The 68,267-nt window shown below is 47.7% G+C and overlaps 5 protein-coding genes across 10 annotated transcripts; 3 read left to right on the top strand and 2 right to left on the bottom strand.

Moving 5' to 3' along the window:
- The first annotated feature begins 923 nt into the window (after positions 1-923).
- Positions 924-7,958, top strand: VAMP5 (vesicle associated membrane protein 5). Its single transcript, XM_060027722.1, has 3 exons — positions 924-983; positions 6,888-7,025; positions 7,501-7,958. Exons 1-3 carry the CDS (start codon positions 981-983, stop codon positions 7,708-7,710), a joined length of 351 nt encoding a protein of 116 aa, XP_059883705.1. The 5' UTR covers positions 924-980; the 3' UTR covers positions 7,711-7,958.
- A 1,932-nt stretch (positions 7,959-9,890) lies between these two features.
- RNF181 (ring finger protein 181) lies at positions 9,891-12,184 on the top strand. Of its 2 annotated transcripts, XM_060027428.1 has the most exons (5): positions 9,891-10,026; positions 11,093-11,223; positions 11,407-11,516; positions 11,700-11,774; positions 12,043-12,184. In XM_060027428.1, the coding sequence occupies exons 1-5, from the start codon at positions 9,941-9,943 to the stop codon at positions 12,100-12,102; spliced, it is 462 nt and encodes a 153-aa protein (XP_059883411.1). In that variant the 5' UTR covers positions 9,891-9,940; the 3' UTR covers positions 12,103-12,184. The 2 variants fall into 2 exon arrangements, with proteins under 2 accessions (XP_059883411.1, XP_059883412.1); XM_060027429.1 differs by lacking the exon at positions 11,700-11,774.
- Positions 12,185-12,855: 671 nt separating this feature from the next.
- TMEM150A (transmembrane protein 150A) lies at positions 12,856-17,412 on the bottom strand. Of its 3 annotated transcripts, none has more exons than XM_060027425.1 (8): positions 17,341-17,412; positions 16,292-16,471; positions 15,803-15,850; positions 15,376-15,462; positions 14,671-14,738; positions 14,239-14,366; positions 13,848-14,025; positions 12,856-13,626 (listed from the first exon to the last, which is right to left on the bottom strand). In XM_060027425.1, exons 2-8 carry the CDS (start codon positions 16,456-16,458, stop codon positions 13,385-13,387), a joined length of 918 nt encoding a protein of 305 aa, XP_059883408.1. In that variant the 5' UTR covers positions 16,459-16,471; positions 17,341-17,412; the 3' UTR covers positions 12,856-13,384. The 3 variants fall into 3 exon arrangements, with proteins under 3 accessions (XP_059883408.1, XP_059883406.1, XP_059883409.1); XM_060027423.1 differs by lacking the exon at positions 17,341-17,412 and adding an exon at positions 16,995-17,316; XM_060027426.1 differs by lacking the exons at positions 14,671-14,738; positions 17,341-17,412 and adding an exon at positions 16,995-17,316 and having other exon boundaries at positions 15,662-15,850.
- Positions 17,413-23,326: 5,914 nt separating this feature from the next.
- C12H2orf68 (chromosome 12 C2orf68 homolog) lies at positions 23,327-25,303 on the bottom strand. The gene is made up of 4 exons (XM_060027427.2): positions 25,081-25,303; positions 24,879-24,997; positions 23,830-23,981; positions 23,327-23,463 (listed from the first exon to the last, which is right to left on the bottom strand). The coding sequence occupies exons 1-4, from the start codon at positions 25,185-25,187 to the stop codon at positions 23,341-23,343; spliced, it is 501 nt and encodes a 166-aa protein (XP_059883410.1). The 5' UTR covers positions 25,188-25,303; the 3' UTR covers positions 23,327-23,340.
- Positions 25,304-27,107: 1,804 nt separating this feature from the next.
- Positions 27,108-57,420, top strand: USP39 (ubiquitin specific peptidase 39). 3 transcript variants are annotated; one of them, XM_060027421.1, is made up of 14 exons: positions 27,326-27,404; positions 27,852-27,903; positions 30,287-30,356; positions 31,626-31,720; positions 32,966-33,102; positions 34,334-34,486; positions 39,696-39,921; positions 41,792-41,869; positions 42,766-42,833; positions 43,781-43,969; positions 48,898-49,040; positions 54,144-54,279; positions 55,981-56,067; positions 56,916-57,420. In XM_060027421.1, the coding sequence occupies exons 3-14, from the start codon at positions 30,301-30,303 to the stop codon at positions 56,961-56,963; spliced, it is 1,416 nt and encodes a 471-aa protein (XP_059883404.1). In that variant the 5' UTR covers positions 27,326-27,404; positions 27,852-27,903; positions 30,287-30,300; the 3' UTR covers positions 56,964-57,420. The 3 variants fall into 3 exon arrangements, with proteins under 3 accessions (XP_059883403.1, XP_059883405.1, XP_059883404.1); XM_060027420.1 differs by lacking the exon at positions 27,852-27,903 and having other exon boundaries at positions 27,108-27,411; XM_060027422.1 differs by lacking the exon at positions 27,852-27,903 and having other exon boundaries at positions 27,281-27,404.
- Positions 57,421-68,267: the final 10,847 nt, after the last annotated feature.

Raw genomic sequence — 68,267 nt, 5'->3', positions numbered from 1 at the left:
ACTTGCCCACGTGGTGAAGGGGAAAGAAAGAAAAAGCTAGAGCTAGCACCTTCTCCATGGGGGTCTGTTTTCTCTTTTTGGGGGGAGGTACGCGGGCCTCTCACTGTTGTGGCCTCTCCCGTTGCGGAGCACAGGCTCCGGACGCGCAGGCTCAGTGGCCATGGCTCACGGGCCTAGCCGCTCCACAGCATGTGGGATCTTCCCGGACCGGGGCACGAACCTGTGTCCCCTGCATTGGCAGACAGATTCTCAACCACTGTGCCGGCAGGCAGACTCTCAACCACTGTGCCACCAGGGAAGCCCTGTTTTCTCTTTTAATTGAGGTGAAATTCGCAAAACATACAATTGACCGTTTTAAAATGTACCCTCCAGTGGCAGGTAGTGCACTCATGATATTTATTGTGAATAAACTTTATTTAGTTTCAAAACTTTGGCGTGGTCGGTTTCTGGTTATGGGTGAGTTGCACTCAGCAAGGTGGCAAAGACCCTGTCCAGCTGTTCACTGCGTTTCCTGCGCCTAGCACAGTGCAGGACAATGGCGCTCCTACAGGTGCTTGTTGAATGAATAAATGATTCCTCCCCAGATCAACCCGGTCTACCTGAGCTGGGATGCAGTTCCAGAGAGGATTCCCTGAGCCCGTTCCAGAACCCACTCCACTGGGACCATTTCATAGACTGGGGTCCCGAGTTGCAGACCAGGCACCACGCTGATTGGGCGGAGGCCCCACTTCACCAGGCTGGGGAGTCATCCCGAGCCGGGCGCCGGCGGCCCGGGGAGAGGTGCCGAACCGGGACCCCGGGAGCCATCGCCGGCCGCTTCTGATTTGACTGATTTGACTTGGTTTCGGTCGCCGCTCCCAGAAGGCTCGCCCCCCGCCCCCGCCAGGCAGGCCCCGCCCCGCCCTCCGCTTCCTCCCAGATCCCTGGCACTGCGGCCGCTCGGGCAGAGGAGCCGGAGCGGAGAGGCAGCGGCGGCGGCGATGGTGAGGGCCCGGGGCCGGGGCAGAGGGCGAGCGTGGAGGGGTGCGAGGCATGAGTCCGAAGTCCAAGGGGTGGGGGCGTCCTTCGGGACGGCGCCCGGAAGCAGGACCGGGGCCGGACCCTCAGCTCGTCGCGCGCATCGCGGGAGGGAAAGGGCGGCGTGCGAGGGTCCCGACTGCCCAGCGCCGAGTGAGCTGGACTCCGGCTTCCCACTTGCCGGGGCCAAGCGGTTACGAGCACCAGCTTCGGAGTCAGACTCCGGGCTGAGATCCTGGTGGTGGCCACTTACCCGCTCTGTGACCCCGGGCAAGTCACTTAGCTTCCCTGAGCCTCTTTTTCCGCATCGTGAAGTGGGGTCAGCGATACCCGCCTTGCTGGGTCCTTAGGGGGTTAGAGGAGGTACAATGGCAGAGACCTGCCTGGCCCTCAGAACCTGCTCCTGAGAAGCGGTGGGTAATATGGTGACCTCTTCAGCCCTTCCTGGTGCTGTGAGGACACAAGTCTGGCCCAGGGGTTGGAAACCTGAGCCGATGGGGTGGTTGAAGCCAGTCCTGTGGCAGGATGTTGGAGGGCAAACTCCTTCCCCTGGGGACAGAGTAAGTAAGATGTTTACTATAAAAGTTCCACTGAAGTTATCAGAGTGTGGCATAGCCTGACTCCCTTCTAAGCCGTACCTAGGGACACATTCTGAGTTGAGTCATCCCCCGCTCCTGCTGTAGACTCTGGCCTCTGTCCCCACTTGTCATTTCCAGGCAAAGGTGTCAGGAGCAGTTGGTGCCAGTCACTTCTCCCCTCCCCTGGAATTCCTGGGGAAGTTGTGCCCGGCAGGAAGCAGGCTTGGTGCTTTAAGATTCTGCCATGGAGGGACTTTCCTGGGGATCCAGTGGTTAAAACTCTGCCCTCCCAATGCAGGGGGCGCAGGTTCGATCCTTGGTCAGGGAACTAAGATCCCACATGGCACGGCCAAAAAGAAAAAAAAAAAAGATACTGCCATAAAAAAAAAAAAAAGATTCTGCCATGGAAAAGGCAGCAGAGGTGTGATGGATGTGGATGTGGCCTGGCTGGGGGTCGAGATGCCTGGATGGCCTCATCTCCAGGGAACTGGAGGCAGGAAGAGGAAGCGGGGCAGGAAGGTAGCACTGAGCTCTAAGGCCAGGCCAGGAAACTGAGGGAGGCCCAGGGAATGGGACGGAGCCCAGAGCCCACTTCCCAGCGTGCAGAGCAAGGAATCAGGCAGGGTTAGGATGGGCTTGCGGCTGGGCCTTAGCACTTGTTGAGAAGAGGAAACTCTTGAAATGAAGGCTGAGGCTGTGATAATTTACTGGGGGTTACTGGGAAACTCTGGGACTCTCACAGGTTCATCTGAGGCAAGTAGTGGATCTGAGCCTGGGGACTGATCTCTCTCTCCCAACCATCTCCTAGCCCCTTCCCTCTGTTTTTTCTCTTATTCCTGCCCCTTTGTCCACCCCCAGCACTCTCCCTTCCTTCTTCCCATCCGCCTTCCCTACCTGGTGCTTCTTGCTTTCCCTTCTTTTCTCCTCTTTTCTGATTCATTCAGTTAACAAGTGTTTCTTGGGCATTTCCTTTGTGTCAGTCATGGGGACTGGTATAGGGGATAGAGTAGGAACAAAATAGTGATGGGAAAAATAGAAATTGAATGGGTAATGAATTCATTCATCCTGTAGATGGTCCTCACTCATGCTCTGTGCCAAGCATTTGGGTTTTGAGCCACAGGCCTCCCTCATATGCACACAAGTTGAGTTGGCAGCATCAAACTTGATGAGTCTTTAGCCAGCCAGCTAAAGCATTCGACCTCCCTTTACCCGCATCCAGTTTAACACAGGGGTTAAGAATGTGATCCTTGGAGACTAAGTGTATTCAACTCCCAGATCTTCTACTCACTGGCTCCGTGACCTTGGATGGGTGATTTAACCCCTCCGAGCCTCAGTTTCGTATAAAACTGGGGTGAGAGTACTTTCCTCAGTGGATTGTCATGAGGCTTCAATGAGAAAGTGAACAAAGAGCTAGCAGCACAGTTCTCAGCTCAGAATACGTGCTCATCGAGTGGGAGCTAATTATTACTGTCAAGAGGTAAAACCTTCTCAACAGCCTGTAGCTCCTGATGGAAATAAAATAGATATAGGTTATCAAAGGCCCATGTCAAGTTTTATATTTAGGTTAGAAACGATTAAGTGCACAAGGTGGCAACAGGGAAGAGCTTGCTTGGCTGTGTATTTTGTAAAAATATTTAAGAGGTTTTATTGACCACAGGTGTGGTTCCTGGGATCTGACAGCTAAAAAAAAACCTAAGGAAACATGGGCTACCGCAATAATAGCTATTATTTATTGAGCATTTAGTATGTGTCAGGACTTGTGCTAAGCACTTTATTTATAACATGCCACATGCCTTAGCTAATGTTATGGGAGATATTATTGTCACCACTTTATAGATGAGGAAGCAGAGGGGTCAGAAAGGTCCTATCCCCAGTCTTTAGTCACTCAGCTGGTGAGTGGCAGAGGCAGGATTTGAAGGAACCCAGGGCTGTAATGCAGAGCCCGGCTCTTAGGCTCTGAGCTCAGGCGAGCGCTGACCCAGGAAGGAGGTGATACACCAGGTCGCTGCCCGGGTCCCTCTGAAGATGACAACAGTGACAGCTGGGGTAGGGTTTCGTAGGCACTAATCAGGAAAGAGGGGAGACAGGAGAGTTTGGACAGGGAGGTTTTTAAGAGCTTTCTTTTCAGAGAAACCAGCTGTATTTGGCCTGGAAAAACCCGAGGAGAGATCTGAGAACTGAAGGAGGGGTATTCTGCACACCGGGTAACAGTCTGTCGATTTCCTGTGTAACTACCATCCTCCGTCTGCCAACAATGCTGCCCCTACCCAAGCTCGGAAGTGCCTCTCACCCTCCCTTCCTCTCTCACCCACCCTTCCTCTCTTGCCCTCCGTTCCTCCCGGCCCCCCAGCCTGGGGACCTCTCCACATACCCTTGCAGGTAGCATTTCTACATGCCTTCTGGTGGCCTCTGGCCTGAATTATCTCACTTTCGTTCATGCCAGTCTACCACCAACAGAGAAAGTTTCCTGACGCCCCTCCAGGCTCAGAAACCTACATAAGCTCTTGATCCATCCCTCCCTCCATGGAAGCTTCCTCATCTTGACTTTTACCCTCTGCCAGGTCCGTCACTGTCCAGAGTGTGTCTCTGTTTGCCTGTGGCCGTAGTCTCCACCACGTGCCCCCCGCCCCCATCCCCGGTCCCTCTTGGTTCTCAGGAATCACCTGTCTGTGGGCGGCTCAACACTCGCTATTTGTATCTCATGGGGCAAACTCATTACTCTTCTCTAACTGTATCATACACACTTCTTTCCCCCAGCCTATAGCGATCTTTTCAAGAACCGGCCCAACTCATTCTGAAAATATTTTCCACGCATCCACGGTGTGCCAGGCGCTATGCTGAGTTCTATGTGGCAGGATGCAGCGTGGCCGTCCTCCGGTCTCTTACCTCCTTCCACACCCGCAGTTCTTTATTTGAATCACCGTGCCAGCAGAGACCCGTGCATACAGTGTCCTTTTTCCTCTGGTTGAGGGGGGCCAAGGAGGGCTAGAGACTTGAGCCTCAGGCCTCTGTGTTCCCTGGAACGAATGTGTTCTTTTAGGCCTGGGCCCATCTGGGCTCCAGACAGGCCTGGCTTCTCAGTGGCGGAAGGAGGCTACCGCTTGCAGTGGGAGGCACAGCCAGCTCTCCTGAAGAATGTGACCCAACATCACCCCATGTTGGAGAATAAGATGACAACAGCTGTAGCATTTAGATTAGAAAAAAATGATATGTAACATCCCACCAGTCTCTAGCAGTGATTCTCATTTTTTTTTTTTTTCTTTGTGGTACGCGGGCCTCTCACTGTTGTGGCCTCTCCCGTTGCGGAGCACAGGCTCCGGACACGCAGGCTCAGCGGCCATGGCTCACGGGCCCAGCCGCTCCGCGGCATGTGGGATCTTCCCGGACCGGGGCACGAACCCGTGTCCCCCGCATTGGCAGGCGGACTCTGAACCACTGCGCCACCAGGGAAGCCCTGATTCTCATTTTTGAATCTTGGTCCATTCCCAGGTTTTTGCCTTGGACTATTTGAATGTGAGAGACTCCAAGTAATGGAGACTTGTTGAATAATTTAGTCGTCATAATAGTGGTGATGGTGGTTGACTCAGGAAAACTCAAGAGATGGGTACAACTTCCCTGCTTTCTTCATAATGCTTCCTTGTTCCCCAGCTACTGCTTCCCCCAGCCCATGAGTGTACCGCTCTGTCGTGGTTTGCCGGCCCCCTCTCAAAATGGGTTGCTTTTCTAGCTCATGAGTAAATATTGACCTACTTGGGTTTCAGATGCCTGCCCCTTGAAACTCCTGCTGGGCTAGATAAACACACTGGGATAACAAACTTGAGAATGACAGTTGCATTTGGATAAGTTATAATGCAATTGGCTCACTCATTGAGTCCTTGTAGATGGTCAGCATTGTGCTGGCCTCCTGGGCCTCCAGGCTGGTGGCAGACAAAGGCAGGGCACTGGCCCCTGCCCTCCCCCTGGGAGCTTGTGGTCCAGTTGGGGAGATAGGATTCATATACTGGGAATGCTTGGAGGTTACATGCAAGGCAGCTGCAGGGATCCTGAACGGGGATTCTTCACTGAGTAGGAGGTGGCCCTCTGTGACCACCAGATCCCTTCCCTTTCTCTGGTTTTAAGTGGAATTCAGTCAAGTGCCAAAATGTCTTGCCGCAGACAATGGGCAATATAGTCTGGCAGGAAAGGGAGCCTGGCCCATGCTCTGTGGGGAGGAGATGAGAACAGGGTTGGGCTCTGGGGGACAGGGCTGGAGGAGGGAGTTCCTGTGGTTTGTTAGTCCCCTGGGATTCATCTCCCGACGTGTCCCTGGACCTCCAGCTCTCACCAGGGCCTCGTGCCCTGGGTCTCTCCCAGTTGCATGTATCCAAAGCCCAGCTTCTTTCTTGCTTGTGATCCATGTGTTCTTCCTCTTCCTGGCCTCTCCCCCAGCTTGGACCCTGCATCTCCCTTCCCAGTCCTCTGAAATGAGCTGGGTTCTTTTGTCAGGTGAGGCTGCTGCCCAGGCTGGGAAATCCAAGAGCTGGTCTCTCCTGTGTGAGTTGGATCCCAGTGAAGATCCTGGCTAGCTGGAAAGCTGGAGGCCAGAGGCCAGGAAGGCCGAGGCTCCCAGGCAGACAGCGAATGAATCGACTTTGAGCATTGATGTGGGAGCAGGGTCAGGCCAGGAGGCAGAACTGGCTTGACCAGTCAGAGGCTGGAGGAAGGAGGGGAGCGAAATCTGATCTCAGTTTGTGTGTGTGTGTGTGTGTGTGTGTGTGTGTGTGTGTGTCTGTGGGGTTAGGCAGAGGCTATAACGTGTGGTGATCCAAAATTATCTGTCTAGCTCAGTGGGCTGGATCTCCTCCCTGTCTGGCTCTGGCCAAGTAGCTTGGTTCTGTGTTCTTTGCTGCCTCCTTAGGCCAGTGGGAAGCCACAGGGCAGGTGCACAGTAGGTTGAGGCCGTCCTAGAGCAGGTGAGCCAAGTGTCTGCTTTTTGGGAGGGTGGGTCCTGGGAAGGTCCCATCCTCAGGCAACTTAGAGGAAGCGAAGATGCTGGAAGTCAAGGCAGACCTAGGACCTGCCTTGATGGGCAAGGGGAGGAGCCAAATGTGAGCCGTACACACCCAAGAGGCCAGCCCTTCCCTCTGCACATATCAGACCCTTACATGAAAGGCGCTGTTCCCCTTACTCATACACTGCGCAAGCACGCGCGCGCGCCCTTGCCCAGTGGGGCAAGGAGGCCACTAGGTCTCAGGACCAGATGAGGGCCAGGCAGGGGCCTCATGTAGCCCTGACCTTGGGCTTGGTGTCCAGGCAGGGAAAGAGTTGGAGCAGTGCCAGCGGCAGGCGGATGAGGTGACAGAAATCATGCTCAACAACTTCGACAAGGTGCTGGAGCGCGACGGGAAGCTGGCGGAGCTGGAACAGCGTTCAGACCAACTCCTGGACATGGTGTGAGGCCTGGAGAAGCAGGGAGGGGGAGGGAGAGGCTAGGAGGGGCCCTCAGAGGGAGCTCTCAGGCTGTGCTCAGGGTCTCCCGGCTGGCTGTTGGTAGGGCCTGAGGCTCACCCAAGGTGTGGGGACTGTGGGTTTCTTGAAGCATCCCTAGCCTAGCTGTGCAATGGGTGGGGAGGTCTCATGAAGTACGAAGGCCTTGGTTTGAAGCTGTGGATCTTCCTAAAGGTTGAAGACTGGCATAGTTAACTGGGCGGGAGCCTGTAGGCCTGTGAGTCAAGGGCTACACCAGTGTGGGAGACCAGGAGTCAGGCTGGGAGGGTCCCAGGGCAGGCTGCATAGAGAAAGGGAGCTGACAGGTTGGGGAGGCTGCGGGAGGAGACTAGGCCTTGTCGGGGTTGGGTTGGAAGGAGCTGGTCCAGGGCTCTGGGGAAACCACTAACTCCTACCCTGTGTCTGGGGGTGTCCACAGAGCTCCGCCTTCAGCAAGACAACCAAGACTCTGGCCCAGAAGAAGCGCTGGGAGAATGTCCGTTGCCGGATCTACTTGGGGCTGGTAGTAGGCGCTGGTGTGCTCATCCTCCTGATTGTGTTGTTGGCCATGTTTCTCCCACAAAGCAGCAAGGGCAGCAGTGCCCCACAGGCCCAGGATGCAGGTGCTGCCTCAGGGCCTGGGGAATGACACAGCTGGGCCTGGAAAAGAGGCCGAATAGCCACACTGGTCGGTTCTGGTCTTCAGAGAACCCTGGAGTTTGCTCCCTTCTGAGCCACCCCAGTGAGCGTGGAAGGGCAGCAGCAATTTGTGCACCTTTGTTACTTCCTATTACACCAGAGACTGGCCCTTGAGGGCAACCTGATGCGCTGGCCATGCCAGGGCAGCCCCACCTGGAGCTTAGTAAAAGCTGCTGTTGGGTTAAAAGCTGCTGTTTGGTTAAAAACTGGTGTATGTGTGTCTGTGTGTGTTTGAAGGTCTTCAGATTGGTTCATCCTGCCCTGCCTCCACCCCTGGGGCTGCTTGGAAAACAGGACTCCCAAGGACTCCAGCCTTGGGAGATGGCCCTTCTCCCTTCTCAACTTGATCCAACCCTACAGACAGATCCTTCTGGGGTGCATGTGTAAAGACACAACAGCCCCCAAACCAGACCCTTCAACCAGTGCCCTCCAAGTCTGTTTCCCTGAGAATGAAATCTGTTATTTTTCTGAGTCTTGGGATGTTCAGAGGACCCATGGGACTCCAGATAGGAGGACAAAGAGGAAAGCACTTCCAGATCTTTATATCACAAGGCTCTCACCTTCAGAGAGACTTTTCCCCTTGAGCACCTCTGCTCCAATTTCTCCCTCAAGCTTTACACCAGATCACAGGTGGGGTAGGTGGCAGGAAAGGGAAAGGGCTTCCTTCTATGGTGCTGTAATGCAGAGTCACAAAGTTTGCCCTGTGGGAAAGAATTGGGGCTTTTCAAAGGGCCAGGGAGGCAGTGCCTTCAGGGCACCAAGTAAGATCGTTGGGTAAAGGCCAGGGAAGAAGGAAAGGCCCTACCAAGACCTGGGAAACAGGGCAGCCACTGCCTGAACTCCTTAACTGCATGTCAAACTCAAGAGCGGGTGGGAAGGGGAATTCAGGGTCAAGTGTGCAACAGAAACAGTTCCTTGTTAGGTGGAGTGAGGGCTACTGACGGAGAAACAAGAACAAACCATCGAGTTGTGTGGAGCTGTACCCGCACAGAGCGTGTTACTTTCGCTAGGCTCACCACCATCTGCCTTTCCCGGGGAAGATGGAGGCAAGCACCCGGTGCTGCACTTAGGTGTGCAACACTACTAAGAGGCCCTGTGAATGTGGACTTGGGTTTTACATATGTAACAAGGGATAATGACCCTGAGGAGTATTTATACCCTATGTACAATTTCTCTCAATGTAATGGTTCTAGATGCCAACTAAATGCTAACTATTGTCCAAATCATTTAGTGCAGTCATTCTCAACCTTGCCTCACATCAGAATCACCGATAGAGCTTATTAAAAAAATACCACTCCCAGGCCTAGATCAGTTAAATCAGAATCTTTGAGGCTAAGTATCAGACACGGTTTTTTTTGTTTTTTTTCCCTAAAGCTGCAACCCCGCCTCTTCTCTCTCCAGGAGATTCATGGGTAGCCAGGGATGCAAACCACTTGTTCAATTCAAGCCACTGGTTTTACAGAAGCTGGGGGAGAAGTTGAGCAATGGGCTAAAGGTCACACAGATAGTTCCTTGAGCTGGTAAGGCCCTAGATTCCCCTGCAGGGATCGTCCTCCTCTCGGTTGGGGAGGCTGCCCCACCCTTTATTATTGTGCCTAACACAGAAGAAATGAGCAGGGAATTTTTGTTTGTTTTGTGGGAGTCGTGGAGGAGTGAAGCGCCAAGTCCTGAACAAATTAGATGCAGAAGTGCCCGGCGAGGCCGCGACAGAGCAGCGGGAAGCACCCTGACACCAGGCCTCTCTAGGCTCGCAGAACCATGATCCCTGGGCCAGGGCCTCCCTCCGTCTCTGAGAGACCTCTGACATCTGTCCTGCCGAGACTCTCTGAGCCGCAGAGCGGATGAAGGACCCCTACAGCCCAGAGCCTTGGTTTTTCAGGGCTCTAGGGACGCGAGCCACACGTCCCTCCCACGAACCTACTCTAGGCTGGGACTGCAAGACGAAAATTTTCTGACCAGCCCCGGCCCCTGCCATTGGTTTCAGCCTTTGGTCACCTGACTTAATTGAGCCAATGAAAGGTGAGAAAATTAATACTTCCGCTTTCCCTGAGGCGAAAGAGCCACTGTGCCCGCCTTTCGGATGCTATGATTGGTCACCCTCCCTCAACTCGCCAGTTTATTGGCCAGCACCGCGAGGCTGAGGTGCAGCGGGGTCTGAGGGCAGTGTCAGGCCCGCTGCCATGGCGTCTTATTTCGATGAACACGACTGCGAGCCGTTGCACTCCGAGCAGGATGCCCGGACCAACATGCTGCTGGAGCTCGCCAGGTGGGTGCGCGGGGCTGGGAGGTAGGGCTCACGCAGCAGGTTACTGGGCTGAAGCTGGCTGGAGAAGGCGGATTATCTGGGGCAGTAGATTCAGAGGAGGACGGATAAATAATCTGGAGAGTTAGTTCCACAGTGAGATTCGGGGGAAGGCGATCATTTGGATCGTCCTTGGAGGGGCCCGGGCAAGGGGGTTCTGGAAAAGACGAGCTGGCGAGTCGGGGGAGTCGGGGCCGCAGGGCAGTGGGGCTCTAGGAGATTCTGGAATAGGCGGGTCATGGGGGCGGGGTAGGGGCCGTGTGGCTGTGAGTGGGCATATTCGTTAGGAACTCCAAGCATGGAAGCCACACTGCCACTTGGAATCTGGCTTTACCAGGTCATTCCTGCGTGGCCTGGGTAACTTCTCTGAGCTGTTGTCTCATGTGTAAAATGGGAATAAACAGCCTGCGTGCTTGGGGTTGTCTGATGGCAGCTGTAAGCCATTTCCCGCTGTGCTTTTTACGTAGTGAGCACTACTGAGGGGTAGCTATTAGTACTAGTAGCTGGGCAGAGTACTTATCTGTTAATGCTTAGTGGACTGCGGGGGCAATGAGAAAGTGTGGGGGTTTTTGTGTTTTGGCTATGCTGGGTCTTCGTTGCTTCACACGGGCTTTCTCTAGTTGTAGCGAGCGTGGGCTACTCTTCGTTGCGGTGCGCGGGCTTCTCATTGCGGTGGCGTCTCTTGTTGCAGAGCATGGGCTCTAGGCGCAAGGGCTTCAGTAGTTGCAGCACGCGGGCTCAGTAGTTGCGGCACGTGCGCTTACTAGTTGCAGCACGCGGGCTCTAGAGCGCACAGGCTTCAGTAGTTGTGGCACACAGGCTCAGTAGTTGCAGCTCGTGGGCTCTAGAGCGCGGGCTCAGTAGTTGTGGTGCACGGGCTTAGTTCCCCTTCAGCATGTGGGATCTTCCTGGACCAGGGATCAAAGCCGTGTCCCCTGCATTGGCAGGTGGATTCTTAACCGCTGGACCACCAGGGAAGCCCCAAAAGTATGATTTTTCTTTGGTTCTGACTTTGGATTCTTCTTCCCAGGTCCCTTTTCAATAGGATGGACTTCGAAGACTTGGGGTTGGTAGTAGATTGGGATCACCACCTGCCTCCACCTGCTGCCAAGACTGCAGTTGAGAACCTCCCCAGGACAGTCATCAGGGGCTCTCAGGCTGGTGAGAACACTAATTCTTTCCACTATTTGGGTCAGGTCTGCCAGACCCACCCCCTCTGGAAGCCAGACTATGGTCTGGCCCTTCAGTTTTCCAGGCCAGGTTGGGGCAAGAAGTGTCCTTCAGGAATGGGAGCTGGGAGGTAGGGCCTATAGCAGCTCTCCTGATTAGCACTCCCTCCTCAAGAGCTCAAGTGCCCCGTGTGTCTTTTGGAATTTGAGGAGGAGGAGACTGCCATTGAGATGCCTTGCCATCACCTCTTCCACTCCAACTGCATTCTGCCCTGGCTGAGCAAGGTACTGCTTCCTTTTTCCCAGCCCTCACCCTGCCCTGGGCCCAGTTCTCAAGCCGCTTTCTGTTTATGGACTGCTGGGGGGATCAGAGACGGGAGAGGGATAGGGCTGGGATTTGGGAGCTGGAGACGGTTTTTAGCTTATCAAGACCAGACCTGGGCTCGTACACTGCACTGCTTTTCCCAGACAAATTCCTGCCCCCTGTGCCGCCACGAGCTGCCCACTGATGATGACACTTATGAGGAGTATAGACGAGATAAGGTAGGGGGCTGGGTAAGTGGAGTGGGTGGTGACGGGGCTCCCTGAGTCCGTCCTTGATGCGCTCGTTCCCCACCTCAGCAAGCCTGAGTAGGCCTCATGGTCCCTGACTCTGGCGGCCTTCCCAGTGATTTTAGTGAGGGGCAAGAGCCTTGGCATCGCAGGTGCCCAGGGCCTGAGAACAGTGAGCCAGTCCCACGGTGGCTGCCCTGTCCCTTCACCCACAGGCCTCGGGGTACGGCCCCTGCCCAGTGCACCCTCTTTCCTTCAGGCTCGCAAGCAGCAGCAGAAGCACCGACTCGAGAACCTCCATGGAGCCATGTACACATGAGGTGGCTGGGACGGCACACCAGTCCTCCTCCACAACACCTTCCTCGTCTGCCTCGGATTCTCATTAAAAGTTTCTTTACCCATCCTGCCGCTCCATTGCTCACAGGCCTGGGCAGGGACTCTGTACCCTCCAGTGGGTCTCTACTGCTATGGGGGAAGGTGGTCCTGAACCATAGAAGGTACCAGGCTGCCAAGCCTGCTGGCCTCAGGGCAGGAGGGCCCAGGTCAAGATCTTGGCCACCGACCAGACCAGCCAGAGCTTCGGCCTCTGTGTCTGCGGTTGGAAAGCAAAATGTGTCAGGGTCTGGCAGCCAGTAGTTACTTAAAAACGGTCAAGAAAAACTAGCCCATCTCTCTCCCTCCCCCTGCAATCTTTAGTCAACCTTAGAATCCCAGGGGCTTTCTTTAGCGTCACTGCAAAGACTGCTTCTAACAAACATTTTCAAGTTATTCTCTGTATCCTCCCTTCCTCCTATCCCTTAGTGTGGAATCAAGCTTCAAACCAGACTCTGAGCAGGACAGGAAGTGTGAAAGGATGGAGTCGGCTCTTTAGACTGTTGAAAGGCCCAGAAAGGGCTTCAAGCCCTTGCGGGGTATTTGGATAGCACTTGGCATCCCTCGTTTTTGGCAGTCCTGCTCTCAAAGAGCAGCGGGCACTCGGGACCCTCCCTGGAGGCAGAGGCTTTCTCCCATCCTTTGCCTAGGGAAAGCCAGGATCAGGCCCTCTCCGACTCTCCAGAACAGACTACAGACATGCAAATTAGAATTCTTTTAATAGATATATATATAAAAAAAAGTACTAAAATACCCACGTGGTTCTGCTGTGTTATTTGCCCTAAAGAAAGGGACAGAGTGAAGAATCCCAGTGCAGCTCAGTGGGCCCAGAAGTGGGCCTTCCCACAGACTAAGGAGTGCTCACCCCCGCCCCCAGACTGCTGTCCCTCTTGCTGTTCCCAGCCCCCAATTCCTGCAGCAGGAAACCCCAGTGGCACTGGGGGAGTAGAAGGCACCTGAAGGGCTGGCTGGGTGAATGAGGATACGTGACCTTTAAAACATAAAAATAACACTGCGGTGTGGGGAGCAGGCTGTGCACAGCTTGGGCAGCTGCCAGGGCCCGCTCCTGTATGGCACAGGTGGGTGTGGGATGGCCACTCCTCCAGGAGCGAGGAAGCCTCTGTCCCAACAGAATACTTTCTCAAAATTGTTTTTTGGTACAAAATAAATGCGAAGGAGATAACGGGGTGGGGAGCTGCGGAGGCCGGGCCAGCCACCCTCCCCAGACCTCAGATCATGGCGACGCTCTCAGGGGCACAGTTGAGGTGTGTGGAGGTGCTGCTGCTTCCGGACGACTTGCAGGCCCGGCCGGGGGCGGGCTGCAGTGTGGCCACCAGTGTCTCCGAGGAGACTGCCCCGAACTCATAGCTGAAGGTGCCGTAGAAGATGAGGATGTCGATGACAAACACCCACTCGCATAGGGCTGCCCCGTGCTGCAGCTGAGAGCTCTCGTGGATGAAGAAGACCCCGCCTGGCATGGGGCTAAGGAAATGTTCAGTGGGATGGGCGGCAGCCTGGCGACACCCTTTCTGCCTTCCCGGATATGCGGCTAGGCTGGGGCCGAGGACCAGGCCTCACCTCCCGGGAGAGGGGGGCAGAAGACCACCCTGGGTGGGGGCGGATCCCCATCTTGGGTGGGAGAGGGCCTGGGCTACAGGAAGAGCTCCTGGCCGCCCTGTCCTGGAAGGATACTGAGGATCAGAGAGACAAAGGCGATGGCTGCCAGCACGATCCGCAGGTAGGCCACAGCCAGGTCGTGGGGGGCAGCGGCCCCGTGGTAGGAGAGGGCACAGTGCAGGCAGACAAAGAGCAGCCCGGCAGTGAAGGCCACGCCGGTTCCGACGTAGTGCAGAGACTTAGCGTGATCCACCTGGGCCCGGAGAGAGGGGCCGACCCGTGAAGCAGCCCCCTCCACCCCGCTCCGTCCCTCCCTCCCGGGCTTTTCCCCTCCCGGGCCCTGTTCTTCCCACCCCCAACCCTGAGGGGCAGACCCGCAGCTTGGGTCAACCCTCGGGAAACTGAGGGCCCCTGCCGAAAGCCTGGCCCCCTTCGGGAAGTGCAAGAGGTGGGCGGGCGGGCGCACCTGGAAGTTGCCCACCACCACCAGGCCTGCAGCGTTGGTGCAGCCTGTGATGAGCGTCGTGGTGTTGACCCAGGAATGACGGCTCTGCTCCAGGAGCTGCCCGTAGCGCAGGAGGCAGATCAGGGCCACTGGGGGAGAAGAGCACAGGTGGGGCCGGCTCTGGCCCTGGCCCAGTCCAGCGAGCCCACCAGCTTTCCCCAGATACTCTGAGGGCAGGAAGGGAACGGACAGGCGGGTGGTGTGCCCTACCAGCGTGGCCGTGTGCAAGTTAGCCTTGGGCCTTCAAGGAATGGAAGAGAAGTGGCCCCGCTGGCCTTAGCTCGTGGCGGGGTAGGCGGCGCGAGGCCAGGGCTTCCTGGGCCTCTTTGGGGAGCAGGTGTGAGGGCGGGCGGGACTGAGCGGGTTGGTGGTCGGGCCGAGGGCACAACTCACCCATGAAAGCACCCACGTTGCCAATGAGGCTGAAGAGGCAGCTCTCTGGGGGGTATGTGCCGCACTTGCTGAGAGGAGGGGGCGAGGACAGAGTGAGGGGGGCAGGAGCACCGCAAGGCCCCGTTCTGGCCCGCCTGCTCTCCCTTGCCTTATCTGTGCCTGTTCCTCAAGCAGGCAAGCCCGACTGATGAGAAGGGCCAGGGCCCCTCACAAACATTTGGCCCTAGGCTGGCCGCGCCTCCCCCCAGGGCAGAGCTGGTGTGCGTGCTGGGGTAGGCAGTGCCCAGGACTGCTCGGCAGACCCCGAGGCTCTTGGACTCCCTGAGACCGTCAAGGCCTGCAGGGCGTCTGGCTTCCCTTAAGCCAGAACTTGGGCTGGGCAAACGGAGAGCTTGAACTTATATCCAGGTGCCTCCACTTACTAGCTGAGGGACCTGGATGGATGACATAGCTCTGTCTCACTTTCCTTGCCTATAAAATGGTGAAAACAGCTGCCTTAGTGCTAGGAGAATTAAATGCCGCTACGCATGTAAAGCATTCAGCACAGGGTCCGGTACATAGTAATTGGTAAGTAATATTGTAATTAAGTGCTCTTAATGGAATTATTATTCCTGAGACCCAAGGACAGGCCTTTGCTGGGGGGGCTTAGTTGGGAGCCTAGCAGGGCCTTGGGTCTCTGTGACCTGCGCGGTTTCTAGGCCTTACCTGATGAGGGGGACATCATCCAGGGTGCAGCAGGTCTTGGGGCCCCCTTGCTCAGTGGGGTCAGGAGAGCAGGATTCGTTGTAGGACCTGGCAGGCAGGACAGAGAGTAGCCTGGGGGAAAGGGGTTCCCCCAGGCCCTCGGCCTGTAGCCTCAGGCCTCTCGGAGACCACCCTCCCAGACCTCCCTTGGCAGGGGCAGAAGAGCCCACTTCCCAGGGCCCCCCTGAGACAGAAGCCAAAGGGGCGAATGACGGTGGGAAGCAGGTAGGTGGGCACGAAGCCATGCCTGGGGAGGGGCAGGCGCTGCCAATGTCAGAGAAGAGCAGTGAGGCCCAGTGTCTCCATCTGGCTCGAGGCAGCCCCGGCCCCAGAGGGAACAGAGATGAAGGGAGCTTTAGAGTGAGGCTGTCTGCAGAGTGCGCCATACCAGTTCTCCACGGGGCACACGTGGTGGTTCATCACGGCCATGGCATACCTGCGGGAGCACAACTGTCACCCTGCCCCATGATGCACCCAGCCTTCTCCCACTGACTCTTTTCCTTTGATTCTGCCCCCATTCAGCCTTATTGTCCTTTCCGGACACTCAACCTGGGGTGGCCCTGGGGCTTCATGCTACTCTAGAACCCACAGCCTAGTCCCAAACTAGAGGACCTCTGGAAGTTGCCCTGGCTAGAAGTGTGTCTGTCAGGGCCACCCTGCTGGACAGCAGTGGTGCCAGCTTGTCCCAAGGGGCTGTGTGCCCAGGCACCAGGCCAGGCTTTGCAGACAGCCAGAGTGGCCCTGGGTACCACCCTGGAGCCTGCAACAGGACAAGGGACTTTGTGTGTGCCATCAGGCTCCTGTTGGGTCCTGTCCCTCCTCAGCCGGGGTCCATTTTGTCCCCTAGTTGCCTCCCCCCATCCCCCTCTTTACTCACACAGTCCATAGGCCAGTGATGGAGAATGCTGACAGGCTGACAGGAAGGAGGATCCAGGCGGTCATGAGGGAGGGGAGCCAGGGTGGTGGTGGTGTGGGGGGAGGACAAGAGGTAGGTGGGGAAGAGGGTGTGGACCCAGCTACCTTAAGGTACTTCGCCAAAACCATCAGCTGCCCGGGCCTGGTGGAGAGAGACAGGTCAAAGTCCAGAGTCTAGTGACTGGTCAAAGCCGGTGCGGGGGAGAGGAAGGTGGTCAACACCAGATGCAGGGCTCCCGCTGCAGCTCTGAGCGCCCACACTTCGGGCTGAGCCCCCGCCGCAACGTGGACACCCTCCGGCATCCACCGGGGGCCTCCGCGTTCCACCCAGATGTTCAGAAACGCCGCGGGGCCCTAACATCTGGAAAGGGGGCCACTCTCCCTGGCTTGAGGGTCCCGGGCTGGGAGAGGGGCTGGAGTCAGGACAGTCCCGGGGGCCACGCCAAGGAAAGCCTGGGAGGGGATCCGGGGCTGGGTGGAGAGGCGGCCGGGGGCAGGCAGCCACCTGACCACCAGCGCCGCGGGGAAGGGGCGGGTTCACGCGGGAAGCTCAGCCCGGCCCGCTCCCGCCCGCGTGGGCGCCCGGAGCCCACGGTCCGCGAGGCCCCGGGATCCGGGGACCCGCGCCTCCGCAGGTCCGGGGGACGAAGGGGCCCAGTACGCACCTCCCCGGAGCGCCCCGCCGCCGCCGCCACCGCGTCTGCTCGGCCCCCGCGTGGCGCCGTCCCCGGCTGCGGCCCTCGGAGCTGCCCTGAATGGTTTAAAGGGCCGAGCAGCCCCTCCCCCGGCGCCCCGGACCGAGCCGCGCCGCCCGCCGGGACGTGGAGTCCGCGCCGCCCCAGCCCTGGCGCTCGCGCCCAGCCGGGAACTACAACTCCCGAGCCCCCGCGCCCGCGTCACGCTGGAAGGGTGGGCGGTGCCCCGACTTCTGGGGACCTGGACGCCGAGGGCGGTGGCATGCGACCCCAGCGGAGGCTCTGACACCGATGCCAAAAGGATAGTCCCGTCTACCTGCACCTGCGGGGGAAGCTTCGGGAGGCGGGGAGCTCCGGGTGTGCACTGCCTTTCCGCTGCACGTGTGATTGTCACCGCGCACGTGGCTGGAAGAATCCTCCCTCAGCCGCCGCGCACATTTTGCAGCCTGGACTGGCCGACAGTGACTTCGGGCAGCCTCCCTCCATGTGGCACCCCGTGCCTGCCGCTGTCCAAGGCAAGGCGGGTCTGCAGAGAAGCAAGCACAAGGCCTTGGCTGTTCCTGAGGAGACCAGCGCTCTGGATTTGGCTTTTGCTTCCCTCGGCTCAGCAAACTCTGGAGGAGGGCTACTTTCATCAGATACATTTTATTTTCCCGGGTACAAGTACACAGTGTACTGTCCAGAAGTCAGTGTCCAAAATGTGTTTCCTGACTGCTGAACACTCACTTGAAACAATATCCATTCTAAGTAGACACACTTGGCCAGGTGTTGGGAGGCAAAAGAGAGGAGAGGAAGGCAGGAGACCCAGAGCAATCTGGGAAAAAGCAAACAGGATACTGAGGATAAATTACCCAACAGCTTCACCAAAATTTATGTTGAATGAAAAAAATGCACAACCTAAAAGTTGAGAATTGTTTTATTCGGTAGACTTTCTGAGGACTCAAGCCCTGGAGGAAGCCTCTCGGATACCTCTGAGGGACTGCTCCAAAGAAGCAGGGGAGAAGCCAGGATGGGAGTTTTTGCAAAACCCAGGTATTTGTAATATCAAAAGCTTACTGTTAATTAAAGACCAGTAAACAGACACCTCAAGTTAATGAATTAGCGCTTTTCTATGTATGGGAAGATACAAGAGTCTGGGCTCATTGAAATCACTCCTTTGATATGCACCTTATCTATCTAGGGCCAGTATCCTGCTTTTCTCCACCCTGAATCCCCTCAGGGTGCACAGCTGGGGATGGCCAAAGGCTTGATGGTCACATCTTTTTTCCTGACATGGCAGGAGACATTCTTCGTCCACACATAACAGGCCAAGGGTGCCCTCCTAGACATTCTTTTCATGATTAAAAGAGCAGGAGATCTTCCTTTCACACACTGGAAGTGTAACTGGCACTCTAAACGGCAGCCCAGCATATCTGTTGGAGCCCTTGTGAGACAACACTGCGGCTGACAGACCTTTACTTGAAGGGAGCATGGGCCCAGGCTGCTGGGAGCCAGGGAGCTTAAGTTCGGCAGCACTGGTGAAGCAAATGTAATAGGCAGAAACAGGGCCCTGTACCATGGGGGAAATGGAGAAGATAAACTAACTGGACGACAGCTTGAGGAAGGAGAAACCTTTCTGGACCTAGTGGAAGGTAAAAATGCAAATAGGAAACCTGTCGGAGGGCCCTCTTCCAAATTGCATCAGCACAAGCAGTTAAATCAGGGTCAAAAAGTATGGCAGTGCACAGCGATCACCGTACAAGAAACCTGGCTGAAGGACCGGGGGGGTGGAAAATCCAGTCCGTCTGCTGGCCATGCTGTGCCCCAGGACAAGAGAGTGCCTCTAATTTACCAAGAAGCACCAACTTCCTGCCCAGGGGTCTTGTCCTTGGAGCAGACACCTTTTTCTCATCTGCCCAATGGTGCCCTGAACACTCAGCATTTCCTACTGCTTTGGAAGCTTTGCAATTTAAAAAATATATATATTTTCTTTTTTTGATGTGGCCCATTTGTAAAGTCTTTATTGAATTTGTTACAATATTGCTTCTTTTTTTTATGCTTTGGTTTTTTGGCGGGGAAGCATCTGGGATCCCTGACCAGGAATGGAACCTGCACCCCCTGCATTGGAAGGCGAAGTCTTAACCACTGGACCACCAGAGAAGGCCCCTGGACGCTTTGCAATTCTTAATCAACATTTACTATCACCTGTTGAGCTGGGTTTCAGTTCCTCTCCCACCACGATCATGGGGAAGGCCTGAGAAGGCTACTCAGGTTCTAAACTGGCCGATCTATCCTAAAGTAGGGGTAAGGCAAGCACCCCAGAGCCTTGACAAGGAGGCAGATTTGGGTTTAACATGACAATTGGAGTCATCCCTAAAACAGAGAATTAGCCCAAGACAGAAGGGCTCTTCATGGGTAGTCGGTAGGGAGGAGTTGCGTATCAGGTAGAAAGTAGGACCAGATGTCTTTAAAAGGCCTTTCCAGCTCTAATGCCACGTGAGTCTACTTGTTATGCTCCAACCAGGACAGTTCTTAAAATAGGCAGAACAAGAGATGAGATTTCAAGTGCTGATTCTGCGCTGCTGAATGACTTTAGGGCAGCATGTAATCTTCATTTCCTTATGTACACAAGTGATTTCACAACTCTTGGCAAAAACAGTGCTATAAAAATAGTAAGTTTATTGGCTGAAAAAAATACTGTATTTGAAAAGTACCTTCCTTCCAGGATTTTCAAATAATTTCCATGTTACTTTATTCTTCCAAACGCAGAAACGAAATGAGAAAAGAGAAGAATGTATAGCTTTTTACACACTTAACACGACACAGCCAGTGCAACCAGTCTCATTCTGGTGGCTCTGGGAAGGCAGAGGGGCCATTCACTCTCTTCCCTTCTGGCATCACTCCACCTCCTGGGGAAATCTGGGGTGGCTTGGTCATTTGATTCCTCAGGGACAGGAGTTCAAGGAGGGAGCTTAAAACGTTTCAGATAATTGTCACCATTCCATGGTTCTTCTTCCCAAAGAAGGCTCAGAGGTAGGAAAGTAATCTGTCCTTAGTTTTCTTTCTATATGCCCCATTTATATTTGTGACCAGCTGGGGGATCCCTACCCTACCATCCACAGATCCTGTCAGATGCACAGCAAATTGGATACCCCCCACCCCAAAGGGTTTCTTCCAGTTTCGTGGGCTAATCTCTAGATGGCAGTGCCCCTCAGAGTGGAACAATGGAGACGGAATGTCCCTTTCAGACGCTCATCCACAGGGAGAAGCATTTTTTTTGGCCACGTCGTGAGGCATGTGGGATCTTAGTTCCCCGACCAGCAATCGAACCTGCGTCCCCTGCATTGGAAGCGTAGAGTCTTAACCACTGGACTGCCAGGGAAGTCCAGGAACAAGCATTTCTTATTGCCCACGTTGGTCCTACCGGCTGGCCGGGCTCCTACTCTCACTCAGTACAAAAAGCTTTGCATTCTTCTTTTCCCTTCTTGCGTTACCTTCTTCAAAGACCTCCACACTTGCCAGCTGGCTGGAACTCAAGCTTAAGTGTTTGCTCTCGCACAGCCCAAGGCCCCTGCAGGCCCCAGCTTCCTTCTATTAGTGATCACCCACTGTGGCCCAGGAAACACAAAGCCTTAAAATCCAAGGCTTAGCCTTAGTAAGTGAAGATCACTTCATTTTGGATGAACGTCAGATATGCTTGTCAGGCTACAAGACTGTGTTTTTTAAGGCGGCTGAGAATATATCTAGTTAAATGAGTGTTGATTCCGAAGCAGTCTGCCGGAAAGCCCCAGCTAGTCTAACGCTGTTGCCACCGCACCAAACAGCACAGGACAGTCCTCTTTGGGACATCTCTAGAGCCTCTGGGAAATGCTCTGGAACATGCTCCTTGATGGCAAAGCACTGATATTTGAAAACAGCTGGAAGACATCGAGAGGCAAGTCCGGTAACCATACTGGATAGTACTACCTTGGACTGGGATGAGGTGTGGCAGAAGCAACGAGCGAAGCTGTAAGGCTGTCAGTGGGCTGAGGGCCATCACCAGAGAAGCATCTCAGGCACACCTGCAGTGATGATACCATCACCACCAACAGGCCTGCTCTGAAGGACAATGCCTCATTTAAGTACCAGGCTTAGCGCTTTATATAGTCTCGTGGCACAAATTAGCTACAAATTAGAATGTTTTCTTGAGTGGAAAATATTTGATATGCACTTGATATAAAGCAAAGGGCCTCAAGAAAACGCTTGCAAGCAAGGTATTACCATCATTCTCTTACCTGAGAGTGTTAGGATTACACGATAAACACACAGAAGGACAAGATAGGTACACAATTCTCACAGGAAGGGAGGCTAAAATTTCAGGTGCCATGCCCCCAACCTCCTCTTCTGGACTTGTTTCTAAATTCTATAATAAATCCAGGAAACGGGCCATCCAGCCGTGAGAAGACGAACCTCAAAATATTTCCAGACTAGGAAGCCTAAAAGTTCCAGTGAAATCCTATGTCCAAGTCAGAAGATCAGCTGAAGAGCTGGAAGACTAAAATGACTGGCGCTGAGCTGCAGGAAGATTGGGGATAGAACATGGCATAGTCTCCTCGACCCGGGAGGCTCTGGAGGGTAGTTAACGTTAAAAGTCAAAAGGCACTTGCAGCCTGGCTGAATGAGGACAGACTTTCTCCTTCGAAAGCAGAACTGAGCCCAGGACTGGCAAGTTTAAGGCATTTAACCTTGGGCCAGCCCTGGGGCTCGAGAGCATGCTGGTCCCTGGCTGCCTTCACAACCAGGTCCTTCTAATTTACCCACCTCACTCACCTTCCCCGCGAGCTGCGACTTGCTGCATTTTAACGATGGAGTCGAAGTAGCTGCCTTGCCCCATTTCAGAGGGGGTAGATTTGCAGGGGTGTATAGGGCATGAACCAGAAGTGCTCTCAGGTGTCCTTTAAGAGAAAAGCTGCTGAGAGGGACCAGCCAGACTGATCTTGAGACCCTGATGAGGAAAGACCTGTGGGGCAGGGGGCTTTGGTTTGAAGAAGTCTCAGTGCTCACGGGCTCACTTAAACCCCATACTTCAAGTCACTGAGGTTAGGCCCATTTGCTGGAAAACTGAAGTGGCTTGGAACTGCAGTGCGTGGGATCGCTTGTGGATTTCTCAGACTGTAGCCCAACCCTGCATTAGGAAAAATGTTCACTTAGGTGAAAGCAGTGATATTCCTGGGATCTTTATTCTCAGGATCTACTGGGAGTTTTATATACTCTATACTCCTGGGAGGTAGGAAAGGAGAAAGCACAGAGCAGGGGAAGGGCAGATGAAGGAGGTTTGTTTCGCTCCCTCTAGGGCTCTCTTCAGGCTTTTTTTTTTTTTTTCTTTTTCCCAACTAGGGCTTGAAACAGACAATTATTGCTAATGTTGAATTTCCCTTTGTATGTACATTCAAGGCTGTTAAATCACATTTGGAAACGCGGTTTCAGGCTTGTTTTGATAATTCCCTTTTAGCCTGAACAGAGGATGGTCTGTTCACAGCTAGGGATGAGGCTGGAAGCTGGAATTCTGTAGTCCGAACCCTGGCAGGTTTTGCTGCAAGAAATCCTCACAGTTTAATCCTGGCATCATCTTTCTAGATCTCCTTACCTAGACTGTGTGAAGCGGTGGAGCATGGGAGAAACCTGCAAAAACCACGGAAGGGGAGGAAGACATCCTCACAAGTAGGCGTCAAAGAAGATCATCTCCCTCGACTGGTATCAGAATTACTGGGAGAGCCTGTCAGGAAGGTAGACCCCAGTACCCCATCTCCAAAGTCCTGAGCATCCGCAGCTGAGCAGTCACACTGGGAGGTGGGGGGCGGGGTGGAACTGATGGATTGGGAGACAAAAAAGATGAAGGAAAGAAAAGAACAAAGAAACAGAGCTGAAAAGATGATCTAGGAAAGCACGGATGGAAGTGAACAGAAACACAGAAGAAAGGAACCATAAAATAACAAACGGGGCTTATGGAGCAGCGTGGTCAGATGCCCTGGGGCATGTGACCTTGGTGAGAAAGCAGCACGTTGGCAGAAGGTCTCATAAGCCTCATCTCTCCCCGGAATCTTTGCTTCCAGAACACCAAGCTAACCAAACAAAATTCTCAAAAACGTCCAGAACATTAGGCTGGTCAAATGAGCCAATATACGAGAAAGAATGGCTACAAGGGAGGTGGCCAGGCGTAGTCCCTGTGACACCCTTTTCCTGTGGATGTGGCAGCTCTGGGGCGGGGGGGGGGGGGGGCTGGTCCTCAAGATCAGCTCAGACTGGTCCTGGCACCCCCAAACTAGGGGCGGCTCCCTGGACAGCGACTCCAGTCTGGTCAGTGTCGGTTCTGGCGCTTTGCAATCTCCTCCTGGATGCGCAACTTGAGGGCCTCTCGCATGGGTGGCTCCAGAGGCGTGTGTGCTGACACCTCCTCGCTCACCCTTCCTGGATCATCATCCTACGTGGAGGAAGGGTCAGGAAGCTCAGGGCCTGGCCTCTTCTGAAAAGGCGACCTGCCCTGTCCCTAGACAACACTCTCAGAGAACTCTGTTTGACTCACAACTTCTTGCCAATGCCTGTCATTTCCCAGGTGTCCCCTGTAATAGTGACTCTCAATTGGGGGCCATGAGCCCTCCCTGTTGCCCGCTGAGAATCACTGTGTGACGGGAGTGACTTGTGCTCAAAAGCATCGCCCAGCAGTCTGTGCTCTCATGTGGAACAAACACTTCCCACTGGCCCTGAGGAAAACAGTGGCTCCAGGTCCGGCAGTGATTTCCATCACGGCCCTGGACCTTCAGGCTGCAGCTGTTTCCATCGGGCGTACCTGATACACGATAACTGAAGTGACGTCTCCGCTGTCCGCCTCATATTCTAAGCAGAAGAGCTGATGGCCAGGGAGCTCTGGCTCAGAGCTGCCACTACTGCTGCTTTCACCAGACTCCTCACAGCCTGGGTTGCTTGGGTGGGTAGAGCCATCTGGAAGGATGAACCAGAGTGAGAGAGAAGGGAGGAAGGCTGCTGGAACCCCTGCCCAGAGATGATACAGGAAAACATATTGTAAAGCCCCAATCTTCTCATGGACCCAGAATGTACCCCTGTGTGTGTGTGTGTGTGTGTGTGTGAAATCAGCCGCCTATCAGGAATTTTATTCACCTTTGTATCCCTGCCCCAGAACCAGCACAGTCCTACCACGCAGTCGGTATACAGTGCACATACAGTGCACATCTGTCTACACAGTTGTAAGGTAGTGGAGAGATGAATAGGGCTCTGCCTGGGTTCAAATTCAGGCTCTGCCATTTACTTCTCTGATATCTCCAACAAGTTACGAAACCTCTCTCTGCTTGTTACCCTGACTGTGAATCAGAAATGATAATAGTTCCCATCTTACCGGGTCCTCTGAAAGCTAAATGAATGACTGCACATAACCTCTAAAAACACTCATAAGAGAAGCTCAAAAAATTTAGCATCGCACATTAACTATTGTAATCTCTAGATCACAAGTAAGCTGGAGAAAAAAACCCATTAACTGGGTTTGGGCTTCATTCCACAATTATGTCCTCGTCGCCTAGAGCTGTGCCAAACTTTTTTCCTGTTAGCTGGTGGGAGTGCGAAAATATAGTACGCTGGGGGCAAAGCGGCGGACAACTTGCCGACTCAGGGACGTCCGGTAATAGTGATGCTTAACTGCGGGCCTTGAGCCCTCCCTGTGCTGCGGGCAGAATCACTGAGCGGCGATTGGGGAGCGTCGAGATAGACGTTGGAGATGAAATGAGCCTTGGGAGGTAGGACATAGTTTTTTCCCAGACAGAAAAGAAGAGCGCGTGGAGGCAGAGGGCCCGGGGGCAGAAGAGCGCGCGGGGCGGGCGGCCTCACCTCGATGTCGCGGCAGGTACACCTGCAGGTCGGGCTTTCGGGGCCGAGTGGGCGCGGGCGTGTGCCGCCTCCTCGCCTTCTCCTTGGCCGCCTGCTTCACCTTCTTGTCGTAGTCGTCCCTGCGGGGAGCCGAGCGGGAGTCAGGGACAGCCGAGCCAGGCCAGGCTGGGACTGGCAGCCGTGGCGCGGGGCGGGGCGGTACCGGGCGAGCTGGTTCCGTCGGATGTGGTGCACGAAGCCGTGGCTCATGTCCAGCCGCCCGCCAGGCTTGCAGCAGAGCCCGGGTCCGGGCCCCGGCGCCGCTTCCATCTGGAGACCCTGTGCGCGGAGCCGCCGCCAACGCCGCCGCCGCCGCCGCCTCCTCAACGGCCCCAACTGCCACCCTCCTGCCCCGAGAGCTCCGCGCCCCTCCTCGCTCGACTTTCGACCCTGCGCCCTGACGTCGGTCGGGAAATGGCCAGCCGGGCCGAATGTCCCAGCGCGCGGAGTTCCTGGAGCGGGCGGGGCGGGGGGCAATGGGGCATGCGCAACTTCCACTCCGGGGCGGGGCTTTTCTTTCGTTGTGACCTTATCAGTAGGAAACCAGGATTTAGGTTTAGTGCTGCTACATCAGAAAATCCAGAAAAACACAAAGCACCCATCACACCACTCAGCGTTCGGTGTGGAGCCTTCCCGTCCTTTTTCCTGTGCTTGGATGCTGTGAAACTCCATCACCAGCTGCGTGACCTTGGCTGACTGTTGCACCCCGCTGTGTCTCAGTTTACTCATTTGTAAATGAGGGCACTGATATCACCTACCTCCAAAGAGGTCGTGAGGAGGCGAGTGCCAGGGCAGGGCACACAGCGGCGCCCCGGCCGCCCAGCGCAGCCCGCGCCCGCCCGGGGCTCCGCGCCGCCGCCGGCGGGGACACTCCTTCCAGCCAGCGCAGCACCAGAGCTCTGCGGACTTTCCCGCTACCCAGCTCGTCTCGGCGCCCACCGGACCGATGTCTTAACTCTCGGCGTGGGAGGACCCAGGGCCTTTCAGGCGTCTGAGACTGTGCCATTTTTGAATCCTCTTTAAAAAGAGATAAAAGTAGGAATCCGTGATTAGAACAGGGACAGACTGGTACATCCGTACAGTGGGATGCCGCTGAGCAATCAAAAGGAACGAGCACTCAACAACTTGGATGAATCTCAAAACAAACACGCCGAGTGAAAGAAGCCGGGGATAAAAAGAGGACTCTCTGGGTGCTTCTATTTATATAAGACTCTAACAAGTGACACTGATCTCTAGCGACAGAAAGATCAATGGTCGGGGCAGGGGAACACTTGGTGGATGGTGGTTAGGTTCATTATCTTGATCGTGGTGGTGGTTTCAGAGTGTATACATACCTCTATCAGTATTCAGCAAATTGCACACTTTAAACGTGAATTTTTTTTTTTTTTTTTCGGTACGCAGGCCTCTCACCGTTGCAGCCTCTCCCGTTGCGGAGCACAGGCTCCGGACGCGCAGGCTCAGCGGCCATGGCTCACGGGCCCAGCCGCTCCGTGGCACGCGGGATCCTCCCGGACCGGGGCACGAACCCGTGTCCCCTGCATCGGCAGGCGGACTCTCAACCACTGCGCCACCAGGGAAGCCCTAAACGTGAATTTTATTGTATGTCAATCACACCTCAGTAGAACTGTACAAAGTATTGAATAGTTCAGGGCTGTGGAAGGGGTCGTGAAAGTCACAGACCCTGAAGCTTGAGCTTCAGTAGCGTCACTAGTCTTCTGCTCGTCGTTTGCATTTTTCTGTGATACCAAGAACAATCCTCTAAATGTGGAATTAGAGCCGTCGGATTGCTCCACGAAGGCGATGACTTGGGGATGTCGCCTAGTTCTGTGCAGGGCCGTCGGTCTCCGAGGCTCGGAGACTGGAGACGACCTGCCAATTCTGGTTTGGGGACACAGAGTATCTTGAAGACACCTGGGGCCCAATGACAACTTTTTTTAATCCAGAATTTCCGCAGCCAGTGAAAGGTTCCTGCCTCTTTAAACGGGTAATAATGAGTAAAGTGGCAGTAGGCCCGCCTATCGGTCTCAGGTGCGCGCGCACCCGCAAAGACCCGCCCCCCCCCCAAGAGGCGTAGTACTTCCCAAAAGTTCTCTGCGGCTTGATTTGTCCCCATCGGCGACTCGTAGAAAACCTTGGGCTTGATAACAGCGCCGCTCCTGATTGGCCGCTTGCCGCGTGCTTGGTCTTCCTTGGAGTCTGCGCCGGGCGACTCGGCCGGTAGTGGCGATGTCCGGCCGGTCTAAGCGGGAGTCGCGTGGATCCGCCCGCGGGAAGCGCGAGTCCGAGTCGCGGAGCAGCTCGGCTCGTGTCAGACGGGAGCGAGAGCGGGAGCGGGAGACAGAGGCTCCGAGCTCCCGGGGCAGTCCGGTGCGCGTGAAGCGGGAGGTCGAGCCGGCGAGCGCGCGCGAGGCCCTGGCGCCCGTGATCCCGGCGGTGCGGGTGAAGCGGGAGCGCGAGGCCGACGAGGACTCGGAGCCTGAGCGGGAGGTGCGAGGTGCGCGGGGCCGGGCGCGGGTTCCACTGTCGCGTTCTTCTTTTTCTTTTTCCAACCTTCTCTCCCCACGGGGAAGTCACACTCCACTCGCGACCCGACTCCGTTTTAATGAGGATAGTACTAGTCTTGATCAGGATCGTAGCTATAGCGTTTCTAACAGTAATAAGAACAGGTAACTTTCCTTTATCGGATGTCTAATGCGGGCCAGGCGCTGTGCTAATTGTTTTACAGGTGTCCCTTCTTTTTAGTTTTTTACAAAATACCTGAGGAGTGAGTCTTGCTGTAATTTCTGAGCGGAGAGCCTGAACGCTGTGCACTTGGACCACACTGCCCTGTTATCCAGGGCTGTAGCAGCCAGGAGATATGGATTCTAGTCCTGCCTCTGAGACTGAGTCACGGTGGTTTGGGAAAGTGATTTTCACGTGTCTGTCCCTCTCTAGGTTAACGGAAGGAGTCCTGGAACCCATGACCTTTGAGAGCCCTAATAAGCCAGTGAGTCTGTCAGTTCCCATCTATGACTGTACCCTCTGCCTTTTCCTGCTGGACTCGTTCTGCTTCTCTTAGTAATTTCTGGAGACTTCTTGGCCAAGCCATGGTACTCTGTAGTGTGTACACTCTTTTCCAACTTGTTGATATCTTACCAATCATTAAGTAGGTTTCTATCATTTCTGAAGCTTTTCCTTTTACCTCAATTACATCTTTTCCTTCTCTGAACTTGGAACTTCTGCATTGAACATGTTCCTATGTACGTGTTTTCTGGTGAGTTAGCAGGTGAACATATCACAAGGCTACATGTTAGGGGCAATGTTCATGGGGGGGGGTGTTCTTCATTCTCCAGGATTTTATAATTCTGTCTCTGCACCTGGTTATCTATAAAAAATTATACTCTTGTGTTAACTCTTAAATTTCTAGCTCAGAGTCCTGTGTTTGACATATTTTTATATTACCCTCAGGGTCCAGATTAGCACCTTGCTCGTGGAAAGTGCTTGATAAATGTTCTTTGAATAATCTAGTTAATAATTTCAGGGTATTCTTTGATTTCCTTTACTTAAATATTTTGTCAGCCTCATGTTTCCCTTTCTTTGGAAGAGAAATTGTTTCTTAGATATTTTGTATACTTACGGTAAGGAGATTGTTTTCTCTGGGACACACTAGGATCCCAGTTGAGGTTACTGCTGTTTTCTTTTTTCCCTTTTATTTTTTTCATGAAATAGATTATAGGTACTAAGATGAGCTAAATGTCAAGCACATGTATAGTTTAAAGAAGAGTGTGGATATGTATCCTTAAATCTACCACTTGTCAAGAATTGTGAAGGGTCTGAGATTTTACCCTTTTTGTACACTACCAAGTTAGCCTGCCGTGGTTTCATGGATGCTGATGGAAGACATGGAGCTATTGGGCTTGAGACAGCTTATTGCAGCAATAACAGTAGCCAGAATATAGCATTGTCACTTCCCTGAGTCAGTTCCCACAGTGCAACACGATGAGAACCCATACACACAGTGGGTGGCCTCACAGGACAAGAACTCTAAGCTTAGACAACCCAAATCTTCTATAATGGGCTGTGAGCTTGCCTCCCCTTTGCTCTGTAGGGACACACTGTCTCCTACTTCCAAAGCTATAGAAACAAACTTCACTGTACAAACAACTTTGACAAGATAGTCTGGAGGCAGTCAGTGCCTCTGGTCACAATATGTGCAGAAGTTCGAGAGACCCATGGAGAGTTGCCTCCCGATGCTGTTCAGCTTAAGAAGTGGTACTTAACCAGTACCTTAGAAGCTCCCATAGGCCCCTTCCCAGTTGCATCTGCCTTCCTTGCTTGCTTGGGTAATCACTGAATTTTTTCTAATCATTTCTATTTTTATTATTTTATTATTTACAGTTTTACCTCACATATACATCCCTGAGTAGAACTGTATTTTATTTTGTATTTGTTATAAATGGAATCATACTATATGTTGTCTTCTGTTTTGCCCTTTTTTTTTTTTTTCCGCTAGCCATATTGTTGACGTTTATCCGGCAACACAGTGTTCTATTGATGATATACCAAAATGTATTCCTCCCATTTTTATATGTTGTAGACATTTGGGTTGTTTCCAGTTTGGTCTCTTTCAAATATTGCTGCTATAAATATTCTTTAGTAAAGCATTCCTGATGGCGCATGTGCAAAAGTTCTCTAGGGTATATAAGTAGAAGAGAGATTGCTGGGCCAAAAGGTCTGTGTATTTTCAGCTTTGATCTTGCTGTACTATTTTCTAAGAGGTTGTAACAGTTTATACTCCCACCAGCAGTTACATGAGCATTCTCACTGTTCTTCATATTTGCCAACACTTGGAATTGCCTGATTTTATTTTTTCCTCTCTGGTAGGTGTGAAGTGGTATATCATTGTGCAAGGAAATTTGCATGTTCTTGATTACTGGTGAGGTTGAGCATCTTTTCTTTCTTTCTTTTTCTTTTTGGCCATGCTGTGAAGCTTGCAGGATCTTAGTTCCCCAACCAGGGACGAACCCCAGCCCCCTGCAGTGGAAGCACAAGAGTCCTAACCATTGGACAGCCAGGGAATTCCCAGCATTTTTTCATAACTTTGAGGGCTGTCTTCCTCATTTCCTTTTGGGTTGTCTTTTTTTTTTTTTAAATCTCCACCAGATTTCTTTATGTAATTGCAAGCAATTCCTTTGTTGGTTATATGTGTTTCAAGAATATCCTCTCAGTTTGTGGCCTGTTCCGTTAAGTGGGCTTCTTTGGTGTTGTCAGGCTGCCTGTACAGGAGCTCATCCTGATTAATTTTTCCCATTTTTGTGTTTGTTTGTACTGGTAGTTGACCCTGAGTGTGGGTTTCCCATTTTCAGAGCTTTTGATGCTTTTCCTTTCAGCAAAAAATGGCCGCATGGATTCTGAGGATCGGAGGAGCCGCCACTGCCCCTACCTGGACACCATTAACAGGTCGGTAGCACAGGAATGCCTAGGGCAGCAAAAGAACAATGGAGTCTCTGCAGAAAGTTCTTTGGACTGTACGTTAAAAATACGTTCCAAAACTTTAGCTCTTTTAAAGCTTTCTGCCCAGAAAACTGTGCCTCTTGCCTTGTTTTTTAATCTTTGCCCTTCAATTTAAAGTGTCAGAGAGCATGTTGTTTTAGGGTGGGCGTATGCAGAAAGAGCTTTTAGCTCATTTTGAATTTGTATGAGGAAATAAAGGGATATGTGGTGTCGATGACAATAGCAAATTTAAATATTATTGAGCACTGACTGTGTGCTAGGTACTACTCTAGGTGCCTGGGATTCAGCAGAGGAAAATCAGACAAAAATATATCCTAAAGCAGAGGTGTTTACCCCATCTTGGTATTCTTTGATCCCAGATGCATTTTAGGATGGTTTTTCATTTATGCCGTAGGGTGGCACTGTCTAATAGACTCTTTTGCAACAATGGAATTGCTCTTTAAGGGCTGTCCATTGTGGTAGGCACGGGCTACTTGTGGATATTGAGCACTTGAAATGTGGCTTGAGGAACTGAATTTTAAATTTTATTTAATTTTAATTATTTTACTTTTAAACACCAGTAGCTGTGTGTGGCTAGTGGCCCCTTTAACTGACAGTGCAGCTTTCCTGGGACCATTACCAATTAATCAGAGTTAATGCTTGAGAATGAATCCTCTTGCCACCTGTGAATTCAGTGGAGGTAAATTTTCTTTTATCACTTAACCCGCCCAGTACTCATATACCATTACTTTGCACTTGAATAGATAGATCTGTTTGTAGGTATTCCCCTAAAGTTCTTCAGGCTTCCCATTTATTTTTATGGACAAAAATAAAATTTTCTTTTATGAAAGGGTTTATTCACTCTTTTTATGTCCTTCCTTTAATGTCTTTTAATTTGGAATGCTGTTGGGGCCCTGTTACTTCAGTCCTACTTGTGGCTTTTCCTCCAGAGAAAGTAATGGAAGATTCTCAACTGGTTGTGAACACTCAAAAGAAAGAGGGTCGTTGGTAGAGATACCTTTGCACTGCTTTGGGGCTTGGTGGGTGGCGGTGCTATATTAAATGCCTAGGTAAGGAAGAGTTAATGTTCCCCACGGTTTGTATGTGATTGTTGAACTGTTCTCTGAAGGCGGCTGTGTGACTGCAGGACAGGAAGCCAGGGACACTGCTTCGCTCAGGTGCTCACCTAGGCAACCATCCCTATTAATTGTTTCTGTTTTGTTTTGGTTCTCTTAGGAGTGTGCTGGACTTTGACTTTGAGAAACTGTGTTCCATCTCCCTCTCGCATATCAATGCGTATGCCTGTCTGGTGTGTGGCAAGTACTTTCAGGGTAAATAAATGTTTTGCATCACATTTTCAGCACTAGCCACAGCTCTATTCAGGGATTTTTTTTTTTTTTAAGTAAGTAAGCTGCTGTTAGGAATCATGTCTAGTAAGCCCTATCTTTGTTCCCAGGAAGGTGGAATACTCTTAGAAAATCCACAGGAGGTTCTCTGATTGGTCAGAACCTGAATACATGTGAAAGGAAGAAAGAACTAGCCATATGAGAGACTATGTAGGAAGTATCAGAAACTCTGGGTTTTTGAATCTCTGATGTTTTCTATACTTATGTCTTTTTCTGAGAATCCTTTTACTCAAGGGACTTTTTCATTCTGTTCTTTTTTGGAAATTTATTATTTCAGTTCATTCAGAGCAAGCAGATGCTTTGTACACAGTATAGTGGAGGATTCAAAAGAATTATAAACTGCATTCTTTGCTCTAATAAGGATCTTATAAACTGTCAAGGTTAACACGTAAAACAATCAGCAGACTCTCTTAAGACCATAAAGATTACTGCTGGACTGTGTGGCGCTGAGTATAAATAAGGATGATAGGAGTTGAAATATGCAAAAATATGCAAAGGATGATAGGAATTGAAATATGCAAAGTTGAAATATGCAAAGATCATTGTTAGCTGGAGTGTTTGTGTAGAGTTCATGGAGGAGGTGGAACTTGTACTCTATATGCAGGACATAGAGTTTGAATAGGTTAAGGGTGAGATACTCTAGAAAGGAGTGGCAACGTGAACAAAAGTATGTGGGTACAGGATTGTCGTGAATGTGGACAGTTGAAAACTCAGGACTAAGTGATGATGGACTGTCACAGATATGTACGTGTGTACGTGCAAATCAGTGTATGCATGTACGTACATGTATGTGATATATATATGGATATTCCTAGTTTCTAATACATGAAACTAGCTCATATACATAAACACATACATATATGCACACACACACATACATGTACACACACACGCACAAATACACCACACATATTTTCTCTGTTCATGTATATGAAATTAGTTCCCTTATGTCTTGTGCCATCTAGGGAATAAAGCTAATGCGCTCTTCTTTCTTGCTAATTTTTGTGATGAGAAGAGTTCATGTGGGAGATTCCTTTCGTGGATGGTGTAGTACTTTGTTTTTGCTGATACTAACGTGTTCTGGTACAAAATAATGAAAGGAAAATTACCCCTCATCTGTGTGCTTATGGAGTCTGCCCTTCTCTCATAGCCTTTCACTCTTCCCTACAGGCCGGGGTTTGAAGTCTCATGCCTACATTCACAGTGTCCAGTTTAGTCACCATGTCTTCCTCAACCTCCACACCCTCAAGTTTTACTGCCTCCCAGACAACTATGAGATCATCGATTCCTCGCTGGAGGATATCACGGTGCGTGTCCAAGAGGGTTGGTTTGGAACCAGTTATCCTGGGAGCCACCCCAGGGCTCCTGAGGATCTGCCCCACCCAAGGTCAGGGAAGAGTCTCAGTCCCTTGGGCTTCGAGAGGCTCCTTTCGCCTTGGCAGGAACCAGAGAAACAGAGTAAGGAGGTCACAGTCCGTAATTTTGGCCCATGGTCTACAGCCTAGCTCTGATTTCTGCTTTTAATGTTGAGGGTTAGGACTGAAGGAATATTGCTACTTTTCAATTAGGGTGAAAGCATTTTTGTGAAATAAATTATCCTTCCATATTTTGGAGTAGGGATGTGAATTGGGCCTGCTGTAGGACAGTGGATGCCAAGAGGTATACCAGCTTCCGGCTACTTTTGACATGATGCAGCCAGAATGGCCAACATGTCCATCTGTGGGCTCTGGTTTGTGCCCTGTGCCAAGAGTCACTGCACTTGAGTGAGGAGTGTGGAAAGTCCTGTTGGGCTTTGATTACTGTTGGAACTGTTGATTATTGCTTTCCTTTTCAGCAGCGGCTGCATGTTCAATAGAGTTGAATGCTCTATTTATTAAGGAAAGCTTGGTTTTCAGAGTGTTTGAAACACTACTTACTCCACTTCCGTATGTTTTATAACAGTCTATTAACGTTGAAGTTAAAGTGGTTAAGGACAGTATTTATAGATGGAGAAACTGAAAGGAATTGAAGCTTTCAAGGTGAGTTAGTGGCAACCTCTGACCAGTGTGTGACATGATGACCCTCATAGGTCTAGGACAGGGAAGGTTCTGATCCTGCCCCTCCAGCCACAGGGAGTCCTGAGATCTCAGTCCTGCACAGATAGGAGGTGACACTCCTGTTCCTGCACCGGGCCTGTGTGCTGGCTCTGTGTGAGGTCCCACCTGGGACTCAGACTCCTGCCTCCTGCAGACTTGAGTGTCCTGCAGCTTCTCCCTGTTGTTTGTCACGGGTTTGGCTGAACCTGCGGTCTGACGACAGGCCTGGGATTCAGTGACTTTGGGTTAAACACAGAGATCACCTTCTAGATGAGCAACGTGGGGCGGGGCCCATTGCATGTTACCTCAGTCCTTAGACCTACTGTTGGGAGCCCTTTGGGTGGGTGGTGAGACGTTCACGACCAAAGTATCTTTTCTTTTGGCAGAAATTGCTGTTGCGGATATGTCTTGTGAACTCTGTAGACTGCCCTAAAACAGCCTAGGATTTTCTTTTGCTTTTCAGTATGTGTTGAAGCCCACTTTCACAAAGCAGCAGATCGCTAACTTGGACAAGCAAGCCAAGTTGTCCCGGGCATATGATGGTACCACTTACCTGCCCGGTATCGTGGGCCTGAATAACATAAAGGCCAACGACTACGCCAATGCCGTCCTTCAGGTAGGTTGGAGGCGGGAACCATGAGGGAGGGGGCAACCCGGGAACACTGTGAAGCTTGGCTAAGAAACAGCTGCCTTCTGGTGGAGTGCAGTCAGGTGGTCCTCAGACCCCGAGCCTTGCCAAGGACTCTTCTTGGGTGTTTGTTCTGCCCCAAGCAGAACATTCCCGTCTGCCTGAGGGGCTGCCGCCAAATGGTGGACCAGTTCCAGCCTCTGGAGCTTCCAGGGAATGGGGGATGGAGCTGCGCGGGGCCTGCAGTACCAAGTAAGAGACACGTGAGCTAGATGATGCTTTTTCTTTTCATGGTGTAGATGTTCATTGTGTTGGCTCTGTTATGTCTCTGTCCTGCCCCTGTGCTGAAGTCCTGCAGTGAGAAAGGCAGAAAGCCAAAGTTGTCCTGTTGCAATTGTTTTGCTTTTTAAAAAAAATTACACAAGTAATGTGCGCATATTGTAGAAAAATTAGAAAACGTTGGTAAGCATAAGAAAATAATCATCCTACTTCACTCAAAAAAAAAAACTGGTTAAAAAAAACTATAAACAAGTACTTGTGTAGGGGGAAGATGTAGAAAGTATAAAACAAAAGCTTCATTCCTTTCTTTCCCTAGTACTCTGTCCTGGGGTAGTTAGCAGTATAGAGACCTCCAGAACTTTATTCTAAACGCAGGTACACAAATGCATTATATCCTGTCATGTGGCAATATTATGGTTTATTTTGTTATTTCCCAATTGATACATAAAATTTCACTTGTCTCACATTTTTATTTCTGTTACCAGTGTTGCAGTGAGTATTCTTCTATATATATATAGTCTTGCACTTTTTGTGACACTTACATTTTGTTATATTTCTTTTCTAGACTTGAAAAATATTTGTATTTTTTTATCTATAAAGTAATGTAGTATGTATCTTTGTATGTATTTTAACCTAAAAGCATATTATGAAATCAATAAATATTCTTATGCAGCATCCTTAATGTTTACATGTCAGTCCATTTTGTTGAATTTAATTTATTTAACCTTCTTTTCTTCTTGTATTAATGCACCTTGGGCCTAGATTCTAGGCTGTAGGGGGTTTGTAGCAATTTACAAACCCACCAGCAACACAAAAGGGTGTTTTTCTTTTTCTTTTTTTTTAATTGAAGTATAGCTGATTTACAGTGTTGTGTTAGTTTCTGGTGTACAGCAAGGTGATTCGGTTATGCATACATATATATATATATTCTTTTTCATACTCTTTTACATCATGGTTTATTACAGGATATTGAATATAGTTCCCTGTGCTATACAGTAGGACCTTATTTATCTGTTTTATATGTAGTGGTTTGTATCTGCTAATCCCAAACTCCTAATTTATCCCCTCCCCCACCCTTTTCCCTTTGGTAACCATAAGTTTTCTATGTCAGTGAGTCTGTTTGTGTTTCATGGATAAGTTCATTTGTGTCGTGTTTTAGATTCCACATGTAAGTGATATCATACGGTATTTGTCTTTCTCTTTCTGGCTTACTTCACTTAGTATGATAATCTTTAGGTCCATCCATGTTTCTGTAAAAGGCATTATTTCATTCTTTTTGTGGCTGAGTAACATTCCAGTGTGTGTGTGTGTGTGTGTGTGTATCACATCTTCTTTATCCATTCATCTGTTGATGGACATTTAGCTTGTTTCCGTGTCTTGGCTGTTGTAAATAGTGCTTCTATGAATATTGGGGTGCATGTGTTTTTTCGAATTATAATTATCTCCGGATATATGCTTAGGAGTGGGATTGCTGGATCATACAGTAGCTCTGTTTTTAGCTTTTTAAGGAACCGCCATACTGTTCTCCATAGTGACTGCACCAATTTACATTCCTACCAACAGTGTAGGAGGGTTCCCAAAAGGGTGTTCTTCATCTTGCATTGTCACTGTTAGCATTGAAAACAACTTTTTCCATTTTTTTTTAATGTATTTCATTTATTGATTTTTGGCTGTATTGGGTCTTGGTTGCTGTGTGCGGACTTTCTCTAGTTGCGGCGAGTGGGAGCTACTCTTCGTTGTGGTGCGTGGGCTTCTCATTGTGGTGGCTTCTCTTGTTGCGGAGCATGGGCTCTAGGCGCGTGGGTTTCAGTAGTTGTGGCACGCGGGCTCAGTAGTTGTGGCTCGTGGGCTCTAGAGCACAGGCTCAGTAGTTGTGGCACACGGGCTTAGTTGCTCTGCGGCATGTGGGATCCTCCCAGACCAGGGCTTGAACCCATGTCCCCTGCATTGGCAGGCAGTTTCTTAACCACTGCACCAGCAGGGAAGCCCAACTTTTTCCATTTTGATAGGTATCTCCATTTTAATTTACTTTTTAAGAATTCACTTCTAAAGTTATTATATTTTTTCATGAGTTGTTGGGCCTTATGTGCTCATTTTTCTATTAGTGGTCCATTTTATTGAGGATTAAAAGTATGCTGGAGAGGGTGTGGAGAAAAGGGAACACTCTTGCACTGTTGGTGGGAATGTAAATTGTTACAGCCACTATGGAGAATAGTATGGAGGTTCCTTAAAAAACTAAAAATAGAATTACCATACGACCCAGCAATCCCAATACTGGGCATATACCCTGAGAAAACCATAATTCAAAAAGAGTCATGTACCAAAATGTTCATTGCAGCTCTATTTATAATAGCCAGGACATGGAAGCAACCTAAGTGTCCATCATCGGATGAATAGATAAAGAAGATGTGGCACATATATACAATGGAATATTACTCAGACATAAAAAGAAATGAAATTGAGATATTTGTAGTGAGGTGGATAGACCTAGAGTCTGTCATACAGAGTGAAGTAAGTCAGAAAAAGAAAAACACCGTATGCTAACACATATGTATGGAATCTAAGAAAAAAAAAGGTCATGAAGAACCTAGGGGTAAGATGGGAATAAAGACACAGACCTACTAGAGAATGGACTTGAGGATATGGGGAGGGGGAAAGGTAAGCTGTGACAAAGTGAGAGAGTGGCATGGACATATATACACTACCAAACGTAAAATAGATAGCTAGTGGGAAGCAGCTGCATAGCACAGGGAGATCAGCTCGGTGATTTGTGACCACCTAGAGGGGTGGGATAGGGAGGGTGGGAGGGAGGGAGACGCAAGAGGGAAGAGATATGGGAACATGTGTATATGTATAACTGATTCACTTTGTTACAAAGCAGAAACTAACACACCATTGTAAAGCAATTATACTCCAATAAAGGTGTTAAAAAAAATCAGATGTTCAAACTTAAAAAAAAAAAGTAGACATATATATATTGGCCTTTTTTTTTTACATATGTTGTACATATTTCGTTCTAGTTCTTTTTTGGCCTTTAAACTTTGTTCGTGATATTTTTGCATGAAGAATTTGGTAAAAAATTGTAAAAGTATATCTGTGAATTTTGGTGTCTGCCATTGGTGTCATGCCTGGTCCCTGGAGAGGTCAGATTCTTAGGTGGAGAGAGACTTTGTGGACTGTTCCTCTTACAGCCTCTCGTGGCTTTGTGAAGACTGTTACAGGATGGACAGATAGGATTTGGATATGGGCAGGGCAGTTAGTTTTGGCTTTGTGATGGGTTTCAGTCCCCACAGGAAGTTCTCTTTATTTATACAAATAAGTAGATCACCTGGCTCTGTAGCGCGATGAATAGTGCATTGGACTTCTATTTATACAAACAAGGAGATGAACAAATCCTTTGTGATGTTTCCACTAAAATGGGATTGAATGGACCAAGTACTCCACCTGGAGGCTGAATAATTTCTCTCCGAGGACACCTACTGCTTGTATTGTTGCTGAAACCAGGGAGCAACCTCTCTCCACAGCATGGATAAGCAAGAATTAGTATAAACTATCCATATGCTTCTCCTTTTTTGAGAGTAACTCTAAGCAGGAAATCCTTGTTTCTTCAGCTGAGCTAAGCTTGTAGGGGCTTTCCTGATCACCTCTATCGTTACCCTGAGTTGTATCCTGAGTTGTCTTCCCCAGAGACACCTGGGTTTAATTGTGTTTAACAGCATCCTTCTATCCTTGCTGAAAGAATTACCTTGTCAAAGAAAGTTGTGCTCATGGTAAGCATAGCACTGACGAGGATTCATGAACCCATCAGGAGGGACCTGTGGGGAGACTATGCATTTATTTAGGGTCTGTACCGTGGTCTCCTTCCCAGTTTCATAACTCACACTAATAAGCATGTGTTTCTTCTTGAACTAACATGGCTGGTCTTTATCTTTTTGCTTAATGAGATAAAATTAATTTTTGTTCTCTTAAACCTTTTAACTATTTTCCATCATAACAGAGTACATTCATTTTTATATACAGTTGTATCGTTTTGTTTTGTTTGGTTTTGGTTTTGGCCATGCCACACAACATGTGGGATCTTAGTTTCCCAACCAGGGATCAGACCTGTGCCCCCTACAGTGGAAGTGCAGAGTCTTAACCACTGGACCACCAGGGAAGTCCCTGTATCATTTTATTACCACCCTCTCAATACCACATTTGGGGAAGACACCAGGTTTTACTAAGATGTTTTTCATATTGTTTTAATGTACAGTTGAGAGATGGGGGAACTGTGGTCTCCAGATAGTTCTCTCTGCCCCAGCCAAATACATGGTGAAGAAAGAGTATCTGGGTTTCTAGCCTTCAGTTCCTGTGAATCCAAACATAGTCACAGGTCTAATTAGAGTAAACAAAGGAAATTTTTAATTAAGTTGGTCAGCAGATAGGGATTTGAATACCTTTTTTTTTTTTTTTTTTTTTTTTTTTTTGCGGTACGCAGGCCTCTCACTGTTGTGGCCTCTCCCGTTGCGGAGCACAGGCTCCGGACGCGCAGGCTCAGCGGCCATGGCTCATGGCCCCAGCTGCTCCGTGGCATGTGGGATCTTCCTGGGCCGGGGCACGAACCCACATCCCCTGCATCGGCAGGCGGACTCTAAACCACTGCGCCACCAGGGAAGCCCGAACACCTTTATTTTAAAACTCCTTTGTTATACCCACATTAGCAGAGTGTCTGCAGAACTGAACTTTCTGTGAAACTTGCTATAAAGGATGTTTCTCTAATGTGAACTCTGGGGGGGATTCTCTGGGAGTGCAGTTGCTTCTGATTCTTTAAGGCATCATAGGCACAGTTCTATTAGAAGAACTTTAGGTGGACAAGCTTGGCTCCCAGGGGTCCTGAAGAAAGGCTGTGGATTAATTGGAGTGTTTGTTTGATTTCCAGGCTCTGTCTAACGTTCCTCCTCTCCGAAACTACTTCCTGGAAGAAGACAATTATAAGAACATCAAGCGTCCTCCTGGGGATATCATGTTCCTGTTGGTCCAGCGTTTTGGAGAGCTGATGAGAAAGCTCTGGAACCCTCGAAATTTCAAGGCACATGTGTCTCCCCATGAGATGCTTCAAGCTGTCGTCCTTTGCAGCAAGAAGACTTTTCAGATCACCAAGCAAGGTAAGGAAGGAGTAATTCATGTTTTCTGACTTTAGGGCAACACAACTAGTTTGATGAGCACATTTACTTCCACTTTGCTGTGAACCTTACAGTAGCCGGAGCGAGTGTCCAGTGCATACTGTGGTTAGGTTCCTCACTCTTCCTTCCTCAGCCTGCCCTGCCCAGGGTCCCAAGCGATTTTAGCTGGATAGAAAGTCTGTCTGCTTTGGTGAACTAAACTCTACGACTCAGGAAAACCAGGAGGCTGGGAAAGGCACCATCCCTTATTAAGCGCCTGCCACTTTTGGTTCTCATTTTGCCATGTTGCAGACTAGAATATTTTATTTTGACTATTTTTATCTCTCCAAACTCAATTAGTTATTGCCACATGAGTAGCTCTTAGTACCTGTATCTGATATGATATTCTCTAGCATCCAGGTCAGTTGATTCACCATTCACTCATGGTGCTAGTAGGTTTTAATGCTACCAGGATAAGAAACATAGTTTTTTCTTCCAGGGGCTCCTATTCTAGTGGGGAAGATAGTTATGTAGAAAGATGATTACAGGGTGTTAAGTGCTGTGATAGAGGAAGCACAACATGCTATGGGAGGGAGCATAGAGTAAGGACGCCTGTCGAGCACATGGGAGGTGGGCTGGGGGTCAGAGTGAAGGAAGAGACACCTAAATTTTAGGTAGCGGGGAGACAGGGTGGGATTGGGCATTCCAGGTAGATAGGACACCGGACAGGAGCATGGAGCTGCCTGGTGCAGAGAGAAGACTGCATGTGGCTGGACCCTTGGATCCAACGATGAGAGCCGAGGTGGACCAGGTGTTGGGTTTATATGCCACTATAAGGAGGCTGGATTACATCCTGATAACGGTGGGGAGTCAGTGAACGAACGCTTTTAAGTAAAGATGTGCCTTCACATCTTTGTTTTGAAAACATTCTGGCTGAGGAGTGACTTAGAAGGGAAGTTCAGTAATGGCCTTTTTTTTTTTTTTTTTTTTTTTTTTAACGGTACGCGGGCCTCTCCCTGTTGTGGCCTCTCCCGTTGCGGAGCACAGGCTCCGGACGCGCAGGCTCAGCGGCCATGGCTCACGGGCCCAGCCGCTCCGCGGCACGTGGGATCCTCCTGGACCAGGGCACGAACCCATATCCCCTGCATCGGCAGGCGGACTCTCAACCACTGTGCCACCAGGGAAGCCCAGTAATGGCTTTTTAAATTTTTATTTTAATTTAATTTAATTTTTTTTTTTTTTAAATATTTGGCCATGCCGCATGGCTTGCGGGATCTCAGTTACCCGACCAGGGATTGAACCTGGGCCACAGCAGTGAAAGTATCAAGTCCTAACCACTAGACCAGCAGTCCCCAACCTTTTTGGCACCAGGGAATGGTTTCGTGGAAGACAGTTTTTCCCCGGACTGGGGATGGGGGGGCGGGAGGGTGGTGTGGGAGGGTTCAGGCGGTAATGGGAGCGACGGGGAGCAGCAGATGAAGCTTCCCTCGCTAGCCTGCCGCTCACCTCCTGCGGTGCGGCCCGGTTTCGAACAGCGGTCCTCGGCCCAGGGGTTGGGGACCGCTGCACTAGACTACTGGGGAACTCCCAGTAACGGCTCTTGATGGGTGATGAGACTCAGGTTTGGAATAGAGGAGATAATCAAAGATTTTGGTTGAACCAGAGAGCCAAGGGAGAGAGTAAAGATCAGAAGACTTGAGAGTTTGTCCTTCAGGAGTGCCAGCGTGTAGTGGCCAGGTAGAGGAGGATGCCCAGGGGACGGGATGGCGTGGCTGGAGAGGAAGGAAAAACACTGAGAAATGCCAACCCGCAGGGGGTTTGGAATATCGTACTGTCTCCCAGCTTCGACATACCATCTTTCTTTCTTTTCCAGGGGATGGAGTCGACTTTCTCTCCTGGTTTTTGAATGCTCTACACTCAGCTCTGGGGGGCACAAAGAAGAAAAAAAAAAGTAAGTCATGTTATTTTGTGAAAGGGAGACCTTTTTCGTTTTGTTGCTTCTTTTAAAAAACGCTCTGTAGCTTCCCATCCTTTTCTTCTTACCTGTTTATCTTTTTGTGTTAGGGTAGTGTCTCTGTATATATGGGCTAAATCTTGTTCCTGAATGGTTTCCTCTCCATTTTTCTTTATTAGAATATGGTTGTATCTAATGGCATTTTTAATAAGTGGAAATGGGTATATAATTGTGCTCTAGAAGTCCTGACCCATTTTCAAGCTGGGGGGCTGGGCAGCATACTGTAGACATGCTAGTGGTGCCAGAGTGAGGGCTTGGTGGGCGGGTTGCCTGGCTTGTAATTTGGTGGAACAAACTAAAAGCTCGTGCCTCGCCCTGAGCATGTACTTGGGGAGATGAGGCTGGCCGCTCTTTTCATTCTCAGACCTTGAGTCCCTGTGTTTCTTAGCATCCAGGTTGGCTTAGCAGTAGCTAGACATTTTTCATGAATGCCAAAAATAACTCTTAGCTTAGAGACCGCTGAACCAGGTGAATAATTTTGGAGACCTAATGCAGTTTTCTTCTTTCTGTGTTCTGATGGTGTTGGTTTCTTCATGTGGGATTGTGGCCTCGTTCTTTTTCTGTCACATAGCCCTGCCACCTCTTCAGGTATCTTCAGCCTGTGTGCCCCATCTCTCTTGGGAAGAAGATAGACATAAAATAATTATTTACACAAATACTTATAAAGGTATAATTTAGTTGTATATGTTACAAAGGTTCTTCTCTGCTTAGTGAGAGCTTTGGGTCTTCTGCTGGAAGATGCTGGTTTATTTCAGAAATTTAGGAGTTAGGACTGTATTTTGGAAATGCTTTCCAAGCTGACAGAATTTGCATTTTGATTTCTGTTTGTACAGCTATTGTGACTGATGTTTTCCAGGGATCCATGAGGATCTTCACTAAAAAGCTTCCTCATCCTGATTTGGTGAGTGGCTTGAACCGAGTTTTGGACCGATTTATATCGCCTGAGGGGATTTAGGGTTGACAGAGAGATGCTTAGATAACTGGTACAGCCTTTTTTTTTTTTTTTGTGGTACGCGGGCCTCTCACCGCTGTGACCTCTCCCGCCGCGGAGCACAGGCTCCGGACGTGCAGGCCCAGTGGCCATGGCTCACAGGCCCAGCCGCTCCGCGGCACGTGGGATCCTCCCCGACCAGGGCACGAACCCGTGTCCCCCGCATCGGCAGATGGACTCCCAACCACTGCGCCACCAGGGAAGCCCCGGTACAGCCTTTTGCTCCAGGAAGAGGTTCTACAGTACACCTGCCAAGTGGCACTTCCTCTAGGTTCCTGTTGCACCAGTGTGCTTTAGTTTGGGAGGTAGTGGTTGGATATAACAGTTGACCTTTGAACAACACAGGTTTGAACTGCACTGGTTCACTTATACATGGATTTTTTTTTAATACATAAAACTACTACGTTTACGTTTAGCAGTTGGTTGAATCCGAGGATGCGGAATCTGTGGATATGGAGGGCCAACTATAGGATTTGAGCATCTGTGGATTTTGGTATCCAAGGCAGCTCCTGGAACCAACCATAGATACCGAGGGATGACTGATTTCAGTGTTCTGGCCACTGGGTGGTGCTGGCGTGTTTTTTCCAGAAAGCTCAGATAAGCTTTCTAAATCATCTAAAAACTTTTAAAAGAGTCTGGTATTTAAATAAAATCTCTCTGAAGATGGAAGCCCGGTTTTTGCATTAATCTAAACAGGTACAACTGCATGTGAAACTGCCCAGTCTCTTGGGCACCCCTCTTGGTTCACTTCAATATTAAATGAAGTAAATGTAACAGAAACATCGTTTCTTTCCATCTGTGGTGTTCTCCACTCTGCTCACACTCCTTCCCTACTTTTGCTTCTCCCTCACTGCTAGCCAGCAGAAGAAAAAGAGCAGCTGCTCCACAATGATGAGTACCAAGAGACGATGGTGGAGTCCACGTTTATGTACCTGACGCTGGACCTTCCTACTGCCCCCCTCTACAAGGACGAGAAGGAGCAGCTCATTATCCCCCAGGTGCCGCTCTTCAACATCTTGGCCAAGTTCAACGGCATCACTGAGAAGGTAGCCCATTAGCACACCTGCCCTGCTGATACCCCGTTCTCTCTCTTGACATGTTTCTTTTTATACTTGGAAATTGCCACATGTCTATGTAATGCGTTTATTTTAAAGTATATTGTGTTTATTGAGCCTCCCAGACTTCCTGATGTTTCACCCCCAACTCTTAACTTGAGTTACAGTGCCTCTGGGTAGTATGGAGAAAGGAAGGGGGTATTTAGGATAGTAGGAACTCACAAAAGTACGAAAGGCTCCCGTCTTTTAAAAAACATGACATCAGTATTAAAGTGGAAAAAAAAACAAAACTAAAATACAATGAAAAAATTTATTCTTGTTCTACCATTGCTCTGCATCAAATTAAAGGTTTCTTTTTATCTGCTGAGTTAACCGTTTCTCGGTTTAATTCCCTTCTTCATCCTAGACAAATTTAATCCTTTTTGATTCTTTTAAACTTTTTAACTTTGGTTCTTTTTTTTTTAACTTGATGCCTCATTCCAAACCCTTTCTGCTCTCTTTTTTAGCTAAGGTTCATTGGTTTTCAGATAGTAAATGCCCATTTCTCCCCACCACCCCCATCCCCTTCTCTTGCTCTCTCTCACACACGCACACACACACGCATAGAGATAGGTAACCTAAAGTATCTAGCCTGTTTCTTAGGCTCATTTCATTTTGGGGAGGCAAAAGACCTTGGGGCTCATCTGGTTCAGTTTATTTTATTTGGTTTTAGTTTATGTTGGTTTTAAATGACAGAGCTGGGGATATTTTCATCTGACTTTTTCAACTGTGCCACATGGTCCCTATTATTACTGTTTGTTCAAACTTAAGTAATATTAAGATTCCCGTGGACCCTCAGGATTGATTTAAATTTATTGTTATTATAATATTACTTAAAATAGTATAAACATCAATGTTGGTATAAGCCTTTTATACCTACAGCTTTTAAGCACGTATTAAATTATAACAAACTTACACAAACAAAACTTTGAACCCAATAAAATTGGTTAATAGTGCTCTTGTAATGTGAGTTTAGCTAACACCTTGCTGTGTGAATGTGGTACTGATGTCCAGGGTGAAATCCTTCCCCCCCGTATTTTCTCATAAATTCCAGAGAAACCTTTTCAAGTTAGGCTATGACATCATTTAGGTGTTAAATCTGTCTATCCTTCACTACTCTGAGATAATTAAAACTAGGGCTTCTTGATGTCAACTTGTTCATAGACACAGATGTGGGCAGTGAAATCTCTTGGCATTTACTTGATTAAAAATTTTTCTTTGCTTTTAGTACAGTATTTTATTTCAGTCACGCAGAGATGAGTTACTTCATATCACCAAAAAGACGTTTTTTCCAGTAGTGCTTATACCCTTAGATGATCAGAAATTTACTTAAAAGCAGGTGTGGCTGTGGTATGTGTGCTAGAGCGGGAAAGTTTTTATTTCTCCAGCGCTGTCAGGTTACTCATCATGTGGCAAGGGAACTTAGTTTTTTAAAAAGTAGCAGTTCTATGGAGATACAATTTACAGCACCATATAATTAAGTGATTTAAAGTTTACAGTTCAGTGGTTTTTTCCTACATTCACAGATCTTTGCAACCACCACCAGAGTCAGCTTTAGAACATTTTCATCATCGATGTTTTTTATCACCCTTTAGTTATCATTCCAACCCCCTTGTCTCCCCCAGCCCTAGACAACTACTAATCTACTTTCTGCCTCTGTAGATTTGCCTCTTCTGGACATTTCATATAATATGTGGTCTTTTGTGATTTGCTTCTTTCACCTAGTATACAGCGTTTTCAGGGTTCATTCATGTTGTAGCATCTATCAGTACTTCATTCCTTTTTGCAGCCAAATAACATCCCATTGTATGAATGCACCACATTTTGTTTATTCATTCATCAGCTGATGGACATCTGGAGTTGTTTTCACCTTTCTGCTGTTATGAATAATGCTACTATAAATACCAGTCTACAGGTTTTTGTGTGGACATGTTTTCATTTCTGTTGGGTGGGTATTGGGGAGTGGAATTGCTGAGTCATATGGTAACTCTTACGGTTAGCCATTTGAAGAACTGCCAGACTGTCTTCCAAAGTGGCTGCACTATGTTATGTTCCTACCACCAGTGTGTGAGTGTTCCAGTTTCTCTACATCTTCACCAATGTTTGTTATTGTTCATCTTCTAGATTATAGGCATCCTAGTAGGTGTGAAGTGGTATCTCATTATGGTTTTGATTTGTATTTCCCTGATGACTAATGATGTTAACCATTTTTTCATGTGCTCATTGGACATTTGCATATCATCTTTGGGGAAATGTTTATTTAGATCCTTTGTGCATTTTAAAAATTAGGTTATTTATCTATTTTTTATTATTGAGTTGTAAGAATTCTGTATATGATCTAGATACCAGTCCCTTATCAAATGTATGATTTGCAAATATTTTCTCCCATTCTGTGGCTTGCATTTTCACCCTCTTGATAGTATCATTTGAGGCATAACAGTTTTAATTTTGTTGAAATACCGTCTAGTTTTTCTTTTATAGTGTGTGCTTTTGTTATATGTAAGAATCCACTGTTAAATCCCAGGTCATGAAGATTTACTTTTGTGTTTTCATCTAAGACTTTTGTAGTTTTAGCTCTTAACATTTCAGGGCTTTAATTCATTTTAAAGTTTAGTATATGGTATAAAGTACAAGGTCCAACTTTATTCTTTTGCATATGACTGACTGTCTAGTTGTCCTAGTACTATTTGTTGAAAAGACTATTCTTTTCGCATTGAATGGTCTTGGCACCCTTGTTGAAAAATCATTTGACCATAGACACATGGGTTTATTTCCGGACTCTCAATTTTATTCCGTTGAAGTATATGTCAGGACCAGAGTCTTGGTTATTACTGCTTTGTAGTTGGTTTTGAAATCAGAAACTGTGAATCCTCTGACTTTGTTCTTTTTCAAGATAGTTCTGGCTGTTTTGGGTTCCTTACAATTCCTTGCACATTCAGATTTGAGGCTCAGCTTGTGGATTTCTACAAAGAAGCTAGCTGGCATTCTGACAGGGATTGTGTTGAATCTGTAGATTAGTTTGACAATTATTGCCATCTTAATAATAGAAGTCTTCTGATTCATAAACATGGGGTGTTTTTCTATTTATTTATCTTCTTTAATTTCTTTCAACAATGTTTTATAGTTTTCAGAGTATGTTTTGAACTTCTTTTGAGTTTATTCCTAAATATTTTATTCTTTTTGATGCCATTATAAATGGAGTTGCTTTCTTAAGTTTAGTTTTGGCTTGTTAATTGCATGTGTGTAGAAATACAGTTGATTTTTGTATATTGATTTTGTATCCTGCAACCTTGCCAGACTTTTAAAGTGGATTTCTTAGGATTTTCCACATACAAGATCATGTCATCTGCAAACAGAGATAGTTTTATTTCTTCCTTTCCAATCTGGATGCTTCTTATTTACTTATTCACGTTTTATTGCCTAATTGCTGTGGCTGGAACCTCTAGTACAGTGTTGAATAGAAGTGGTAAATGCAGACATCCTTATGTCGTACCTGATCTGAAGGGAGCGCATCCAGGCTTTCACCAGTAAGTATGATGTTAGCTGTGGATTTTTCATAGATACCCTTTATCAGGTTGAGGAAGTTCTTCCTATCTGTAGTTTATTGAGTGTTTTTCTCATGATAAGGTGTTGGATTTTGTCAAATGCTTTTTTGTGTCTAATGGGATGATTGTATGGTTTTCGGTTATTCCTATTTATTGCCTTATTATTTTATTAATATGAAATGGTACATTACATTTATTGATTTTTGGATGTTAAGCTACCTTTGTATTCCTGGATAAGTCATACTTGGTCATGTATAATTGGTGTATAAGTCTTTGTTGTTGTTTATGTTGGAATTGGTTTGCTAGTATTTTGTTGAGGATTTTGGCGTCCATGTTCATAGAAATATTGATCTGTAGTTGTCTTTTCTTGTGATGTGACTCTCTAGAGAGTGATGGTCTCATTGGTATTTCCTCTCTGATTATGATTAGTTTTTCATTCCTATCTCTTAGTTTTTACTGTACTACATTGTGTTTGTGTTAAGGAAAAGTAAATATATGTTCACTAGTTTTTAAGCCTCTTGGGCTGAGGAGAATGTCCTGGGCCCCCACCACTCCATCCCCTCAAACGTGCTGAGTGAGGCCTCAGTGAGTGTTGCCCAACAAATTGCACTTGACCCACCAGTCTCGGGGCCTTTGAGGAGGAAGGAACGTGGGATGTCAGTTGACAGCTCTGCTGGAACCCTCAGTGATGAGGGGCTCCTCGCTGCCTCCTAAGTGCCTGTTGCACCGTGCATGTGTCTAGTGGTCAGGAAGCTCTTCTTTATTTTGAATTAAGTGAGACTCTCATGGTTTTTAAATTCTGAGCTTTTAACAAATCCTCTTTTTCACTTGACATTTTTGTTTTCCTTATAGAAAGGAATATCCATACTGTGGTTGAAGTTCAACAGTATGATTGTGTGCTGGCTGAAATGCAGCCCACAGTTGAGGTATTTTAGCCGTAGCTAAACAGCTACTCCTCAGCCTTGTAGGTGGTTTCTGGGATCAGGTGTCTTCTGAATTCTACATGTAAGGCAAAATTATATTAAAAAACCCCAAACAAGGGCTTCCCTGGTGGTGCAGTGGTTGAGAGTCCGCCTGCTGATGCAGGGGACGCGGGTTCATGCCCCGGTCCGGGAAGATCGCACATGCCGTGGAGGAGCTGCGCCCGTGAGCCATGGCCGCTGAGCCTGCGTGGCCGGAGCCTGTGCTCCGCAACGGGAGAGGCCACAACAGTGAGAGGCCCGCGTATCACAAAAAATAAATTAAAAAAAAACAACAACAACAAAAAAAACTCAAACAAGCCAGAACAAAACTCATGTCCCTGCTCTAATTTGATAATTTTTTTTCTCTCTCTAGGAATATAAGACATACAAGGAGAACTTTCTAAAGCGCTTCCAGCTCACCAAGCTGCCTCCATATTTAATCTTTTGTATTAAGAGATTCACTAAGAACAATTTCTTTGTGGAGAAGAATCCGACTATTGTCAACTTCCCTATTACGTGAGTGTTCCCCTCCTTCACTTCCTCTTAGGGGGCATGAGCTTGAATTTCTTTTTATATCTTTGTGCCACTCTTAGTTTTGGACTGTCTTAGTTGGAGATTGCAAGGCACCTACCTACACTACATAAGTTAAGGGTTTTTATTGGAAGGATAGAGATATTTTAGGGGCCTCAAAGATGGATATTTCCCTGCAGGCAGTTCCTCCTTTTTCTTCTCTCCTGTTGCTTGCTGGGAATTGTAGTCTTTCAGTAAAGGGAAAAACAGTTGGTAAAAGTAGGGTAGGACAGGTAGGATTCTCCTGGCTTTGAAGATAATGCTGAGCAGTTAGTCTGTCCATCTGTTTTCTGGTCATTGCATCTCGTATGCTATAGTTAAGGATGGACAGTGGGGATGACTCTAGATTTGTCTTGCTTTCTTGGGGCCCTACTACCTTATTTCTTCCCTAGAGGATAAAGTCTGAAATGTGTTCAGTTTCTCCCTATTGATGAGGACGTTATACATTTTGATGTATAGTCTTATTTTTAATTGACCACGTAGTTGTCTTTTTGCAGACATTTATGAGTGTTCTAATGGGACATTTGGAGGAGTCGCAGAAGGCTCCTGCAAGACCCTTTTGGAGGTAGACAGTTGGTTTCCAGTTCTCAAGAGACATGGTTTTTCCCACTCTGAAGATGATCTCTCTGAGAACATGGAGAAGCCTGGTGGCGGGGCTGGCAGGAAGAAATGTGGGTCTGTGTGTGGGCTTTTAGATAAGGTAAGAGCGGAGCCCTAAGGTGGTTTCTTACTGAGAACGATTTGGATGGATGGATGATAGGATTACCGTGCTGTAATAGCTCAGAAGTGTGGTGTTTTTAAACCTTAGAAAGTAGTTGGGAGCTGTAAGGGGCAAATGTTCATTTTCTTGTCTTGTCTTTCTACCTCCATTGCTTCCATTTTCCAGATGTCCAGACTGCTCCAGGACTGCCAGTGTTCTCCTTTGAAAATAGTACCGGTTTTTTTTTTTAAATAAATTTATTTATTTTATTTATTTATTTTTGGCTGCGTTAGGTCTTCGTTGCTGCACGCAGGCTTTCTCCAGTTGCAGCGAGCGGGGGCTACTCTTCTTTGCGGTCGCGGGCTTCTCATTGCGGTGGCTTCTCTTGTTGTGGAGCACGGGCTCTAGGCGCGCAGGTTTCAGTAGTTGTGGTGCTTGGGCTTAGTTGCTCCGCGGCATGTGGCATCTTCCCGGACCAGGGATCGAACCCGTGTCCCCTGTATTGGCAGGCGGATTCTTAACCATTGCTCCACCAGCGAAGTCCCAGTACTGGTTCTTAATTCTGTGTAGTGTTTAAGAGGGTAGTAACTAATATTAAAGAAGTCAGAGTTCTGTGCCATCCTAGCCATGTGGCCTTGGGCAGGTCATTTGCATATTCTCTCCTGGATTAAATGAGAAGCTTGGACTAGATGAGCCCTAGGGGTCCTTCCAGGTGTAACGTGTGTGTGTGTGTGTGTGTGTGTGTGTGTGTGTGTGTGTGTGTGTGTGTGTGTGTGTGTGTGTGTGTGTGTGTGTGTCTGTGTGTGTGTGTGTGTGTGTGTGTGTGTGTGTGTGTGTGTGTGTGGTACGCGGGCTTCTCACTGTTGTGGCCTCTCCCGTTGGCGGAGCACAGGCTCCGGACGCGCAGACTCAGCGGCCATGGCTCACAGGCCCAGACGCTCCGCGGCATGTGGAATCTTCCCAGACCAGGACACGAACCCGTGTCCCCTGCATCGGCAGGCGGACTCTCAACCACTGCGCCACCAGGGAAGCCCCAGGTGTAACATTTTATTGTTTCTGGTTCCATCATCACCAGGACTCTTAACAGTGGGGGTTGAGGAGAGAAAACCTTTGTAGTTAGGATTACAGGAGAACTTCTTTTTCTCTTTTCACACACTTTTCATCCTGTTCTTCTCTAGTATTGTGTTTGTGTGACAAGTAGAATGAAATTGGGGCACATGAAGGTCAGCCCTCTGCCAACTTGCGTAGGACCACAGAGGGGCTTTCCTTGAAAGTCTGTGTATCAGGGTTTTAGTTCAGAACTGGGCTTCTGTGAATTGCCACAGTCACCAGTTTGTTCCTGGAAGGAAGGAGCGCTCTTGACTCCAGGGCAGCTCCAGAGGAAGGACTATGTGTTGGTGGTAGTTCCTGCTCAGTCACCACAGAAATTTCTTTACTCCGGCAGTTCTTTTATATTGGACCTGTAGTATGTTTATTTTGCCACCAGTTGCATTTGGATTTTTGGTAACTGACTTCAGTAGTTTGTCTTTCAGAAAGCTTTGGAGAAGTTGAGAAAAAGGTTACTTCTCAACCAGTCAGAAAAGGTTACTTCTCAACCAGTCAGTTTTAGAGAACATCAAACTGTGTGATTGATTCTGGAAACCTGTACTGTAATTACTTTGTGCACTGTCATTACTTTTAGACTAATATGGTTCTAGGTTAGCCAAGGTCTCCGCTTCTTGAAGAGGACCCTTATCAGACCTAATTCTTCTCCTGTGTTTTACTCATAACACATCTTCTTTTTACCAGAGATTGATTCAGACTTGCAGGGATTAGGACCCTCTGCTCATTTGGAGGTAGGGTTTCTGGAGCACAGGTTTCAAGTTTCACTTCCAGCTACTTAGGTGGTCTCAAAATTGGACAGTTCTGATTGGCGGATGAGTATGGTTTGCTCCGTTGACTGTTTTCTAAAACAAATGATTTAACATGTATTTATTCCCTTTTGTCACTTAAACAGTTTCGTTTCAGTCATGGAAACTTGAGTATAAATACTTCTGAAGATTTCTCTAGGACTCATTCAGAGAAGTCTGAACAGCTGTTGTTAAAGCTGAGAAAACCATACAAGAAGTCAGTTTTTGGCAGCCGGGAGGCATTTCTAGAGCTCACATGGGTTTCCTCAGACTCATATCTAAATTTTATTTTACCAGTGATTGTTTAGGGAATTCCGTGGTAGTCCAGTGGTTAGGACTCAGCACTCTCACTGCCGGGGCCCGGGTTTGACCCTTGGTGGGGGAACCAGCATCCCGCAAGCTGAGGGGCCAAAACAAAACAAAACACCCAACAAAAAGCAGCAACGACTCTTTGATCTATATGGGACACTGTCAGTCTGTAGAAATAAATAGCTATCATGAACACATAGAAAGGTACATAGTATAGTTAGGACAAAGATGTTTATTAATACATGGTTTGCATTGAAAACTTTTTGTATTTTTGGAGAGATAATATATTCATAGTCTAAAGTTCAAAAGGAGATACATATCTGGAAGTGACCACTGGATGTGACTGCTATTAGCATTTATTGTAAATCCTTCCAGAGATGACATTACTGTGTTCTGTGTTTTGAGTGGTAGCACATCAGCCAGTTCTACAGCGATTAGAAATAGGATATAATCTCTCTTATTCTACATTGTATTTAAATTTTTATAAATATTTGTAGGCTACAGAAGGTTATATTTTTCCTGAAAATAGTGTAGTTAGCATTCTCTTAATATTCATGTTAACGGTCAATCTACTTCCCTATTTAGCTATTCGAGAGATCTTAGTAATTGTCATCGGAGTCTTCACGGTAAGCATTTATTATAGCTCTTGACTTCGTAATAACCGGTGTACATGTATATACTTCAGCTGACAGAATTCAACAAATAAAACACAAAAGCAGGTTTTATTCCAAGTACATCAAGAATGCTTCTCTATATTTTAAAAAATGAATGTTCAGGTATTAAAAATAAATTTTATATTTCTAAGTCCCAGTTGAAGGAACCTAGTCAGTAGTCTCTTTTGGCAACCAGAACTGAGAAATTTGGAAGCTGTGGGGTAGCCAGTGTGGGTTCCATAAAGGAAAGAAAGCTGGGTGGGAAAAGAGTAAAGCTGATGTCAAAGCAGAAAAGAGGGCAGGTGCCTCTCGGATCTTGCTGCCTCTCCAGTGCTTGGTTTCAGCTGCATTTCCTAGTCTGAAACCCTTGAATAAATACCCCTTTTGTGCTTAAACTACCTAGGGTGGATTTTTGTTACTTGTAACCTTTTGCTTATTTAACTAAAAGAAAAACAAATAAGGTTCCAGAAGATCAAAGAAAAAAATAAGTCGGATTGATCTGCCTGGTTTGCCATATTGAAATTGTTACAGTGATTATATACAGTGACAACCCACATGATCAGCCTTTCATAGCCTAAGGCCAGAGACCAGGTGTCCCCTTGACACTGCAGCTGCAGCTGATTCCCAGATAGGGCAGAGGGTGGGGCGGTTACACGTGTTCTCATCTCAGAGGAGAAGGTGGCACTCATTCTCACAGAGGAGCCCTAGGTTACGTCACCTGCTTAAACTCAAACACAGCTCTGAGGTGGCAGAGCCCCGATTCCAGATCAGATCTGAATGACTCCAGGCCCTGCACTTTTGACTGCTAGGCTTTTTTTTTTAGATTTTTAAAAAAATTTATTATTTATTGATTGGTTTATTTATTTATTTTGGCTGCACCGGGTCTTAATTGCGGCACATGGGATCTTTGTTGCGGCACGCGGACTCTTAGTTGCAGCACGCATGCAGGATCTAGCTCCCCAACCAGGGATCGAACCTGGACCCCCTGCATTGGGAGCGTGGAGTCTTACCCATTGGACCACCAGAGAAGTTCCTAAGCATGCTTTTATTTTTTACTTTTTATTTATTTATTTTTTTAACATCTTTGTCGGAGTATAATTGCTTTACAATGGTGTGTTAGTTTCTGCCTTACAACAAAGTGAATCAGCTATACGCATACATATATCCGCATATCTCCTCCCTTTTGCATCTCCCTCCCACCCTCCCTATCCCACCCTTCTAGGTGGTCACAAAGCACTGAGCTGATCTCCCTGTCCTAAGCATGCTTTTAAAGTGTGCTTTTCCCATAGAGCCAGTCTTCCCAGTTTGACTCATTTTTATGGCAGATTATATGAATTTCCACAAACCTGGGCTCCCATGGCTCTTCAAGCCCACCTAGATACAGGGTCCTGAAATAGGGTTCCAGAGCTTCATGGTCCATTTGGGTAAGACAGTTAACCTCTACAGGGCTAACCTAGTAGGCTTTGTCTGATCTTCACTTTATTTTCATCATCATCAGAAATGTGGATCTGAGAGAGTACTTGTCTGAAGAAGTACAGGCGGTGCACAAGAATACCACCTACGACCTCATCGCCAACATTGTACACGACGGCAAGCCCTCTGAGGGCTCCTACCGGATTCATGTGCTTCATCATGTGAGTGGGGCTGACTTCTCATGGTGGCCGTGGCAGGAGCAGGTGGTGTTCCTTTGGCACTTCAGAGGGCGCTCCTTTCAGTTTGCTCTTTCTTATCCTTGACCTTGGGATTCTGCAAGTAATAGAGGTGACAGTGGTCAGTTTAAAGCAACGGTTCTCAATTTTGGCTGCACATGGGACTCCCCTGTGGGCAGATTTTAGACTCCTGACACCTGGGCCACCCCAGGCCAGTTACGCGAGAACAACATAATTTGTGCCTGTTGGTTTTCAACTGGGCAGAGGCCAGGGATGCTGCTAAATAATCTTACAGTGCACAGGCTGCCTGCGCAGCAAAGAATTTTCTGGCCCAAAGTGTCAGAGTTAAGACTGCGTTAGATTATCTGGAGGTGGGAACCAGGCATCATGATGTTTTAAAGTTCCCAGGAGATTTCCAGTGTGCAGCCAAGATTGACAAGCACTGTCCTAGACTAGAGCCTTACCACCTAGAGTGGAATCCTTACCAGCAGCACTGACATCATATAAGAACTCGTTACAAATCGCAGAGTCTCAGACCCCTCCCACACCTCCTGAATCACAGTCTACATGTTAACAAGACCCTCTGATTGGTATGAAATTAAAGTTTACAAAGCACTGGTGTGTAGGTTCCCTTTCAGCTAAAAAAATTTCGTGAATTTGCTGAAAATGGCTGAAACGCGCTTAAGATATATTTGGTATCACACAGATTACTAGCACAGATTGTTCTAATTTGATTAGTCTTCTGGGGCCGTGGGTTTAATAATAACTAGCTCTGTCCATCAAGCGCTTTGCTGTGTGCTAGACAGTATGCCACGTGCTCATGTATGTTCATCTCGTTTATATCCTTAAAACACACTTTCAAGATAGGTGTTAATGCCGTCTTTTTACAAGTGAGGAACCTAGGCTCAGAGTTTGAATAATTTATCTGAAGTCAGTAGAATTGGGATTTGAACCTAGATATTTGGTTTTACCGGGAATAGGGACTTGATTATGTGATCCTGAGCTTTTGTTGTGTCTCCTGTTCTGAACTACTGGAATACCCAGAATTCCTGGAGTGTATCTGTCTTTGGCGTTTCTTAGAAGTTGGGATGGGTGGGGCTGGTGAGCTTCCAGAGGTGCCTCTGCCGTAATCCAGAACCCTCTTTTCCCCCTTGTTTATGGAAGCATGAAGGAAAGTAGATTTTGCTGTATTTGCAGCACTGTTTTTTTAGGCCAAAGGAAACAGGTTAGTACGGTGGACAGTGTCCACCAAGGACACTTTTTCTTGACCAACTTGCTGTGTCCTCTGGGACGGGGGTGGGAATGTCCACTTTGGGTTAACACTGCACCTCCTAAGTCAGTGTGTCTATTCCGTCACTTCTGAGCAGCAGGGAGACATCTTAGGTGAGGAGTAGAGGGCTTCCTCTTCTTTCTCTTTATTGTCCTTAAAAGGCGTACAGTGTTTGAGACTCCATTGTACTTCAAGGAGTCCTCAGCAGGAATTGAGTTTGCCAAGATGAACACCCTAAAAAGTCTTAAAATTGAATGATGCCAGGCAGAGGCCGTGCACCCTTTTACGTACAGCTCTTGCTGGGTGATGGTCTAGTGACTATTCTGATTTTTCTAGCTTTCAGCTGTGATCCCTTCCCTCTCATACCCTTTCAGTTTCAGAGAGCAGACTAACCCAGCCCTTCGTACTCTCTGCAGGGGACAGGCAAATGGTATGAATTACAAGACCTCCAGGTGACTGACATCCTTCCCCAGATGATCACTCTGTCGGAGGCTTACATTCAGGTGGGTTGGCCGCAGACTCCAACGAGCACCGAGGAGATGGAGCGTGGGTCCAGTGAGAGCAGTGATGTAGGTGAAGGCATGGAATGGGATTGAGTTAGGTTGGGTGCCTTTTGACATGCACCGGGGAGTGTGGTGGGACCAGATTATATGGCCCTTGAAGCCCAGGAGTGACCTTCAGGGAAGAGAAGGGTGGAGAAGCAGGGAAGAGTGATGAGTGAGCAAGGAGGTTCTGCTTACGGTGAGCCAGGTTAGTTTTGCGAGTGTGTGGTCTGGTTTCAAGGAGGAAGAGCCCAGAACCATCCGGGCTGCCAGCTAGGAGTTGTCTCTGAAGCTTCCCCAGTCCCCCGGGCAAAGTCAGCACTCTTTCATGACCCCACCGCACCGTCTCCTGTCTTCGTGGAGCACCAGCTGGACTAGTGTAACTGTCCTCTCCACTGGGTCGGGAGGTCATGGAGTAGAGTGTCTCTGTCTTCTTTTTCTGACTGTCCTAGTACATGCAGAGAAAGAAGACTGAGGCTAAGAAGATGCTATAGCTTTGTAAAAAAGGAGGGAGACGCTGCTCATTCCAGAGATAACTCTTTCCTTGGTGACTTTGTCTATAAAGTGGCAGGTCTGACTATGAGTCACTTTTTAGAAAAGGAGTTTGGAATGGGAAGAGAAGGATGGGTAGAAAAGTGATAGTTGAATGAAGGAATTTTCTGAAAGATTATGAGTTAGTTTCAGGGGACTTAACAAATACACAAGTGGGGTGATAGTTTGTCCATTGCCTAGCGCAGATTTAGGTACTTGATAAATATTTGTGGATTGAATGCCAGCTCCTAAATATCTATTGTATTCATTTCTTACAGATTTGGAAGAGGCGAGATAACGATGAAACCAACCAGCAGGGGGCTTGAAGGAGGCATCTAGAGCTTTGCTCCCAGGGGGCTTTGGCTGAAGATGGAAATACGAATACTGAGCACAGGCTGATGGCCCAGCCCCTGAGCCAGCCCAGGTTTTATGTGTCCTCGTTCACACCAGAGCATCCCCGGTCCTTCTGCCTAGGATGGCTCTGTGCTGTCACTCAGCTGGTCTTTGATCAATTGATTGTAGATGGATCCTCCTTTCTCCTTCCTGTCTGTCTCCCTTCTAGCAGGCCAGGACTCTTTTACAGATGTATGTAATTTATTTCTGAATAGCTGGGGGTAGCTGAAGGACAAGATAGTTTTCTTCTATGCATCAAAGCCTCAAGATTTTAGGAATTAGAGCTTGAAACCAGTAACACCCTTCTTCCATCATAGGTAGATAGTTTTCCTGTAGTTCTCTTCATTTCTTTGTGTTTTGGGATGGATTAAATATTTTCCTGTTTTTAAACCAGCCTCTTGTTTCATATCCTTCCCTTAGACTGCTACCTAAGGGGAGGATTTAAAAAAAAAAAAAATCCTCACAAACTGTCTACCCTATAGTCTGTTATCTGGTGGACATCATGCTTGTCTCTTCCTGTCAGCCTGTGGGTGGTGTGTCAGTTTAGGATGCATTTATCTCTAAGTAACAAAATATCTGACTGAAAGAGATAAATTATTATTGGGCTTAACTAGAAGTCTGGAGGTGGGTGGTTTCAACCTACAGTGCAGAGCTGTGTGAGGAAAGAGGGAGGGAAGGAGGTAGGAAGAGCATCTGACTGTAGTGCAATTCTGAACCTCTCAGCCAGGCCGGTGGGAAGCCTGGAGCACGGAAGAATCGAGCAGAAGTGGTTTTCGGCAAGCTCATTGATTAGGAGCTGCCTGGAGGAAGGGTGGCCTTGGCCTGGACACTGTGGCAGACCTGAAGATGTGGGAGATCTGAAGATACAGCCGTTGGTGGCCGTCAGTCAGCTGAAGCAAGTTCTCTTAATGGGAGGTAGGAGCCATGCACCTCTGGCTGCCACCCTTTGCTTCTGGGACACAATAGAGTCACCCCTCGGTATCCTCAGGGGATTGGTTCCAGGACCCCCGTGGACACCAAATTCTGAGGAGGCTCAAGTCCCTTATATAAAATGGCACAGTGTTTGCATGTGACCTACACACATCCTCGCATATACTTTAAATCATCTCTAGATTACTTACGATGCCTAATACAATGTAAACGCTATGTAAGTAGTCGCCAGGCATGTGGCAAATTCAAGTTTTGCTTTTTGGAATTTTCTGGAATTTTCTTTCCAGAATATTTTCAATCTGAGGTTGGTTGAATCTGTGGCTACAAAACCTGCAGATGTGGAGGGCCGACCGTACTGTCCTTATTTTCCTCTGCCTCTCTTACAGCTTCAGCATTCCTTTGTGGGCTCATCTTCCTCTATCGAGCCATTAAGAGTTGGGATCCCTCAAGACTCTGCCAGGCACTTTCTTCCCACTGTTTACTTTTTCCCTAGGCCATTTCAACTATGCCTGTGGCTTTACTTACCAGTTTAAGGGAGATGACTCCAGTCTTAATGCCAGACTCCTCTAAATTCTTGAACTTTAGAGCCAGCTGCCCACTCGATATGTTTTGGGTGTCTTAAAGTCAACTCAAGCTCAACATTGTTCAAAACTGAGCTTGTGAGTTTTCTCCTCAATCGTCACCCCTTTCTGGAAGTTTCTGTGTAGGTGAAGGGTTCCCTTATTCATCTAGTTATATAGGGTGGGTAGTTTTCCAGGTGTCATCTTCCCCTCACCCCTACTTCCCTTGTCTAATCTAATACCAAGTCCTGTCTTTTACTTTGTGTCTTTTGAATCTCCCCACTTCCTTTTGTTCTCTGCCACTGTCTAGTCTACGCTAGTGCCAGCTTAATTCAGGTCCAATCAGGAGAGAGAAACCATACAAAAATATGATCGGGGAAAGTTTAACTTCAGGAATTAATAGCTATAATGGGGCTGGAGCAACGAGGAAATGGCTAGTAATAAGAGAAGGTAAGAATAGCAGATAGAAGGAACAGCTACTGCTCCTTGGGGTGACATAGAGTGTCCAAGGCTGAAGTCTAGACCTTGCTGAAAATCTGTCCCGCTGGAACCCGTCAGAAATCTGCTCTCTAGTGCACTAAGGAAAGCTGTTTACAGGAAGCCTTCTCACTCTGCTACCAAACTGTGTGGGGAGGAGGGAGGTGCCTGGTGAAGCTGCTGGCTGCTGCTGGAGGCTGTGCACTGCAGAATCTTCGGGCGCGGCAAGAGCCTGATGCTGAGAAAGCTGCACACGTTGCCTTCGAGGGAGCCCACGGGAACCGGGAAGCAAAGCCCTTTCTCCCTGTGGTGTGTCTCCAGCACCCTCTTCTGCCAAGCCTCAGTGGCAGCTGGCAGGAAAAATCTAAAGGGCTCCAATCCATTCAGAGAACAGGCAGAAGGGGTGAATTTGGAGCTGAGGGGCACTAAATTGATAACCTGCCCAGTCCACCCCTTTGATGACTCAGCTGCCCTGTGTGGTCTTTTTTTTTTTTTTTTTCAAAGTCTTTTGAATTTGTTACAATATTGCTTTTGTTTTATGTTTTGGTTTTTTGGCCAAGAGGCATGTGGGATCTTAGCTCCGCCGACCAGGGATGGAACCCTCACCCCCTGCATTGGAAGGTGGAGTCTTAACCGCTGGCCTGCCAGGGAAATCCCATGCCCTATGTGCTCTTTCACACACACAGACTCCCATCCAGCAGCCACCACAACGAAGAAGACAGCTCCTTACGCCTAACGGAAACAGCTGCCCTTCCTATGAGAGAACAAGTTTTCATCCTTTCTCAAAATGAGATGCAGTCCCAAGAGTCATGTATCCACTGATAGTTATATGTATTACTCCTCAAATCCAGTCATAGACACACTGAATATTATGTTACCTAAAAAGACTGGGTTGCAAGGTTAACTGCCCACAAGTTAACCTAAAAATGGGAAGAAGAAAAAATGGTTAGCATAGGCAAGTTATCACGTACATGTAACAAGCCAATAGAAAACATGAGCAGAGCTACTTAGAGTCCTCGTTTCTGTAACTGGCCACCATACTGTGATTGATAACCTGTGCTTGTTTCTTCCATTTCCCTACCCCTCCCTGTGTTCTCTGCCCTCAGCTCAAACCACAGCCATTCGGGGTTCTTCACCGGGTACAGTGACCCAAATCTTCAGTATCTAAGACCCTGGCTCCTTAATCATCCTGCCCCCACCCCCCACTTTTTTGGCTGCTGTGGTTTTTCATTAACCTTTGCTGTTGGACACACTTGCCTCCGTTGTGTAGAAGCAACCCAATTGGCCTTTGGTAATCAGGGTCAGTCACTCAGGCAAGTATAATAGATGACACCCCTCCGCCATACTGCCCTCCTCCACACCTGCTGGTTCACTAGCATGAGGAGCCCCAAATGTCCAGGTGGCCGCGTCTCATCTTACAATTTAGCGGAACCATTGTTGTGTCTTTTGGTGGAAGCATTCCTTCTTTGGGAACTAAAATCTCCAAACCAGCAGGGCTTAAAATTGCTGGGACGGGAAGCAAAAATTCTGCGAGAAATCTGTTAGTAATAGGGTAGTCACTCTGCCATCCACCTGTTTTCTAGACCCATATATTTTGAAGAGAGCACCATACAGTGGTCTCTGATTCAAAGCATGTACTACATCCTGTAAAACAAGAGCACCAAATGGTACGGCAACTGTTTGTTTGTTTTAAGACATATGTGCTTATTTATTTATAATTGGCTGTGCTGCACGGCTTGCGGGATCTTAGGTCCCTGACCAGGGATTGAACCCAGGCCCTCGGCAGTGAAAGCACCGAGTCCTAACCACTGGACTGCCAGGGACTTCCCTGTAACTGTGTTTTCAGTAAGCCATTCCACCTTTCCGTTAGGCTACCCACTTCCAGATGATGGTGTGTGTACGTGGTAAGTCCAGTTAATCCTATGGGCATGAGCCCACTGCTGCACTTGCTTTGCTGTGAAGAATTCCTTGATCAGATGCAACGCTGTGTGGAATGTTGTGATGATTGATAAGGCATTCTGAGAGTCCACGGATGGTGGTGCTGGTAGAAACATTGTGGGCAGGGAAGGCAAATCCATATCCAGAACACGTTTCTAGTCCTCTGAGGTTGGATCTGCGCTCCTTCCATAATAGAAGAAAGTAATCAGCCTGGCACTAGGTGGCTGGCCAATCCCCACAAGTAATCGTGTCCATACTGGGGACTCAATGTAAATCCCTGCGTTGGCAAATTAGATAACTCAGCAGAAGTACTACTCAGGTCAGGGGAAGTCTGTTGTTGAGCCCACGCATAACCTCCATCCCTGCCACCACGGCTCATGAGCTCATTGAGCAAGTGCTGGGGGAGGCTGGAGGAAGAGGCTGCTTACTGCATCCACAGAGCATGTCATTTGCCCTGACTGTTAAGAGTCTCTAACGCGGTGGATACCTTTTGGTGGGCATTCTTGCGGAGCACAACTATTTTCATAGTATAGTCTTATTCAAGTTGTCCACCCATATACCTCTTCCCCAAACTTCTTTTTCACCAGTGTTACAATCCTGTTCCTTCTGAATCCCTAACCATCCAGTCAGTCATTGGCAACTGCCCCTGAATTAGTCTAGATCTGTAGTTCTGGCCATCTCACACTCCAAATGGTGAACAACCAAATATACTGCTTGAAGCTATGGCCACTAGAGGATTTTCCTTTACTTCTGTCTTTCAGTGTCACCCTGAGTGGGGATGAAGTGCAACTGTCCACTTACTGGTTGTGCCAGCATATTATACAAACCCATCTATAAACTAGGCTTGAGTTTTGTCTTTTTTGGTCAGCTGGTCTGAAGGAACACCCCAGGAGGCAATGCAACAGGAGTTGTGTCAAAGGAATCTGCTCATGGAAACTTGTGCCTTTTGGACCTGCCTGAGCTTGGCATTCCATTTAATGGCAGGTTGCAGCTGTACCTGCCCAGCATGGCAAGGTGTCAGACGACAACCAGTTCACGACAGGAGGATCAGGCTGCATGATCACCTGATGTCCCATTGTCAGGTGCTCTGTCCCTGCCATGGCCCCATAGCTAGCCAGAAGCTGTTTCTCAAAAGGAGAATAGGTATTTGCAGAAGAGGGCATAGCCTTGCTCCCAAATCCTGGGGTTCTGCACTGTGATTCTCCCACTGGTCCTTCCTGGAGGCTGCATACAGCATTCCTGTTTGCCCGGGTCACTTCGAAATATCGTTGGCTCACCCGGATCATAAGGCCCAAGTAGTAGAACAGTCCGTTGTGCAACCTAAACTCGCTGCAGAATCTTCTCTTATTCTGGTCTCCATGAAACTAGTAGTTATACAGCTGTAAGTGACTCTCTAGATAGGTTAAAAATAGCACACTCGGGGCTTCCCTGATGGCGCGGTGGTTGGGGAGTCCGCCTGCCGATGCAGGGGACACGGGTTCGTGCCCCGGTCCGGGAAGATCCCACATGCCGCGGAGCGGCTGGGCCCGTGAGCCATGGCCGCTGAGCCTGCGCGTCCGGAGCCTATGCTCCGCGGTGGGGGAGGCCACGGCAGTGAGAGGCCCACATACTGCAAAAAAAAAAAAAAAAAAATAGCACACTCAAATGTGATCTATGTTGTCTTCAAAAGTCAAAAAAGCCTACTAAACATTGTACTACCTGTGTGTGTGTGTGTGTGTGTGTGTGTGTGTGTGTGGTGACATGAGGTACAGCAACTTGGTGGTGATGCTTTGACATACTTTTGACCATTGACCCCGAGAAACTTCACTGAGGTGACTGGTCCCTGAATTGTATTGGGGTTAAATCCCACCCTCTCGTTTGTGTATGTCTTACTAAGACATTTAAAATACTTGGTACTTCCTGCTTATTGGACATTGATGACATCCAATGTCATCAATACAGAGGACTACTGTTACGTTTTGTGGAATGTCAAGATGATCAAGATGGCTGTGGACTGTGACAGTAGAGAGTGGAAGAATTGACGTTGTCTTCATGCAAAAATGTGAAGGTATACTGTTGGCCCTGCTAGGTAAAAGCAAACGACTTCTGGTGACGTTTATAAATTGGCATGGAGAACGAGGCATACAAAGTGCCAGAGGCTGTCCTGTATCAGTAAAGATGCTACGACTGGGACAACAGCTTCCATCGGAGTCAGCATCTAAGCTTATGACTGTCTGAAGTCACTCTCCAAGATCCATGTGACTTCTGCACAGGCCCTCTGCCACTGTCATTCTAGTCTACGCTACTGACAGTTTATCCCCACATTCCCTTGTTCCCTCCCCCCAATTCATTCACACTTTAGCCAGAGTAATCTCGTTTGTTTTTCTTTTTGTGGTACGCGGGCCTCTCACTGTTGTGGCCTCTCCCGTTGCGGAGCATAGGCTCCGTACGCATAGGGTCAGCGGCCATGGCTCACGGGCCCAGCTGCTCCGCGGCATGTGGGCTCTTCCCGGACTGGGGCACGAACCCGTGTCCCCTGCATCAGCAGGTGGACTCTCAACCACTGCGCCACCAGGGAAGCCCCTTTTTTTTTTTTTTTTTAATATTTATTTATTTGGCTGCGCCAGGTCTTAGTTGCAGCACGTGGGATCTTCGTTGCTGCGTGCGAGATCTTTGTTGTGATGTGCAGGGTGTTTTAGTTGCGGCATGCAGGATCTAGTTCCCTGACCAGGGATTGAACGTGGGCCCCCTGCATTGGGAGGGCAGAGTCTTTTTTTTGAATTTTATTTTATTTAGTTTTTTATACAGCAGGTCCTTATTAGTCATCAGTTTTATACACATCAGTGTATACATGTCAATCCCAATCTCCCAATTCATCACACCACCACCACTCCCCCCACCACTTTCCCCCCTTGGTGTCCATACGTTTGTTCTCTACATCTGTGTCTCTATTTCTGCCCTGCAAACCGGTTCTTCTGTACCATTCTTCTACGTTCCACATATATGCATTAATATATATTTGTTTTTCTCTTTCTGACTTCCTTAACTCTGTATGACAGTCTCTAGATCCATCCACGTCTCTACGATTGACCCAATTTCGTTCCTTTTTATGGTTGAGTACTATTCCATTGTACATATGTACCACGTCTTCTTTATCCATTTGTTTGTTGATGGGCATTTAGGTTGCTTCCATGACCTGGCTATTGTAAATAGTGTTGTAATGAACATTGGGGTGCATGTGCCTTTTTGAATTATGGTTTTCTCTGGGTATATGCCCAGTAGTGGGATTCCTGGGTCATATGGTAATTATATTTTTAGTTTTTTAAGGAATCTCCATACTGTTCTCCATAGTGGCTGTATCAATTTACATTCCCATCAACAGTGCAAGAGGGTTCCCTTTTCTCCACACACTCTCCAGCATTTGTTTGTAGATTTTCTGATGATGCCCATTCTAACTGGTGTGAGGTGATACCTCAGTGTAGTTTTGATTTGCATTTCTCTAATAATTGGTGATGTTGAGCAGCTTTTCATGTGCTTCTTGGCCATCTGTATGTCTTCTTTAGCGAAATGTCTATTTAGGACTTCTGCCCATTTTTTGATTGGGTTGTTTGTTTTTTTAATATTGAGCTGCATGAGCTGTTTATATATTTTGGAGATTAATCCTTTGTCTGTTGATTCATTTGCAAATATTTTCTCCCATTCTGAGGGTTGTCTTTTCATCTTGTTTGTAGTTTCCTTTGCTCTGCAAAAGCTTTAAGTTTCATTAGGTCCCATTTGTTTATTTTTGTTTTTATTTCCATTACTCTAGGAGGTGGATCAAAAAAGATCTTGCTGTGATTTATGTCAAAGAGGGCTCTTCCTATGTTTTCCTCGAAGAGTTTTATAGTGTCTGGTCTTACATTTAGGTCTCTAATCCATTTTCAGTTTATTTTTGTGTATGGTGTTAGGGAGTGTTCTAATTTCATTCTTTTATATGTAGCTGTCCAGTTTTCCCAGCACCACTTATGAAGAGACTGTCTTTTCTCCATTGTATATCCTTGCCTCCTTTGTCATAGATTAGTTGACCATAGGTGCGTGGGTTTATCTCTGGGCTTTCTATCCTGTTCCATTGATCTATATTTCTGTTTTTGTGCCAGTACCATATTGTGTTGATTACTCTAGCTTTGTAGTATAGTCTGAGGTCAGGGAGTCTGATTCCTCCAGCTCTGTTTTTTTTCCCCTCAAGATTGCTTTGGCTATTCGAGATCTTTTGTGTCTCCATACAAATTTTAAGATTTTTTGTTCTAGTTCTGTAAAAAATGCCACTTGTAATTTGATAGGGATTGCATTGAATCTGTAGATTGCTTTGGGTAGTATAGTCATTTTCACAATATTGATTCTTCCAATCCGAGAACATGGTACGTCTCTCCATCTGTTTGTGACATCTTTGATTTCTTTCATCAGTGTCTTATGGTTTTCTGCATACAGGTCTTTTGTCTCCCTAGGTAGATTTATTCCTAGGTATTTTATTCTTTTTGTTGCAATGGTGAATGGGATTGTTTCCTTAATTTCTCTTTCTGATCTTTCGTTGTTAGTGTATAGGAATGCAAGAGATTTCTGTGCATTCATTTTGTATCCTGCAACTTTAGCGAATTCATTGATTAGCTCTAGTAGTCTTCTGGTGGCATCTTTAGGATTCTCTATGTATAGTATCATGTCATCTGCAAACAGTGACAGTTTTACTTCTTCTTTTCCAATTTGGGTTCCTTTTATTTCTTTTTCTTCTCTGATTGCCGTGGCTAGGACTTCCAAAACTATGTTGAATAATAGTGGTGAGAGTGGACATCCTTGTCTTGCTCCTGATCTTAGAGGAAATGCTGTCAGTTTTTCACCATTGAGAATGATGTTTGCTGTGGGTTTGTCATATATGGCCTTTATTATGTTGAGGTAGTTTCCCTGTATGCCCACTTTCTGGAGAGTTTTTATCATAAATGGATGTTGAATTTTGTCCAAAGCTTTTTCTGCATCTATTGAGATGATCATAGGGTTTTTATTCTTCTATTTGTTAATATGGTGTATCACATTGATTGATTTGCGTATATGGAAGAATCCTTGCATCCCTGGGGTAAACCCCACTTGATCATGGTGTATGATCCTTTTAATGTGCTGTTGGATTCTGTTTGCTAGCATTTTGTTGAAGATTTTTGTATGTATATTCATCAGTGATATTGGTCTGTAATTTTCTTTTTTTGTAGTATATTTGTCTGGTTTTGGTATCAGGGTGATGGTGGCCTCATAGAATGAGTTTGGGAATGTTCCATCCTCTGCAGTTTTTTGGAAGAGTTTGAGAAGGACAGGTGTTAGCGCTTCTCTAAATGTTTGATAGAATTCACCTGTGAAGCCATCTGGTCCTGGATTTTCGTTTGTTGGAAGATTTTTTTTTTTTTTTTAATTATAGGTGATTTAAAAATTTTATTTATTTATTTATTTTTTATTTATGGCTGTGTTGGGTCTTCGTTTCTGTGCGTGGGCTTTCTCTAGTTGCGGCGAGTGGGGGCCACTTTTCATCGCGGTGCGCAGGCCTCTCACTGTTGCGGCCTCTCTTGTTGCGGAGCACAAGCTCCAGATGCGCTGGCTCAGCAGTGGTGGCTCACGGGCCTAGTTACTCCACGGCATGTGGGATCTTCCCAGACCAGGGCTCAAACCTGTGTCCCCTGCACTGGCAGGCAGGCTCGCAACCAGTGCGCCACCAGGGAAGCCCTGTTGGAAGATTTTTAATCACAGTTTCAATTTCATTACTCTGTGATTGGTCTGTTCATATTTTCTATTTCTTTCTCTTTCAGTCTTGGAAGTTTATACCTTTCTAAGAATTTGTCCATTTCTTCCACGTTGTCCATTTTATTGGCATAGAGTTGCTTGTAGTAGTGTCTTATGCTTTGTATTTCTGTTGTGTCTGTTGTAACTTCTCCTTTTTCATTTCTAATTTTATGGATTTGAGCCCTCTCCTTCTTTTCCTTGATGAGTCTGGCTAAAGGTTTATCAATTTTGTTTATCTTCTCAAAGAACCAGCTTTTAGTATTTATTGATCTTTGCTATGTTTTCTTTGTTTCCATTTCATTTATTTCTGCTCTAGTCTTTATGATTTCTTTCCTTCTACCAACCTTGGGTTTTTTTTGTTCTTCTTTCTCTAGTTCATTTAGGTGTAAGTTTAGATCGTTTATTTGAGATTTTTCTTGTTTCTTGAGGTAGGCTTGTATTGCTATAAACTTCCCTCTTAGACCTGCTTTTGCTGCATCCCATAGGTTTTGGATCATTGTGTTTTCTTTGTAATTTGTCTCTAGGTATTTTTTGATTTCTTCAGAGATCTCTTGGTTATTTAGTAATGTATTGTTTAGCCTCCATGTGTTTGTGTTTTCTACATTTTTTTCCCTGTAATTGATTTCTAATCTCATAGTGTTGTGGCCGGAAAAGATGCTTGATATGATTTCAGTTTTCTTAAGTTTACTGAGCCTTGATTTGTGACCCAAGATGTGACCTATCCTAGCAATGTTCAATGTGCACTTGAGAAGAAAGTGTAATCTGCTGTTTTTGGATGGAATATCCTGTAAATATCAGTTAAATCTATCTGGTCTATTGTGTCATTTAAAGCTTGTGTTTCCTTATTAATTTTCTGTCTGGATGATCTGTCCATTGGTGTTAAGTGAGGTGTTAAGTCCCCCACTATTATTGTGTTACTGTCGATTTCCTCTTTTATAGCTGTTAGCAGTTGCCTTATGTATTGAGGTGCTCCTATGTTGGGTGCATATATATTTATAATTGTTATATCTTCTTCTTGGATTGATCCCTTGATCATTATCTACTATCCTTCCTTGTCTCTTGTAACATTCTTTAAAGTTTATTTTATCTGCTATGAGTATTGCAACTCCAGCTTTCTTTTGATTTCCATTTGCATGGAATATCTTTTTCCATCCCCTCACTTTTAGTCTGTATGTGTCCCTAGGTCTGAAGTGGGTCTCTTGTAGACAGCATATATATGGGTCTTGTTTTTGTATCCATTCAGCCAGCCTGTGTCTTTTGGTTGGAGCATTTAATCCATTCACGTTTAAGGTAATTATCGATTTGTATGTTCCTATGACCATTTTCTTAATTGTTATGGGTTTGTTTTTGTAGGTCCTTTTCTTCTCTTGTGTCTCCCACTTAGAGAAGTTCCTTTAGCATTTGTCGTAGAGCTGGTTTGGTGGTGCTGTATTCTCTTAGCTTTTGCTTGTCTGTAAAGCTTTTGATTTCTCCCCTGAATCTGAATGAGATCCTTGCCGGGTAGAGTAATCTTGGTTGTAGGTTCTTTCCTTTCCTCACTTTAAATATATCGTGCCG

Source organism: Delphinus delphis, chromosome 12 (genome assembly GCF_949987515.2).
Source record: "Delphinus delphis chromosome 12, mDelDel1.2, whole genome shotgun sequence".
NCBI lineage: Eukaryota > Metazoa > Chordata > Mammalia > Artiodactyla > Delphinidae > Delphinus > Delphinus delphis.
Note: the sequence above shows the minus strand (reverse complement) of the source record. Positions and strands in the feature narration are given on the sequence as shown.

Bases quoted from the DNA above. Each gene is read 5' to 3' on its own strand.
- VAMP5 (XM_060027722.1), top strand. The intron at 7,026-7,500 runs GTGTGAGGCCTG...GGGTGTCCACAG, and splicing joins CAGACCAACTCCTGGACATG to AGCTCCGCCTTCAGCAAGAC.
- RNF181 (XM_060027428.1), top strand. From the start codon at position 9,941: ATGGCGTCTTATTTCGATGAACACGACTGCGAGCCGTTGCACTCCGAG. The intron at 10,027-11,092 runs GTGGGTGCGCGG...TCTTCTTCCCAG, and splicing joins ATGCTGCTGGAGCTCGCCAG to GTCCCTTTTCAATAGGATGG. The intron at 11,517-11,699 runs GTACTGCTTCCT...TGCTTTTCCCAG, and splicing joins TTCTGCCCTGGCTGAGCAAG to ACAAATTCCTGCCCCCTGTG.
- TMEM150A (XM_060027425.1), bottom strand. From the start codon at position 16,458: ATGGTTTTGGCGAAGTACCTTAAGGTAGCTGGGTCCACACCCTCTTCC. The intron at 14,739-15,375 runs GTAAGGCCTAGA...CCCTCCTCTCAG, and splicing joins GATGATGTCCCCCTCATCAG to CAAGTGCGGCACATACCCCC. The intron at 14,026-14,238 runs GTGCGCCCGCCC...CTCCGGGCCCAG, and splicing joins TGGTGGTGGGCAACTTCCAG to GTGGATCACGCTAAGTCTCT.
- C12H2orf68 (XM_060027427.2), bottom strand. From the start codon at position 25,187: ATGGAAGCGGCGCCGGGGCCCGGACCCGGGCTCTGCTGCAAGCCTGGC. The intron at 24,998-25,080 runs GTACCGCCCCGC...GGCTCCCCGCAG, and splicing joins CGACGGAACCAGCTCGCCCG to GGACGACTACGACAAGAAGG. The intron at 23,464-23,829 runs GTACGCCCGATG...TCCTCCACGTAG, and splicing joins CTTCAGTTATCGTGTATCAG to GATGATGATCCAGGAAGGGT.
- USP39 (XM_060027420.1), top strand. From the start codon at position 27,144: ATGTCCGGCCGGTCTAAGCGGGAGTCGCGTGGATCCGCCCGCGGGAAG. The intron at 31,721-32,965 runs GTAAATAAATGT...TCTTCCCTACAG, and splicing joins GTGTGGCAAGTACTTTCAGG to GCCGGGGTTTGAAGTCTCAT. The intron at 43,970-48,897 runs GTAGCCCATTAG...TTCTCTCTCTAG, and splicing joins TCAACGGCATCACTGAGAAG to GAATATAAGACATACAAGGA.